Consider the following 54,282-nt stretch of genomic DNA (forward strand, 5'->3'; position numbering starts at 1 on the left):
CAGCTGTTGCCTTCTTATTCCCGCGAACTTTCTTTACCTTCGAAGCAATACATGCTTAAGGCACACATTTCAGTGAAAAGGCACTTTACACGGGCCGAGAAAAGTTATGATTTATAATCATTCGGTGGGCAGTACACGTATCGCTACAAAGGTGAGAAATATATAAACTTTATAAACACAGCCTACAAATTGGGATGACATAAGATAGAAAATCAACAAGATCAACAAAAGAAAGCTTGAGGGGAATATTATGGCCTTTACTTTAAAAAAAGTACAACCAAGAAAATTCAGCAAATGCTTTGCAAGGGTGTCAAGGAAAACAATTACATCAATGCGAAATCTGAAGGAAATTTAGAATGCATTCACATTGAAGGAGACCATATGCCTGAGCGAGATTATTTAAATAGGTTTTTCTATTTTGAAAGGAAGGAGGAGCAATTAAGGAGTTGTAGAATAGAAATTTATTTAATGTCGAAAATAGGACGTCCGGTAATCACTGGAAAGGAAAACTAGTGCCTGAACGGATGGGGTGTCATATGATGAGCGCTACTGGCTTCTAATTTAGCAGTACTCGGAAGAAGCTGTTACGGCGCACCTAGGAATTTTAAACGGTTAGGTTAGGTTTGGTTTGTTTTATGGGGTTTAACGTCCCAAAGCGACTCGGGCCATGAAGGACACCGCAGTGAAGGGTTCCAGAAATTTCGACCACCTGGGGTTGTTTAACGTGCACTGACGTCGCACAGTACACGGGCCTCTAGAATTTCGCCTCCATCGAAAATCGACCGCCACGGCCGGGATCGGACCCGCGTCTTTCGGATCAGCAGCCGAGCGCCGTAACCGATGAGCCGCCGCGGCGGCTTTTATATGAGGTTAGAATGCAGTACCCATATATGCCGGTAACGTTCATGATTTAGCTTTGTGATAGTAAAGAACTCAATGCCGATCTTATTCTTCTAACACACCCAACTGAATTATTACAAGTTTGTTTTTACTTTAACTGTTTCCCTGCCGAAAATTAGGTGACCCCAAATAATTCGAGGGTGCATGGTCACCTTGGTAGAAGGAGAATACGGCTTGAGTGTAAGAAGGCACAACCGGAGGTAGGTTGCCGTGGGAACCAGCTGGCGGATGGAGGAGGAGGGTTACCGTGGAAAGAGGAGAGAGTGGCGAGAGTGAAGGAATCTCTAACCTAGAGGTTGTTGACGTGAAAGGACGAATGTATGGCGAGAGCGTAAAGACGCATGCGGCGGTTGATTGCCATTGGAACCACCAGGAGGGTAGTTATTGTGGAAGAAGGAGAAGTTACCGCCGCTTGGACTCTCGTCCTCTCAGAGAAACCCAGACTCTGGGGTCATGGACAAAACCTTCTTCACAAAGGACAGCCGTAAAGGCGCTCCTGAAATTCTTAAAGGACTCAGGGTTGAGTTCCAGACTATAAACCTTCAGCTTTGAGCGTGCGCCCTCTGTCCTCTTGTCATAGTGGTCGATGGACAGTGAGGAACTCATTTCGTTGCCGCTCCTTCTTTCCTTTTTTTTCTTTGTTCTCTTCCCCACGTGTAGGGTAGCCTACTGGGCGTTGCCTCGTTGATCTCCAGGCCTTTCCGCGCTCCTCTGTTTCTCTCTATATATAGCGAGAGCGGAGGAATCCAGCACGGTTCATCTGCGACTGCCTCTGTGAAACGCGCCGCCTGTGGTTATCGGTAGCGCCACGCACCTGTAGTGGCGGACTGGAGAACAGAGATAGTCGAAAAACGACCACGTGCCAAAAATTAAACAGCGGACTCTAGAACTATAAAGATATGAAGTCGTTCGGATGTTCTCTGCCTCGAGATATCGAAAAATATAGATACCTTAAAAGCTGTGGCTGAATCCAGTGATATGAAGTCGCAACCATCTTGTCATTTCTTTAATGCAAATTTCTGCAGGACTGCACATAAGCCTTCTTCCTATCAACCACCTGGTTCCTGGCAATGACAGAAGTCGACTTCTAGCAGACGTTACGGCTCTTGTCCGACGTGTTCACGGCCCAGAAACTGACCAGTCCCAGTTCAAAATGTACATCATCATGGCCTTTGAGGCCATGATGTACATTCTTCCTATCAACCACCTGGTTCCTGGCAATGACAGAAGTCAACTTCTAGCAGACGTTACGGCTCTTGTCCGACGTGTTCATGGCCCAGAAACTGACCAGTCCCAGTTCAAAATGTACATCATCATGGCCTCAAAGGCCATGATGATGTACATAGTCTTTATTAGATCCAACTCTGCAGTGTTACCAGGCAACTGATTACTGGGCAGCTGTGCTAACAAGTGTTGCAGAAGAGCAAACAATATGAACAGCAAAGCTTCTCTATTGGGGATAATAATTAAACACTGACTGAATGAGTAATTTGCTTTATTTTGTTTCTTCAGGGCAATTGGATTTTTTATAAATCAGAGCACCACAGGAATTCTAGAATTAGCTTAACCCAGTGGGAAAAGAACACAAAAGCGGATGTATGTACTACCTCTTCATCTCTTATGTTAGCTCTAGGCAACTAGATGCGAGGCAAACCAAAGACACTCTATGCTGATCGCACGTGGATGAGTCCAGTTATTGCAATTTAATCTACGGTTGTAAGTGCAGCTTGTAAACAGGAAAAATCTTTGAAAACCAGCGCGCATTTCTTGGTACATGCTTCAAATCGGTGCAGCGCGCAAGATCAATAGACAACTACTGAAGGATGGCATATCTCGAGATCCACTGCGATTAACTAGATAGCAGTGCATTAAAGTCAGAAGTTTCACTATTGTTCGTCCACCCGTCGATGGCTTTAAACAAGAGCATTTTAGGATTTCACTTATCACATAAGTGATACCTTCGTACTCGTCTTGAGTTTAAACTGTGGTGTTTAGCGTACCGAAGCGAGACACGAGACGAGGCTGCCACGGCCAGGATTAGACCCGCACAGCCGTCTTGTCCTCCTATGTGACAAAGATTAAGAGTCGGATTTTTGGGTTGTTATTTATCGAAAATTCGGCGGATTTTATCGGTGTTTATTTCAGAACACCACTTCCAGTTTTTGCTTTTGTGAATATTACATTCTACCTGTGGATTTTCGGTTTTCATCAGTGAAACATATGATGTCTCTGTGCGGTCAGAAGTGTGACATACGGTTTACATTAACCTTTCTTCTTTTTAAACTAGCCGTTCATGTAGCAGTATGAACCAATAAATGGCCGTTTTAAGAGCTGTCTTTGCAGTAGAAAGACGTGCAGTCGTACAATGATTAAACCGTGAGACAAAAGGGTAAGTGGAAGTTTAGCTCTAAAAACCTGGTTGCCACTTCCTTGCGACAAACGAGAAGACCACGCCCCCATATGCTCCGCGTGCTGAGGCAGCATATGAAGCTGCTGCTTAATTGCCGCGGAAGCCCGAACACGGCACCTTCCCTGCAGCTGATGCATGGTATCGCATTGACGCTTGCTTGTTACAGTTGAAAAACCATTCAACGAAGCGACTGCTTGCAGTTGATCCTAATCTGAGCAGACGGCGCTAAGCTTGCCTTTAGCGCTTAGCTAATTAGTCGAGCCTTCCAATTTGCAACAGCGTGTCTGAGTTCGCTGAGCAATGCGTCGTAACTCGAAGTCACTGTACTAAATTCCGAAGGTACCCTTGTCTGACCGCATTCCTGGTTTCCGCACATTCTTAATAGCCAGTTAGGTGTTACGTGCATGCCACAAACCCAATTTCAAAAAATGAATACGGCGTGCTTATTATCGGTGTTTTTCGGTTCAAATCGAAAAGCTAACCTCTAGACAGTGTAGAGGCGTACATGCCCCGTCCCGATAGATAAGACGAGTATAAGAGAACGTAATGAATAAGAAAAAATAAAACAACTTTCCTAGTCTTTAAAAGTATCTTTCTTGTACGATCCGTGACCTTTTGAGAAGTCAGCGTCAAATTAAATCCGAACAAAAGAGCAAAGACCAGAAGAGCGAAACACAATTTTAGTTGAGGAGGACCGGATAGTAGTGCAAAAAGAGTTACTTGTTCCTTGTAAACATTTTTGTGGGGTCAAAGCGGCTGCGCTTCTTTTCAAACGTGAAATGCCGATGCACTGTTGCACTGCGCTATACACACTGCATGGATACAAAGATGCGTGCGGGAACAGCGACCGTTTCTGCTGCCCGCTTTATTTTCTTTTTAACTCAATGCCAACGTTTTCATAACACCAACTGCCACACGAGGTATCAAGTGTCAGCACATCAACCAGTGCACAGCTTTCGCTTTCTGCGCTGATTTTTCACAGTTTTAAAGGTGTTTTACGTTCAAATTAATCTGTGGGTATGAGTCTTTGCTGCCTCTGATCAAAGTTAGGAACCAATTTCGTGCATTTATTAACTCTCCAAAAGCGCATAGTCAGTTGGACCTACACATGCCGATGCATACTTGAACAACAAAATAAAGGAGCAAATTTCTTCAGCCGGCACACGCCTGTGTTTCTCAAGCATGCAGTCCCGTCGGGAAGAAGCACTTTCATTAATTTGCCGGCAAATCGTTGCGAGGAGCATTCAGTGCGCTCCATCTCCAATCCTCGGATCACTCGTACCGTGGCGAACTAAGTGCACTTAAAGAACGATATGCCGATTAATGCTTAGTTTTCCCGTGTTCCATTATTCTTTTAAAAACTAGAAAACCCTCTTGACACTGAAGTAGTAGCAGTTGTCACACACTGCTCTCCTCTAATATCATGCGATCGCGTCTACATGTTATGGGCGTTAATGCGTCCTTGCGATGTAATACATACTGTGTATAAAAACTCGGGAGCGAATGCCATATTTTTTTCAGGATTCTCAACATCGAAAACCACTGTGACGGTAGTCTGTTCAGAAAGTGGATAATGAAGCTTTTTTATCGTGAAGAAGGAATGCATTTTAAAGTTACAAAGTACGACAGTGTGCTTTAAAAACACTTCAGCCTGTCTGATTTTATTATTGTTTTGGCAAACTGCAATAACTTGTTCAGTGAGACAGCCATTTATCCAACTTTGGGAGCGAGCCGATTAATGCGATCTAGGCGGAAAGCTGGGCTAGTTGGTACGTGCGTCATCATTAATTAAAAGACTAGCGCATATAACTAGGACACAGAAATAAGAGAAGTCAGGACGAGGATTAGCGCTCGTCCTGTGTCCTATGTCTGTGTCCTAGTTATATGCGCTAATCTTTTGATAAATTAATGAGCCGATTATGCATCGGAAGCAACCACAGCAATCGAATTTGACACCTGCACACACAGCCTGACCAGCGTATCGAGTCTATACACCTACTGCTGTTGACTTTTGCTCTAATCAAACGCGGTCTTCATGGTTGCAGAAAAGGACGCGCTATCGTCAACACTGTTGTATAAAGAGAGACGGCGGACCTCTCCAGCTGCTTATACAACTTTTTTTCCCGGCTTTCACTGCAACGCCATGTTGCAAAATAGAAATTCAATACAATCTGATATCGAAAGTAGGAAATATAAAAAAATGACTTTGCTAACAATGCTCTAAATGAATTGTATGTAAATCTAAGTTTCTCCTGCTAAAATTGTCGCTTAAAAGCGCATTATTCGCACCAACCGCGGACGCGGCTTCAATCAGGCGTATATGCGTCGCTGAAAATGTTTGTTTGTTTATGGAGGTTTAACGTCCCAAAGCGACTCAGGCTATGAGAGACGCCGTAGTGAAGGGCTCCGGAAATTTCGACCACCTGGGGTTCTTTAACGTGCACTGACATCGCACCGCACACGGGCCTCTAGAATTTTGCCTCCATCGAAATTCGACCGCCGCGGCCGGGATCGAACCCGCGTCTTCCGGGCCGGCAGCCAAGCGCCGTAACCACTCAGCCACCGGGGCGGCTACGCTGAAAATGTCTGCGCCATCTCCAGCTATATCTGAGAAAAAAATTGAAAATTGTAAAATTGCAAGAAAATGTTATGAAAATATTGAACGTAATGGTCCATTATCCTGATGTGTAGCAAAATCTTTCTTTTAAAGTGTTTCCATTGATTGCATAGAACAGTTAAGACTGCCATAGAAAAGCAATGTCGAACGATTTTGACGATGGCAGGGACATGAACAGAAAAAAAAGATACAAGACTACCGTCAGGTGATCTGCGAATATATTGACTGTTATAGTGAAATTTTGCAGTATATGAAAAAAGGGCGTTCATAAACGGTTTCCATCTCAAAACTGCTTTTGTCCAGAATTTTTGGGTGTGCGGAGCCGTCTAACAGCAGAGCAAGCATGCCAGCACAATAGACCGAGTGTTTCACGTAAGATGTTCTGCAATTTTTAAAACTAGGCTCTTTGAGTTAGAAGAGCCCTTTTTCGGGCACAGAATTGTCAGCGTTGCGTTGTCAAAGTTTGGCTGTTTCGGCGAGTTATGCGCACTGGACTGGTTGCTTTCCCATCTCGAAGCTTCTCGAAACCTTAAGAGAACTTCTGGTTGGACTAGTTGGTAATTTATCAGTGTACTTTAAGGGCGCCAAAACTACACAAACACACGCACGAGAGAAGAGAACGGGACAGAGCACCTCGAATACACATGTGTTTTAGGGTGATGTATGCAAAATTTGTTGTGCCACAGCCACGAAAGTAACTGCGTTTTCGAAATTATGAAAACTGATATGAATAATACGTACGGTGGGCTACGCGCCTATAAGTTACAATCCATACTAACAGTAATAATTACAAAGTTAACTATCGGATATTACTTAGCCAGCCTACTCTTTTTTCGAAAGCGAAATTTATTGCCCCAGGGCATTAATGATGGGTGAAGGTGTGATGAATGATCTATATGAATGGAAAAAGGTTAGCTGATTTGATGAAGTCCAGTAGAGAACGATGGTACGGTCCCTGCGTTCAGGAAATGTGTGAAGAAGGGTTGCTTGGTGAAAGACCTGCTACCATCAGGTGCCGGATCTTTGTAGGCTTGAGAGCTGGGCAGTCCCACAGTAAGTGATGAATGTCGGCCTCAATGTCCTCGTGTTTACATACCAGACACCCTTATCCAGGCTACTTGTTAGCGCGTCTTAGCTATAATCTGATGCGCTATAGACCACTGAGGATGTTTTGCCGTGAAAAGCGCTCTTGTATCTCAAAACACCCATTTTTAAAAATTGCAGAACATCAAAGGTGAAACAGCCGGTATAAGAGCGGAAGGGAAGTGAATCGACACGAGGTCTGGCAAATAACGAACAAGTTTTATTATCGGTTAGCAGCTTTCGTATCCTTTCGAGTCGTGACGTCACCGCAACCGCTGCTGGTATGATGGGTGTGGCCAGTGTGGCCAGTATTTCAAAGCGATAGCTTTATGCCTCCCGTTCAGAGAAAACCCGTCGGTGTGTGCTGTGAGGTGAAACTGCCTACCGACTGCACTACGTAGTCACAAGAGGGGTGATGTGAGTGTGGTGTTTGCTTAATTGAAGTATAGTGATGCGCTGATCATTGTAATGGACTGAATATGGGCTAATTCGAGAAGTAGTAATCAGAAAAAATAAGTCGAAGAAAGTGAATCAGCGGGTGTGTGTGTCCGTGAACGTGTAGTCTAATGATATACTAACAACGAAGTTTATTAGACTCGGGCCGTGAAGTACAGTTAAGTGTACGTCGCTGTAACGTGACTGTATGTGTGGCCTTGACGTGTAATACTCTTGGAGGTCCGTGACCTCGTGCGTTGAGCATCCCAGGAGGACGTTTCGCAGCATCGACGTCGATCATACGCCGTGCAAACTGTGCCGGAAAGTTCCATGACGCCGCGTGTGACGTCCAAGAGTCAAAGAGTCAACGAGTTTATTCAGGCAAAGTGTGGTACAGTTGCCTAGGGCGCAGACAAAAAGCCAAATGGATGCCTGACAAAGAGTCTGCGCCCTTCTTGCTTCCAGTCGAGAGCACAAGACATTCAGCGTTCAAAATAAACACTAAACGAGGAAATGCAGAGTGGTTTGGTTAGCACTGAAACTAGAGTTATTTCATATTGAGCATTTATGTACAACAGTTGGGCAAATACTGCGAGAAACAACAGAATAAAAACAAAAAGAGTGGTCATGCCTGCAGTGACGACAGATACTTAGTGATGCTATTTTTGAAAGCTTTCAATGATTTACTTTCCTGGATAATGCTTACAGCAGGATGGTTATCATTTAAAAAACTGGATATTCTGAAGCTAAGTTTCTGGGTGCCGTAGTTTGTACGTACATCAAGTACGTCAAGCATTTGCGCCGTGGATTTCATGGCGCGTACACGTGCTTATATTTATTTATTGCGATATTAATTGCACATATAGACCCACGTACCAGGAAGGAAATAAAACAAAAGACACTCCAGAAGTAGCAGCTGCCATGCACACCATCGTAATCCGGCCACTCATAGTCGCAAAATGCACTTTATGGAGCACAATGTCGCAGAATGGGGGCGACGCTTCTGTAGTCCCGGCAGGAAACAGCTCAACGGCCGGGCCACCGAGGTCGTTTCGCTTACGCAAAATACAGCTTTCAGAATAGTAACGTCGCACTCCCATATCGGTGATGGCTACGCCGCAGGAACAACGACTCGCGCTCGCGATCACTGCAACCGCTGCAACGAATGCGACTAGCAGTAGAGTCCGAACTTCATTTCGTCACGTCGCGCTCACGGCATTTCTCAAATACAGTGCACACGCGTGCGCACGAACCACGATCTGCTGTACAGCTCGAAGTTCATTTCAGCACTCGGAAAACAGTGCATGCGTAGTGAGATTTTCAAACGTAATTAAACTTGCAGGCGATATCACTGACTGATGCAAAAGCGCTCGTTCCGGCCGCAATCACTACACTGACACTTGCACTGTGCTGTGAATCTTGCTGTATGCACAGGAAATTCACACTGGGGAGCTGCTTCTGGCTGCTGTTTGCGAAGATCCTCGCGCGAATAACAAATACTTGAAACTATCACAAATGGCTCCAAATTAACACTTCCCGACACCGGCACTGCGAATATATTTCGTAGACTTTAGCGTAGGTTTGAAGGAAGCTCAGTCAACTCAGTCAACAAAATAACTTGGGGGGACTGTAGCTCATCTCTGTCAACACTCGTAAAAGTTACATGTGTGAAAGTTACATGTTTCTCAGCATTGCTGCCACCTACTAGGCCTAGTTTCTCACAATGCTTCGCGGGCGGCCATCTTGCACAAGTAAAATTAAGGAGGGTGGTGGGCTGGCACGTCGCGGGACAGCAGCCAATAGCTGTGATGCGACCATCCGCTCGTGCGTCAGAAAGTTAAAGTTGAACTTCGAACTCTCGGGCTGATTCGTTCATGCGCCCCATTGTCCGGCCCGTGCGCATGGTCGCAAGGACGCGTCCGCATGCAGCTGAAAAACGATCGTACAACGGCCCTAACTTGCGTCTCGTTGGTACCGTTCGCGACGCGCGCGTCCTGTGGCGCTTGAATGTCATTGCCTGCTTGTGACGAGGGTGTCGTTGATGTCGTGTCCTTGAGATTGCGGTTCTACCGACGCCTTTGGTTGGCTTCAGCCTTGGTACTTTCGTGGTAACCTTGGGCTTGAATGCCACTCCTTCCACGCTGGTCCTTCTGGTCTTTAGATCTTTAGATGGTCGAGGTGGGGGTGTTACTGCTCCCCATCAGCACTCTTTACGGTTGTCATGCCGGGGCCCTCCGTGTAGTCAACTACTCCCTGTTTGTATTAGCCACATGCTCCGTAGTTCTTGAAGATGTCGTTGACCAGCTGTGGACCGCTGTTGCATCCGTACATCTGCAGAAAGGAAAGGTAGTCACACGATGTTGTGCAATAAACGGCGCAGCTGATATCCGGGAAGCATGGAAGCCGGCATTTTCCTGTTTAGTAGCCGCGCGCGCCGATAATGCAAGAAATATAAAACTTTATAAGCTTTATAAATTTTGGACGAGTCACGTGGGCGGACTCCTTAGTTCAGGATTCTGGTGGCTTGAGCTGGCGCCTTGACCTGTCGGATAGTCTGACGTTGGTCTCCCAGACGATTGCTAGTAGAGCTGCCTCCAACAGCTCGTATGATGTGTTCTCTGATGTTGTTAGGTGGGACGATTTTATCACGCAAGTGTACGAGCAGTCGAACAGCATGGGCTTGTCGTCGCACCAGGGACAGGTGGAGTGGCATCGACAAGCGTGGATGAGGCTGTGAAACTTAGGGGACGTGCTCGTCTGCATTGGCCTCCAGAATGTGGCTTCTTCTGTGGTGTGTTTAACATAGGGAGGGGGATGTTTTCTTCCGTTCAGTCTTTGGAGTTTTAGCCGTGTATCATAGTTTGGTAGTACAGGTGTGACGTGCGAATAAGGGTCCGCTCTGTTTCTTATCTCGAACGCTAGATTGTTTACCGCCTCATTTCTTTCAAGCCGTACATGGCCCGGCGCCCACGTAATGCTATGGGAGTGGCGCAAATGGGTGAAAAGCCCGATGGCATGAGAACGGCCGCCGTCGTCGTTTTTGGAACTCGTCCTGTAGTGAATTATTTACAGGCTCGCCTCGAGTCAGTTATCATATGCGCTGACTTATACGCCATATTGCAATGCATTATGGCGAGAGCAGTGACGGAAGCCTCCGTCATGGCAGGATGCTGAACCTGGGATGATGCGCTCGTCAGTAATTTGTAGTTGTGTTCGGGCGCAACTGCGACGAAGATGTACGATTCAGAGTAATGAAAGAGAATGCGGTGTAGGCGAGCTGGCAAACTATCGCGCACATTTTTTTGTTTAAGTCGTGTTTAAGTAGTGCACCCTTTGAACTCCTCGCTGGCAAGCCAAACCAGCGGAACATCAGCAACTATGCTTCAACTGTTTTAGTGGAACTGGCCGTCCTCATGGCGGTAACTTCTATCCATTTGGTATAGGCATCGACCACAATCGTCAACATGCGACTGCACAGGACCCAAAAAATCGGCATGGCTCCTAGATCAAGGCTCCCAGGAGTCCGGCTAAGGAAACGGTTGTAGGGATGGGGACATGGTGGACAACGGTGCCTATGGAACACGCGTCACGCGTTGACCAGATTCTTGATGTGCCGATCAAGTCCTGGGTATCAGAAAACTCTTGGGTGATCCTCGGTGTATAGTTCGAATGCGCTAGCACTTTCTGTTGCTGCTGATTCTATCATAGCTAATGTCCATACATGCGGAATTAGTCATCCTCTGCTTTACTTTCATTAACCTCTGGGAGTCCTTATAGCACTCCTGTCACACTGGCACAGCAGTAAATTGATGCATCACTGCGCAAGCAGGTGGCTGTTTCGAACTCAGCCACCGGTGGGGCTTATGTGACCCAGTTTGGTCTTCCCGACCAACCTCTCACGACCAATCAAAAATTTAACCGTCACCTGCCACGGTGGGCAGTTTCCTTACAATGCGGTGGGCAGGTTGTGACGTGTAAGCTCGAAGAGCGTCAAGCTGGTTGTGTTCGCCATTTCTGCTTGCACAGACCTTCGAATGCTAACGCATTAATAATGAATGTGCCAAATTCTCCATAACTGTTACCCCTTCATTGGCATCATTCATCACAGGAAACATTGATTTCCACGCAGTCATTGGAATCAGTGCCCTATGGCGCTAGTACACAATTCCGTGCTCACGTGTGAACTAGTCTTTCCTACATCCTAGTAGGTTTGTAATGCTTGATGCGCGGGCTAAAATTTTGTGGCCAGGCATTGTGAAGGTGATTGTTAACTTGCACGAGTTCGCTATTGTCGGCAGTCATCTTCGCCAAGACGCACGCCGACAGCGGACCTGTGTCGAGGTTATCGGTCAGAAGAGCATACTGGCGACTGTAGCCTTATGCAGCCTTAGCTATGTCATGTTCTGGCCGCACAGGCAAACGGTTGAGGGTGTCGGCAGGAAATCATGCCTTCCCTGGCTTGATCTGAATTTTGAACTAGCAAGCACGCAGCAGGAGGGACCAACGCTGAATCCGGGTGGTGGCCATTGCCGCAACGGGATTATCAGGACTGAAAAGGCCCAGAAAAGATCTTTGATCTGTGACAAACGTCAACTGATTCCCAAGGATATATCCTCTGCTCTTCGTAACCCCGAAAAGGGCAACCAAAACCTTTCTCGATTCGCACGTGATTCCGCTGAGCGTTCGCGATCAGGAAGTGATTGGTCGACGTCGCCTTTTAGTGCGAAAGCACTACTTCAGTAGCAATCCTGGAAAATCCGATGGGTCTCTGAAGCCTCGACCTCTGACACTTGACCTTTGACCCTCGACCTTTGACTATTGACCTTTCACTTTTGAGATTAAATGACTTGGATACGTATGGCTAGGGGACGAAAACGTAGTATGAAAGTTTAAAAGAAATTGTCTTGGAGGACAATGTAAGGTAATGTCTAAGCAAGAGTCATGCGAAATCGAAGGACAATTTAAGGTAATGTTTAGGCAATAGTCAAGCTAATTGGAAACGAAGTGATTTTCCTTGTCATACTCGGTTTAACGGCGATAAAACTGTTAATTTCTTTGCCTTGCGGTACAGTACTACGCCGACGTCAGACGACACATCGGTTTCAAGGATAACGGGCTTACTCAGATCGCAGAGGGCCAACAACTTAGCTTCTATCCGGCACTTCGTTGAACTTGGAAAGCGTTATCTTGTCTCGCTCCCCACTGCCAGCGTGCGTTCTTTCTTATCAGTTCATGTAGCGGCTCCAGAATCGTAGCCAGGTTTCTCAGAAATGCGTCGTAGTGGGTCACGAACCCTTATAATTCCGTAGTTCCAAAACACTTGCTGGCTTCGGCATCTTTGCTACTGCGGCATTGTTGTTTCTCTTGGGCAACAACCGGCCAGCACTGATAAGATAAACTTGCACGCCCAGAATGATTTGAGCGTTGCCCTCCATACGTCTTAAAAATTGCAGGAGCACAGGATACACCGAAAAAAATTCGATTGACGCAAAAAAGTCCTTTCCGAGTTTTACGATTAATAGCTTTCTAGTTTCCTTGTCAAGTGGCAACCGACTCTATGCATCATTCAAGCCTACGCTGTTGAAAACTTCAGAGCCGTTTAGAATAGCAAAAGTATACCGTATTTTTGTAACGTGTAACGTTCCGTTACATATCAGGAATTGGCGATCAACTTAAGATCGCTACACAATCAAATGTTGCCATTCTTCTTGATTATGAGAACCAGAGGTATGGCCCAGTCAAAGCTGTCGATAACGAGAAAATGGCATCCTTATTAACATTAACAAGTCGGTCCATCTCACTAGGCCCTTGCTCTCGCATTGCATATGGCACAGAACCTGCTTTGCATAGCTGCAGATTCACAGTTGAAAAAAGTACCAGAGGAAACAGAGTGCAGCTCATAGAGTAGCTGCGTGATGCCGGTACATACATGCACATTGCGTACAGAAGAGTTCATTTCTTTGTGGGTATAGAGTTCCTAAATTCCCGTCCGCCTTGGTTTTCGGGCTACTATGCAATGCTAAGGCTGCGTGTTTCGCAGGAAACCGCGCAGGCTGGCAAGAAACACCGCAGGCGCGTCCGCTCTGTGCTCGTCAAAATGCAGCTTGGTTTGGTGCATAAGAGATAAAGAAATATCTATTTGAACGCGATAGTGTGTTAAGGCTCCCATTGTGCTAAAAATCCAGCGTCGTCGGGGGCCGCCGGCCACCTAGGTCACGTGACCTTGTGACGTCATCAAAACCTGCCCATCATGGCAGGTGGCAGTTCAGTTGATTATAGGTGACAAAAGGTTGCTCGGGAAGAGCAACTTGAGTATAACAAGCCCCGCCGGTGGCGGCACCTAGCATTGTAAGGCAGTGACGCACCGCTTAACCTCTGCACCACTGCGCCAGGAGTGGTATAAACGCTCCCAGCCATCTATAAATGTATAATAGAGAGTGACCAATTCTGCATATATGGGTGTTCACCCATTAACGCTATATATCACGTTATGCCCTTAAGGCGGAGCTTAAGTGTCACTTCCAAGTTTTGCCTAGATGTGACAACGCATAACACGCGCAGAACCACCCGGTAATGCAAACGGGCAGAGGCGGGGGGCGGGGGGTGGGGGGGCATATAGATAAATAAATATATAAATGAATTATCATAATACGTTAAATGGGCTGGGCCTAAAGTTGCGGCTGCCGAACGGAACGGAAAACTACGACCTGAGTAAACCAGTGCTTCGTTGAATTAGCGCTAGCGTAGAACAGTGCAGAACACCTGGTTTAAAAATTGTGCCGTGGTTGATTAACAGATGTTACAAAATGACACAGCCAATATCGGTTTCCTGCGTCTTTCAGAGCATAACTTTATCACCCATTCTACGTTAAAAAAAAAAGTTAACTGCTGTTCTAGCTTTTTTTTTTTGCCGCTGTCTCTCCATAACGCTACGATCTGAGTTGAGTTGAGTGGTTGTAAACTACCGGTGGGATTAGCCTTGCAGTTGCTGCCGGCAATTGCTCCACCGTAGCGACACTTAAATAGAAATCACAGAAACACTGTCCGCAAAAACCCAAATAGACACTCCTGAGGTCACCATGTGGAGGCCAAATCCGTGTCCTACAGGTAAAGTAGAAGAAGGCGAGGAGCATCCCTTCTACTCGACTGGCTCCCGCGCGGGAAAACAATGTCCTGAAGAGAACTGTGAGGAACTCCTGCCTTCTTGAGGGATCCGAATAACACAGCCCGTTCCGCGTTGTACAAAGTACAGCACAAGAGGTAATGTTCTGTGTCACCACACACACCACACGTTGAACACAATGGTGACAACGCTAGGCCAGTCTTATACATCCACGCCGGCGTACGAGCAGAATCCGTGCGAACGCGGTGCAGCAAAGTGGCTTGGTACCTTTTGAGACCCTTGGTCACACATGGCTGATGAGGAGAGCTCCACAAAGAACTGAAGTGGCACAACACCACATCTCTGAACATTTGCTTGACATCATGAGGGACTCTATGTACTGGAATCCCGGAGAGAGCTGTATGGGCGAGGTTGTCTGCTATCTCGTTGCCTAAGACACCTATGTGCGAGGGCACCCATTGAAAACGTATAGAGAGGCCTCTGCTATGTAGATTCTGCACCAAACGTAGGGATCTAAGACTCAAGGCATCAGTGGGAAACCCGTACTCTAACCTTTGAAGGGCAGATTTTGAATCCGTAATTATGACAGTAGGTTGAGGCGTACAACACCGTAGCTTCTTTAGAGCTGCCTCAATGGCAACGCTTTCGGCCATTGTGGAGGACACGACTTTAGTAAAACGAACAGACCAATCATACTTTAAAGACGAAATATGAAAAGCAGCTGCACTAGATCCTCTGACCTTGTCCACAGAGCCGTCTGAACGCTACGATCTGTCCAGCCTCGATCATATTCACAGCGTGGCGCTCTCATGGCATGCATTTGGATGAGCACGTGCATTGGCAAGCGTAATTTCAAAAGCAGGTAAATAGTTCAGGGGCGTTAACTGAGGTGAAAAACATTTTCAAGCGTGCCGACATGTGCGCCTGCAGATGTGCGCCCCTGCTTTCCATTCCCCACAACAATACTGCGATTTCTCTGAGTTGTTTTAATAGCACACGTGTGGTTCATTATCCTGTTCTAAATCGGCGTGTGACTTCCCTTCTCGACTGTCGTTCGTTCTTTTGGGTTGTTTTTGGTTGATCGCGCTTTCATCTCATGCTTATCCGGGAAAAAAAACGACTTTAGTTCCAGACTATGAATGCTCTTCTATGTTTGTATTTTATTTTTATTTTTTTTACTTTCTGCAGCTTCCTCTCGACTACACCAACAGATTTCGTTAGCAGGCTTCAGGCAGTTGACGCAGTTCGCCACACCACTGTGTGGATTGTTGCCTGAAGCGGCAATTTTGCTGTTCCATTAGCTGAACGACACCACTTCGATTCCACCAGGCGGGTTCTCTCGCAAGATCAGGGTCTCCGCCTCCGGATACCGTCCCCGCTACTGCGGCATCAACGAGCGGGCACAAACTAGAGGATCGCCGCTCGACGCTCATTCAGCTGTAACGAATTGGACGCCATGGATGTCGGGGGTCGGGGAGCGTCCCCGCAGAGTGCCTTGGCCCTTGTCTTCGCCCTGGTCAACCTCGTTGTGCACGTGCCATTCACTGATCTTCCCGTGTTGGAGGATTACGAGCTCGGAGAGCTGAGGCAGGAGTACGACTACGTTATCGGTGAGGGACAAGACGCCGCCGTAGTAACGCCATTCAGTTTCGCGCTGTGATCTCCCGAATGCTTCTGCGTCTTTGATGTTACGCGCGTTTATATCGAGATCGATTATACTTTTTCTTCGAAGAGCAACGCGATATTTTCTATTGGACATAGTGCGGAGCAGAAAAGAGTGTCGGACCCTTGATAATGGACCATGAGAATTTCGACGTTGTTTTGTGAAAACCATGCGGAGCGTTCTTGCCTAAAAGTATATTATAACTCGTTCGCTTTACATTGGATCGTTTTGCACAACACTTTGGTCGACTTTTAAGGCCAGTGAAATTCGCGTGGCACTGCTACGCTTCTCGTGGCTGAGGCAGAAATAACGTTCAGCGCTGACGCTCTTTTGCGCAAAGCGTACGATCACATTATCTGGGAACGCTCTCGCCAAGCCGTGGTTTGCAAGCCTTACACTATACTTTCCGCGTATTAAGGCTGAGCTAACAATCTCTCGGAATAAAAAGAGGAGATCTAAGCTTACTGGCTTAGCGCATTAATGAGCGAAAGCTTGTTGGAACTAGCCCCGTTTACGGCAGGTAAGGTCGGGGCATGCATGGAATCAAGTTGATAGCGCTAGCACAAGCTTATTTGGATATTTCATGCACGCGATGAACCAACCTGACAGGGAAATACCTACTCGACTTTGCTTTTCTGTTTCGCGCACGTTTGGTTAATTGGCTTCGCGTCGCTTTTAGAGCATGTTTAGCTACTTGGCTTTCACCCCGCTTTTCGAGCATATTTAGATACTTGGCTTTCGCCTGTTTGTTTCAAGCACGTTTAGGTACTAGGCTTAGCCCCTCTGTTTCGAACTTGTTTGGCCACTGGGCTTCGCCGCTTTTGAGCCAGCCGCACAGCTAGTGGCGTGGTCTTGCGCGTTCACTAACGCTCGAATATGAACGCGCTTTCGACCTTCCTGTCGGAATGGAGAATATCGACTTCTGCCGGCATGGCGAATTTACGAGCATCCCACGGCGCACATTTTTCGCGAACATCCTCCGTGGTCTCTTCTTCGCACCTCGTTAACCCGGCATTAAGTTCCACAGCTGACATTCACAAGCCTAAGCGCCTGCTTTTACGTGAGAAATTCCACCGACGGGTCTATATATCCTCCTGTTCACCTCATTCAACCAACCTAAGAAACTTCTCCATCTGCTGCGGCTGAAACGGCTTTTCCTCTCCTCCTCGACGGCGCACTCCGCTTGGCCGGTGTCGTAGCAACCGGCGACGCTTATTCCCGGGTGAAGAAGGTGAAGGGGGTACCGCAAATTTCTTCTCCCCATCCCACGTGCTGCAATCGCAGTCGTGGTTCTTTGTGTACCTGCCTTCGCAACGTCGTTAGCTTAAGTGATAAAATGAACTTCTGCGTAGCCAACATCGGCGATAACGTGAACGGATGCTCAGAACACACGCGAGACAAAAGTTTTCTTAAGTTGTCGCAGCAGCCTCTGCCTGCTGCGGCAAATAGGGGGAGTGGGCGATAGCCTATCCTGGTCCTTCGGGCTAGGAAGGCACATTGCCGTGGGATATCTGCCTCCAAAGCAAGCATCGGCGTACGCGGTAGTTGGTACGCGCGTCTTTTTTATTCAAATTACGCCATCTACACGTGGAAGCGATTGTGGCTCAGATCGAGCCAGTGGAATGGTCGACATGCACTTTCATTTTTATCCTTCCTTCGCAGCAGCGGCAACCACATCGGCCGCCGTTCCATGAGAACCCCGAACCCCCCCGCGCTTTTAAAGAAAAAAAATCATGGTGTGTGCTACATTGATAACTTTGGGCTATACTGCGGCCACAGTATATCTTCCACGCTACGCGGCGCGGGAAAGAGAAACGCGTTACATGTAACGCGTTACGCTGTTACAGCTTTCGCTGTAAAACTGCGTCTGTAGCGCAGCTTCGGCTGGTGTGTGCTTGAACGTCACACGCATTCGGCCTCGTTCTGTTAAATGCTTGCACTGTAGATAAGAACCTGTTATGGTGCTGTGGCTCAGGGGCTACATTCTGAAAGGACATGACTCGAAAGTTTTGCAAAAGAGCCTATTGTACAAGACCAATTAAGGCATGACGAGGCCCAAGGTGAACAGTCAGCCAGGATTTTAAAAGCGTAGTTGCAGGGCATATATACCTAAGCAATGAAGGATAAAGGGGCCGCAGCAGACACTGAACAAACCTCCCGTTGAATCGTCACGCTAGCGCTCATTTTTCGCCTGCGTTTTCCTGTCTTTTGTGCTTGCCACGCAACGCGCGAGCATTATAGGCCCCGCCTCGGGGCGACGCTAGAAATAGAGCATGAGCCTTCAGCGCTTTTACCACACTGCTTTGTGAAACGTACGGGCCTTGTTCGATGGGTGTCGCTGCTTAACGACCGTTGTCAAACACACACGCCAGGGGCGCCTCTATCTTATGGTGCCGTTTTATACGGCGGCCTTGGTGTAACTGAAGAATATAACGGAAGACGGAGCGGTTGTCTGGACAGCCTTCACCACTTAGACAGCTGCCACTCGGGTTAGCATTTACAACAGCACAGCGTTCACCTTAGAACACCACTTCAGCTACTGTGTGCACAGAGAAAAACAGCTCTACGCCTCAAGGTTAAGGCATGATGGGGTGTTATGTTTCCAGGCAAGAACATTCGACAGGAGAAAGCGAGCCTCGATCAAAGGTGGCTATCGGGAGCGCCTCGGCGCTACATGGCTCACTAGAGTGGGTGACCATTGTGTCAACCAGAAGAACAACACAACGTGCGCAGAAGAACAACACAACGTGCGCGTCGAGACTTCGCAGGATTCGCATCAGGATTCGCAGTACAGCACGTGGCAGTCATACGGCGCAGTCATGCCGCGTGTGTATTTCCTTGGCACCCCTTGTGGATCGTGAAAGGGCATACTTCGCTTAATGCCTCCAGTCATGGAAACTTTGCAAGCCGGAGAGTCCGCTTTCTTTTGTTACGTTTTAAGAGCCCCCTTTTTTTTTCAAGGCTTTTTCGAAAGTCTGAGGAAACCGAGCACAACCCCTTTCGATTTTTGTTTCAGCAAAATTGGATTGTTCATCTTTCTATCTTTCTGTGGCTCTCTTGACGTCAGTTCAGGAGCAGAACGCGTACTTACCGTTTTTATTCCTGAGAAATCGAGAGTTGAAAGTGGAATATTCTGCGCCGCAATTTTGTTCGCATCGGTGACTTTATGAAGGCGTCAAAAGAATTATCGACACCGTCATCGCTGGTTGGAAGTGGTTTGTTGCGTGGTCTGGGCTCAAAAATTCCGCAGAAAAAATGCGTACACTTATCGTCACAATTTACCGGTAATTTGGTGTTTTAACCCCTGTAGTTTATGAAAGCTGTATTTTGAGTAAAAGTAGCTTTTGGCATTAGGACAATGTAATCTATATAATCAATTTCAGTTTATTGTCAATATTTTTTGCAAGCAATATTAAAAAGAAGGTTGAGTTCACCTCATCGCTTCTTGGAGGTTAACAAATACATGTGTAGGTACGTGATGCATTCGGAGTAGCGAGAATTAGTCTAACCACCATAAAACAAGTCAATGTTTCATGCATTTCAGTTTACTCTTATGACGCACGAAATTTTGTGGTCAGAGAACCATAAAAGTCGTAAAACTGCAATCAGAATGACTATAGAAATTGTCATTTCTATCCAGCCGTTTAAACCTCTCGCTTGGTAGAAAAATGTGGCACGCATTTACACGCCCCGACACCCTGATCTCGCTTCAAAGAGTAGGGCGCTGCCTCTTGCGTTATAAGAGATCCATACCTTCCTGATTTGCTTTTTTTGGATTTTCTAAAGAGATATATAGACTGCTTTTTCTCCATTGAACTAATCAAGTTCTTAACATCTGCATTCTTGATCTGTCGTTTTAAACTCTTAATTTCTACGTTCTTGTTTCCTAGAGGTAAGTTTTCTAGTGCTTTTCAGCCGCACTGTTAGTCGCCGCTCCTTCTTTACAATTAATTTAAATGCCTTGGCTGCCCTCCTAATATCCTACAGTTTTCTCACCCGTTCTTCATACAATGTTTTACTCTGATCTTCCTGCACTTCGAACGACACCCATATTCCCCCTGCACTGTCTCACTTGTGGTTTAGCCGTTCTCACCCTTTGCTAATCTTCCAAATGTTATCTGCTTTACTTCTAGCCCAAGCCAAACTTCTTCCTTTAGCAACAAAACCGCATTCTCAGAAGTTAGCCTTGGTACCATTATTTTATTCCTAATGCCTTTCAGTTCTACATACCTATTTTACGCCTATAATGCTCTGTTTCATTATCGTGACATCTCTTTGCCTAGTTTCCCTAGTAGCCTTTTCGTGCTTTTCGGTGTATGTCTGCCTTTAGTTTACCCTTACCCGCGCGATATTTATTCATCTAATAGCCTGGCTACCTCATATTCATGTACTGTGAGCACATGGTCAATGTTGTCGTCAAATATCATCTACACTGACTTAGTGGTGCTAATATTCATGCAGTGGGCGGCGGTTCGGCGGGCTGTGTGGTCGCCAACCGGCTGTCTGCTTACCCGAACGTCACGGTGCTCCTCCTCGAAGCCGGTGGCCTTGAGGAAGCCTCCAATCAGATCCCGATAACCGCAACGTACAGCCTAGGAGGCCATGACGACTGGGGATACCAGACCGTGCCCCAAAAGCACGCATGCCTGTCATACCAGGAACAAGTAAGGTCAACTGGAAAGGTTGATGCGAGCATGAACCGCGAAGTACGGCGCGGCGATAATGAATGATTGCTGCAAACATTGGTAACGGATACTCCGCCTTTCGTGGGTTGGCAACCATTACACTGATAATGTGACAGAGCGTGTAGATCACGAGGGAGCTCTGTATGCGAACTGGAGCAGGCCCTCCCACCGGCCAAATAAGCGATGCGCAGCAGACCTGCCCTTGAAGGAAGCAGAGCCTAAAAACCTTTAGCGTTTGGCTCATTTTGTTTATTCCGCATCATATATTTTCGTCAAAGCAGGTACACATTCTAGACTCCGATCACTCGCTAACAAAGAGATGTTCCATCGGCCGCGCAGCGCATCAGCGTGGTCACCACCCAAGTTCACTATAGCTTACAGTGCCACTGTGGACCACAAAATATATATATATATATATATATATATATATATATATATATATATATATATATATATATATATATATATATATATATATATATATATATATATATATATATATATATATATATATATATATATATATATATATATATATATAGGGTGTCAGGCAGGGTGTCAGGCAAGGAGACACGATCTCGCCAATGCTGTTCACCGCATGTTTGCAGGAGGTTTTTCGAGGCCTGAATTGGGAACAGTTGGGAATAAGAATAAATGGAGAATACCTAAATAATCTGCGATTTGCTGATGACATTGCCTTGCTGAGTCACTCAGGAGGTGAACTGCAAATCATGATCAACGAGTTAGACAGGCAGAGCAGATCGATGGGTCTAAAAATTAACATGCAGAAAACCAAGGTAATGTTCAACAGCCTAGCAAGGGAACAACAGTTCACAGTTGGCAGGGAGAGCCTAGAAATTGTCCCGGAATACGTCTACTTAGGGCAGGTAGTGACAGCTGATCCGGATCATGAGAGGGAGATAACTAGAAGGATAAGAATGGGGTGGAGCGCATATGGCAAATTCTCGCAGATCATGAGTGGCAGTTTACCAATTTCCCTCAAGAGGAAAGTGTACAACAGCATAATCTTACCGGTACTCACCTACGGGGCAGAAACGTGGAGGCTAACGAAAAGAGTTCAGCTTAAGTTAAGGACAACGCAGCGAGCCATGGAAAGAAAAATGATAGGTGTAACGTTAAGAGATCGGAAGCGGGCAGAGTGGGTGAGGGAACAAACACGGGTTAATGACATCGTAGTCGAAATCAAGAGAAAGAAATGGGCTTGGGCAGGGCATGTAATGCGAAGGCAGGATAACCGCTGGTCTTTAAGGGTAACGGAGTGGGTTCCAAGAGAAAGTAAGCGTAGCAGGGGACGGCAGAAGGTTAGGTGGGCGGATGAGATTAAGAAGTTTGCAGGCAAAGGGTGGGTGCAGCTGGCAAAGGATAGGGTTAATTGGAGAGACATGGGAGAGGCCTTTGCCCTGCAGTGGGTGTAGTAAGGCTGATGATGATATATATATATATATATATATATATATATATATATATATATATATATATATATATATATATATATATATATATATATATATATATATTGTGTGTGTGCGTTTTTTGCAATAGGTGAAAAACTGCCATGAGCAGGAACCACACAATGTGATGTGCGGTCATTACGGGATTAGCAGTAAGTATTAGAAACCAAGGTGCAGTCGTTAATGTCCCGTAGGCGCTATCATCTGGCAGAGTCTCATCAGTTGATAAGCATTTTCCGCTTCTGCACTTACGAGGATGCTTTCACTGTGCGTTTTCTTTCACATGCAGCGCTGCGGCATGTCGCGGGGCAAAGTCCTTGGAGGAAGCAGCGTGCTAAACTTCTTGCTGTACACTCGCGGCAGCATACATGACTACGACCGCTGGGCACGAGAGTACGGTGCCACGGGATGGGCGTACGGAGACGTCCTGCCCCACTTCAAGGCGATTGAGGACTATCGTGCGGGACAACCGGACGGTGAGTGCTACCAAGCACAGAACGCAGGCCAAGGCATAAAGCTCTTGAGGCCGCATTTTGTAACAAACAATTTTACTTCCATGTGATCTGTTGATTTGACATTGACGATGACGTCCCGACCTGGGAGAAGATGCCATGCTGCTCTTCGCAAAAACACACCCTTGGAGTCGCTTGATTTCATATGATAACAGCGCTGTTCGGAGCGCGAGAACCCGAGGTCGGACGACGAATTGAAGAACGCGATAGGTGAGGCATCATGACGTCAATTGGTAGGACGCCGCGGGACACCACGCATGGTGTCAGCAAAACTGAAAATTGTTTTTCGAGGACAGAAAATGGCGCAGTATCTGTCTCACATCTCTGTGGACACCTCAATCGCGCTGTGACGGAAGGTATAAAGGAGGGAGTGAGAGAATAACGGAAGAAGGAGGTGCTGTAATAGAGGGCTTCCGAATAATTTCGACCAGCTCGGAATATTTCACGGGCACTGACATCGCAGGGCACACGGGCTCTTTTTACGTTTCGCCTCCATCGAAACGTGGTCGCCGTAGCCGGGTTCGAAACTGGGAACTATGGGCTCATTTGCGAGCGCCCTAACCACTGAGCCACCGCGACGGGTTACATGGCGTCAGGTGTTTCTCGTCTTTTAGTGTAAGAACCAAAAAAAAACTGACAACGTTTACGATTGCTGCATAATGCACGAAACTCAGCGATAGCTGTGCGTAGCAAGCGTAAACTTTGTACCAGTAGGCATTGTTAATCAATTTTCACTGCGTCGTCGTCGCTGCCTTGGGCGGCAGAGGACGTGGAAGCAATTGCTGCTACTGACTTTCCACGCTGGCGGCGACGCTGTTTGCGAAGCTTTCACGGAATTTAGCCTGCCAGATTTGAAGCGTGCTGGGCATGATAATTCGTTCTAATGTTTGGCCACTATTGTCTATATTGATCCTTTGTCATACTTTCTATCTGCCTGAAGGGCACAGCACAGAAAGACGCTGTTTCGTATCTCGCGTTTTTTTCTTTGTGTTGCCTTGTTTTTCCGGCTGTTTGGGATGATGTCAGTGAACCAATTCGCTCAGCTTCAGCCCCTTCCTGACTTTAAGTCATTTCCGTTTTCTGAATCCTTGTTATTCTACCCTTGAAAATGTACCAACAAGCCCAAGTTTCTACCCTTGTTATGCGCGCCTCGGCTTAATCACTTTATTTGTGATACATTGCCTGTAATCTACAGATGTGTGCACGTGGTTAGTGACGCTGTCGAATGTGTTAGATTTGTTTTACGAGTGGTTGTCCTAGGCTACCTCGAACACGAATTGCTGGTGCTTCTTGAGAGAAGTTTCGAGGCGTTAGCCGGTGGCTTACGACCGCTCGCCTCACCCTACACTGTAAACAAAATGAGTAAAATGGAGTAAAACTGTCTTCTAGCGTACACCCTTTCATAAAAGGGTGTGCGCTAGAGGACAGTATACTCTCTCTTTTACTCCCATATAGGTGTATTTTTGTTTAGGGGGTATGACGACGGAGGTTGCACCAGGCACAGGCAGCATGCCCGTGGTCGCGCTCGATCTGCTCCTATCTCTCTTGCTCTCTTTCACTCCCTTCATTCTTTCTTTCACGGCGCTGTTCAAGTGACCACTAGAAGTGAGAGCTTTCTGTTCCTCAAATATCAATTTATTTCCGAGGAACGTCGTACCAGCGGTTATCGATGTCAGCAAAATGGAATAACATACGACAGCATATGTTGACGCATAATGCGATGCTTGTACTTCTTGTTTTGGGCAGAATACCATGGTTTTGGAGGGGAGGTACCAGTGGACTTCGCCAACAGCAGCACGCCACTGAGTCAACTATTCCTGGCGGCTTGCAAAGAATCCAGATATCCACTCGTCGACTACAACGGTCGCACGCAGTCAGGTGACTTTCATGACGTTATGTGCGTGTACCTTCAGAGACTGCATAACCTTTGTGTGAATGTCGTGCTCAAATCGTACCATTGAAGTTTATCATCCTTCTTACCAAACCCATTGATGTAATGCTGATAACCACCTAAACAAGAGGGCAGACAAAATTCTCCGCGCATAGGAAATACTGGTTAAGTCAACTTTAGATACGTTTAATGTTAAAGACTTTAGTGTACTGTTCTACCTTATGAAGCTCATTTTAACTGGAATTTCTGCAGGCTGTTCTCGCGTGCAAGCCAACATCAGAGATGGCGCCCGCGTCAGCGCTAGCAAGGCTTTCATCCAACCCATCCTTAGGACTCGCAAGAACCTGCACGTGGCTCTCTTCAGCCAGGTCACCAAGGTATGCGTGGTCCTAGAGAGCAGACAGAGACTAGCTCAGAGGGCTTTAGTTGCTCTGAGGGTCCACACGCTGTTCTGTTGATGGAAGCGCTTACGAAATATGACACAATGTCAATCGTGGTTTCAAAAAGGCGGCAGCTTATGCGAAAATGGTTTTGTGATTATCATGTGCAGAGAGGAAATCAAAAGCTGCACCTGCACACTACTTCCATTGCGTTCATACTTGTACATGATGAATGTTTAGGAACTTTCAGACACAGTAGTTGGCGCCAGTCGACAGGCCCGTGTACTTTGTGGTTCTTTCTTCGTAAACCAGGACGCCAAAAATGCATTTCCGCATTAAAAAATATTCGTCTTCCATCAAAAACCTCCTTTATCACGGCGCAGGTGAACTTCGAAGGAAGCCGAGCTGTCGGAGTGACGTTCTTCAGGTACGGGGAATCTCAGAAAATTTCTGCCCGGCTCGAAGTGATTTTATCCGCTGGTGCCGTGGGATCGGCTCAGATCCTGATGCTATCCGGCGTGGGTCCGAGAGAGGACCTCGAAAGACTTAAGGTATGCACAGATATTTGTGGGTCGCGTATCAGCTGAACGACATTTTGTGGACGTTGTGTTTAGAGCTCAGGTGTCTGTAAGCTTGCATTTGGGATCAGTGCAATCTTACGCCCAAAATGACTTCATAATGCTTAGCAGTTTCCAGAACAATGAATTCAGTTAGATTTAAAGGCCAGATGTTTTCATTCAGGTGGGTGCTGGTCTGGCATAGTAACCTTTAGTCCGGTACCACACTGTCCCGGCGATCTCCTAATTTTATCTTTCAACCTGCGTGCTGCTCCGGGGTTCTTTCCGCTTCCTTTATCTTATCTGCGCCTCTCTGCGAGTCTGTTCAAAATACAGCATGTCCCACTGAAGTCTGTTTCCTCCTCACAGTTTTCATTGGCTAGATATTAACTCCGATGTGTTCCATGATCCATGCAGGTTTTTTCCTGCGTCCGGCCGTGAATCGTGATTAATACTCGGGAAGTAATTTTGCGAAGAATGAAAGGCAGAATAAATACAACAAGCGTCATTGCAGAAAAGCATGAGCACACACGTTATTTTACAATGAGAGTCGATGTGATTAGTGCAAAAGATCTGCTTGGCGGAAAAAGGGCTGATGGGATCATTCCTAAAAAGATGGAACGATCAAAATTTTGATATGCGAAATCTCTGCTTCAAAAATTACGTATTTCTCGGGATCATTCCTAAAAAGATGGAGGGATCAAAATTTTGATATGCGAAATCTCTGCTTCAAAAATTACGTATTTTTCCAGTACACATGATACACGCTGTAGGATTACTGTAAGCGCGCGACATATGATTTAGCATCACATAATTTATACTCAGCGCTTACGGTTTATGAACGCCGGGCTGTGCTATGCCGTCAGGAAATCTAAAAGCAGCAACCTTGCTTGCGGGGTCTTAAATGTCTGCACTCGTACAGATGCTGCGTCTGCGCTCATATCTGCGCTCACACAGCCGTCTGCACTCGTACACATGCTGCATATACTAGTGCCTTTCGAAATACCGCCCAACATGGCCGGTAGGGCGGTCACGGCGAGAAAATTCAAGCGACCGAATGATGGCAACCAATTACCAAACGAAGCGGCTCGCTTGGGCTGATCTTTGTCGCCAGCGCGGTTTCTGTTTTGCATTTGCTTTTGTCTCAGTAAGCCGATGGTATGCAGATTTTCGGTGGAAGGCTGTGTCGGTGGCTCGTTGAGAAAGTGCGGTAGTCGGGTGGCAATCGACCGGTGTCTGTGCACAACGCTTAATTGTCCACACCCACGAGTAGTCATCGCAGTCTTCCATTTAGCTCCGCCCGCAGCCGACCCGCGAGACTGCTCCAGAACTTGTGTTTGTTGATTTCAATATGCGCTCCAAGCACAGTTCGGAGGCGCAAAGCTCTTTACTGAAGTGAAGTTCGCGTGCTTTCGGGCAGCGACTGAAGATAGATAAGACCGGACTTCCTGAGCAAGATGGTCGGCCGCCTTGTTACCAGCTGACTCCAACGTGAGTTGATAACCACTCGAAGCAAACCGTAAATCCTTTCAAATGTAGCTTCCTCAGCGGTGAGAGCCCAGAGGCAAAATTTATCAACGGGAGTCCTCGTTGATAAAGACAGAATGATGGCTCTCTGTGGTTTGCAGAAAGACGTTTAAGTGACCTTGCAATGACTCACCCGAAGTGAATGACAGTACTGTTTGCAGGCGCCCAGCCTAAGATATTTCAAGGTGAGGCACTACAAGGGTGTCTGTGGAGGACTGTTCACGCCTACTCACAGAGCCATCAGTGTAAACTTGTAGGGGGCCTTCGTAGTCGTTGTTTAGATGTTTAAGAAACAAGGACCTTACTTCCGCCAGAGGTAGCGATCGTTTTGTGCGTTAGCCTGGGTCATCGAGGCGGCACTGAATAAAACCGTGAAGAGTTCTGCTGTCACCTGTCTCTCGTGGGTGACCAACCCACTGGGCTTAGTGCGCGAACGGCTGGAAAGAAGTGACTTTTGCGTTATCCCCCGTGTTCTACGAAACAGCGCCTGAGCTGTCCGTCTCCCTCCAAGGCGAACTAATTATAGAAGCAGTATTTTGGAGGCTTGCAGACGCACCGGAAGGCAACGGGCTTCATCTAAGACGTTTAGAAAAGAAGCGTGGCGGGGAGCTCCCAGGGCAGTCTCCAGGCATCTCAAGGCTTATACTGCCTGTCTGAAGCCAACAGAAAAGGCAATGAATACAGAATTTTGTTAGTCCCAATAGCCGAGTACTGCTTTAACATCGTTGAAGGGACACTGCCCCGTCTCACTATTCCAACCTTTCAGAACGTTAAGCCTTGGCAGCGAGGAAGCAACAATGCTAAAGTTGAGGCCAAGCTGGTATAATTGCACAGCGGTCTTCTGAATGAAAAGTCATGACAAAAAAAGAGATTGGTGAATAAATTGGGTTAATCTGAAAAAAGCTATAGAGCTTAGGGTGTTAAACCAGACATCTGAGAGCAAAAAAAAAATGAGTTGGCAGGCACTGCAGTGCACTATTTTGAGGCGTACTGATTTTCGTTCCATGTTATTTTTCCTAATGTTGCTTAAGGCGTTAATATACGTAGTATTTGCCTGTAACCGCTGAATAATTTATAAAGGAATGCATCCTCTTGCTGTTTCCATTTCAACAATGAAGCGATTGCTGTAACGTTTAAGGCTGGTATGCAGGTCACGTGACGCTCGAAAAAAAAACAGTATTAAAATCGCTGATTCTACATTTCAGGTCATTTCGGCTTTTAAAGCAGGCTGGATTCAGCGTTGTAGGTTTCAAAACGGTGAAAATTGCATGCGCACGTTTACGATGTGAGCTTTATAAATGTTCTACGACGCCTCTTACACATCACTTTATCTATGTAGTTACATTATGGGCAAACTGATCACAATACGCTGAGTAATATTCAGGTGACTAAAGGCGCAGCACTGCGCACAATTCTTTTTGCGGCGCTAGATGTTATAGCGGAGTTCCCCCACTTATGAGTCATGCGCCAACACCATGGCGGCGTCAACACCATGCATCTGCACTCGCGTTAACTCAGCTCTCTCTCGTCGGGAGGGGCGCGCACTCGCCAGCGACCCAGTGGCCATCCTCGTGCACGCAGACTGCGCTTGGAGCTTCATGGAACCTTCGTCGTCGTAGGGTTATGCGCGTAGTCGCAATACGCCGGAAAATACCTCTCGGCAGTGCACCCGAAAATCTCCAAGTCCTTCATTGCAGGTTTCAATCGTACAACGGCAATAGTCCTTGCTAGTGACTTCCGCATCAACGTTGAGAAGCAGAAGCAATTCGCAGTCGGCGTAGCGTTGGAAGACCTCCCAGGGGGCGCACGCTCGAGACGCTGCTATTTCGGAGTCTAAAAAAGTTTCACTATATTTGAGCCACCCCAGCATAAATCTTTAATATGAGTGATAGTTTGCGCCAAAGAGCGTTATAAAAGAACGCCATAGCGCTAGTGTGCAGCGCTTCCTGTTTTCTACGGTGTCTTATACCGTTCCTACAAATTAAACAAAAACTATACCAACCTGTACACATTGTTTTCTTGTACTTGATTGTTATCTGTTCTTGCGTATTTTTTTTCCTATAGTCATTTTACTTTTTCTAAGGAGCACGTCTGATCTATTCCCTTGAGTTTATTTACTAACTGATGACTAAACTCCAGCGTCCAGTTCTGGTGTGCCTCCTTTATGGACAACGCGTTGTGATAAACAAGGACTAACAATAAAAATTGGTGGCGGTTTACCAATGCTAACCACGAAATCGGTTTCTTCATCGGTTTCTGCAGCGCGTCTCACACGCTTCCGTTCTCTGTTATTTGCGGTATACTGGAGCTGTTTCTCGCTTTCACTTGGCCGCCCTTGACACGGACAGACCCCCTGAAACCCGGGGAGTGCGGCAAGAAGTGCTTACGCACTAAGCTCTGCTAAGCGCGGTTTAGCGAAATCATCCCGACGACGTACACGGCTCCGGCCGACTCATTCCGACCATAGCGAGAACTGCAATGTGAATGCCGCGAGAGCGGCACCGGCTCCTTTTTCCAGCAAATGACGAGTCACGTGGTTAATCATGTGGCCACAGCTGCCAATGAGGCGGTCGGCGCAGCGGTCGGCACGGCAGCCACCCTTGCCAAGGCGGCACACTCCCCAGGAACTCGTGTCTCCAAGGGCTTCTGCCCCTTGGACCTGGTCAGGAGCATAGAGGACAGGCACCTCCTGCTTGACCAGCCAGATCCCAGGGTGGCTAATGGCCAACCACCACGCCCACTCCCAGCTGTTGGCCTTGATGTTAAGGAGCGCAGCCTGCTCCTAAGACTCAGGGTGGACTGCGCCAACACCGACTCCCGCCTATACCGCCTCGGTGTCACTTCCTCCCCTGGGTGCACAATCTGCTATGACCCAGCGGAAGCAGCCCAACACGTGCTGTGTGAATTCCCTGCCTTCGTGCCCGCCAGGACCATCATGTATGCCGGCTTTCGCACCTTGGGCCTCCCCAGCTCTTCAGAGGAGCACCTCCTGTTCCCCGGTGGCCATGATCCTGCCAAGGCTTTCCAGCACCTCCTCTCCTTCCTGGAGGCTACCGGACTCTCCGTCCGACTCTAGGCCTGAGGGGGCAGCATGTGCCAACTGAATGGACACTGCGGCTGCGCGACTACTCTCTCCTATCAATCTTTTTCCCCTCTCCCTCATCCTTCTATGACACGCTGGCAGTGGGCGTGGTGGCTAGCCCTCCAGTAGATAGGCCCGTGTCCTCCCCCTTTCCATCCTTCTATCATTCACTGAAGACGAAGAAGGCACGGCGGCGGCGAGTAACGTGTATGTCACCTGGCCGCCACATCTCCACCGCTCCTCCACTTCAAGGTCAATCTGCCGTGCCGGCGGACTTGGCCTGACTAGGTCAACCAAGTTCTTGTTCTGATTCTTGCGACACCCATGAAGACCAAAAGCACTTGATAGGTGAACACGAAGGCGCTGCTCATTGTTCAGTCGTACAACAGGCTTAAATGAAAATAGGGTTCAAATAGCCTACATGGCTGAAAGGGGATTCGCAGAGTCTGAGAACACTTATGGAGGGGTGTGCACTCGCATGATGCCTGCTCTTATGACGTCGAGAATTTTCAGGCTTTTCACACCAATCATTGTGAGCTTTACTCTGAATTATACTCACGGTATTTGTGACAGAGACGTTTATGCACAGCCTTTGTGCGCAGATTCCTGTGGTGGCCGACCTGCCGGTTGGACGAAGCCTTCAGGATCACCCACTTTTACTCACGGCGGTGCCTGTCAGCACGGCAACGTACGTCGGGATTCCTCCTTTCACGTTAAGCGACATCGCCAAGTACGCAAGCAACAGAACTGGTAAGAATGGTTACGCAGTTCTCTCGTTTCAAGTGCCCCGGTTTATTATGCCTATAAAGCTAACACATTTGGGCTCTATGTGCCGCATAATCTGACCGCAAAATGGCAGATTCTTAAAATCCTTTCTTCGTAGATTTCAGGAACTACTTGTATCGCAGCTCAGGATGGTATGTGCAAATGATTTATTTGATCTGGTTTGTAAGACCACTGCTTGTATACCGCCTCAAATTAGCAACCACTCTGTTTAGCCAGCCTAGCAAATTCGTCCGTTTTCGAATTTGTCCGATATTTCTGCATGTAATGAATTCCGCAGAATTTATTTCGCCAAAAGCCACTTAGAGCAATACAGCGACCGAGGAAAGTTGTTTACATTTTATTCCAAAGATACATGTTTCTTTGGAAACCACGACATGGTTGTTTTCAAGGCACTGCTGCCTCACTTCCGTGATAGGTGTCAAATTTTTTAAGAGTTCACGATTACGTCCGCGCATGTCAACTAATACGTCGGTTTTCCATTGAGCAGACAAATCGATTGACGTCAGAAGGATAGCGGTAGCGGCAGCCCAAAACCGTATCTGGAAGTGGAACACCCTGAATCGCTATAATTGCGGTAAATCATTCATAACTGGTATTTTCTGCTTCTTGTCAATTCTTCAGCGAACCGCAGAATACGAAGTTGGAGGGTTTTGGGCGTGTAAAAGTGAAAACATTTGGCTTAATAAACCTGTGGAATTGGAATATACAGATTGTGACGTGGAATTCGCCAACGATACGTAAATAACTGATAACTGAACATCTTCCGCGTGTTTTGAGTGTCGTTCTCAGCAGACCTAGGGTGGCTGCAACGTGGCAATTAGCTACGAGGTGACGTTAGGCACACAAAAACTGCAATATAATCCCAGCTTTGTAGTTTTAAATCGCTTCAACTCTCAGGCTAGCCCGCTGCAGATGGCGAAATGTAAACGAGTTAACTTCTGCTTTTATATTGCAGTTTTTGAAAGCGGCACGTGATCTACGACTTACTTGTGACGTCACAACCTTAATTAAGCTGCTGAAACCAAAGCCAGAACTACATGAAGGAAGAAATTCTATTACACACTGTTTCCGGGTGCGGTCGAAATTCGCGTGGGGTCTATGTTTACTAATGTTCAGGTAAGAGTCAAAACCAAAATCCCACTACGAAAAATTTTGTCTCTACACATTTAAGTAGCGTTCCCCAAAATAGCGCGTGTACATCAAATTGTTTACAGCTCCATCAGAAAACTCTGTCTGAAAGAGAATTGTCAGATCAAGTGACAATGTAGTCTAAAGTTTTGTGCATTTACTTCATATCTGCTCTTTTTGTTTATTTTTACCTCCTCTTCCAGGATCTGTCACAATTCCCGTAGGCGCAGAAGCGCTGCAGTTCGTGAGCACTGACTACACTGCTGTGCCAGTCATCCCGAACGTCGAACTTGTTCTCATTTCATTCCAGCCGGCCAACGAGTTGGCCAGGAGCCAAATGTTAGGCGGAGGCCTGTTGCCAGAGGTACGACGAGCCCCTTTTGAACTTACTGCTGTCGCTATGAAGGGGCATGTTGTGTGAGCTTGCTTAGTTATGTATACATGACAGTGACGATGCGTATAATGTGATGAAAGTATTGCGATGAACGCTGTAGGCTAATAGATTCCAAACTAAATGTGCAGAAACGACATGCGGCTGCCACATAAAGCCATATATGCGAGAATAAAAGGGGGCATTATTACTTTTTTATCACGCCCAGCCTTCGTTTCGATGGGTTGTGGTTGACTGATGTCTGAAGAGCTCATTGTTTGCAGGCTTACGACAGCTACTTCGGACCTGGAACAGATCAACCAGGTTTCCGAGTGACAGCCGTGAACATCCGACCAAAGTCTAGGGGCAGCCTCAAGCTGCGAACTGGGAACGCCAAAGATTACCCAAGCATAGATCCACGTCTCCTTGCGCACCCGGACGATGTCAAAGCACTCGCTCAGGGTACGTGCAGGGACACCCTTCTCGAAGCCTGGAGGCGCACATGCCAAGTGAGCCCATGGAGGCCCATGGTGGCGCAACCTAGACTGAATACCATTACAAAAGTTTACCACAGGCAGAACACTCTTTCAGCAAGAATACGCGCCACAGACGGAAACAGCTCGGAGATACGACAATCAGTCAGTGAGCCTAAAAAATACGCACATATCAATGCAGTGACGCTATAAATAGGCTACGTCGGGCAGACTGACATCTGTCTAAATTAGCGCCTCAGAGAGCGCTGCGCAGCAGCTTTGGAGCTTCAGGCTTGCGCCACCTGACTAACCGTTGCAGCATTTATGAATGCGTCCCGTCACTTGCGCAGGCCACAGTTATGTGATACTCGGGAGCAAAATTGTTGTAGCGTTTCAGAACCAAAGCAGAGGCGACGTCTGCGTGGCGGCTGTGTGGCAGGCGATGGCTGTGCGCCACGTACTCATTAAAAAAAATTAGGTGCAATTCACTCGTGGCAGCGAGGAATGATCACCGCTAGCTCTTCGTCTTGTGCTTTAACGTTTCCTTTCGCGTTTGCGTTGTGACTTGCTTTGCGAATGCGTGATGTGTTGTCACGGTTCCAACACACCCTCGGCTTGCTGTCGCTTCCGCGTCCTCGCTTCTCGCTTACGCCCCGCGTCACGAGTACGAGCTTCTACGAGTCGTCCTTGCCTCTGTATTTTTCCTTCCGCTGCTCATGCGCACGTTAAGCCCTCGGGTCCCCGGTAGCGCACCTTGCTGCTGATAACCTTTTCTCCACTCAACAGTAAACAACTGTCCCAGCTCTGTTTTGAATACGCAATCAAAAGTTTGTATTCTCATTAATCTGAGTACTTGTATGTTGGCCGTAAATAAACATTGGTAGCAGTATCGATGGGTGTCCTCGCAGGCGCGAAGATGTTCATTGACAGGATGCTGAATACCCAAGCCATGAAGAAGATCGGCGCCGAGGCCTGGAGAGTGAAATTTCCCCCGTGCGCGAAAGCTGGACCTCTGTGGAGCCTCAAGTACACCGAGTGCCTGTTTCGGCACTTTGCACAACCGGGCCTGCATCTGTGTTGCACGGCACCCATGGGCTCTCATCAAGAAGCAGTAGTGGACGAGCGCCTTAGGTTAGTGGGACGAGCCGCTTTTTAAGTGAAGCTCTACTTAAGCAGTGCGGTTTTCGCACGTTGCAGTTACTGAAAAGCATTGCTCTTCTTCGTTCAGTTTATGCTAAAATATTATATTGAACCCGGATTTGTACCATTAGCGTCAAGTGAAGCGCGAACAGAACCACTGAAACGTGATGCACAGACGGTTACAATACAATATTAAAATCTGCAGAGGAAATACAATCGTGGCTTGTTAAGACTTTCGAAGAGTGGTCTCACCGCTTTCGATACCAAAATTAACCACTTTACTATTCTGACCCGCTAGGGCTCTTACATCATTCTTACCGATCCGAAGGCTCGGGGGACAGCGGACGAGAGCTTGTCCTCCGCTCGTGCCGCACTGCTTGTCTGAACAGCGAGCCCTGCGGACTGCAAAATTTCGACCCATACCAAGGATGTACCATCAGCAACAAATGGGACGTAAACAATACCACTGAAATGCGAACACAAAAATAGCAACAATATATATTACCTGCAATACAGGCTGGGTGCACCGAGCGGTCATCGAGCTTTGGAATGCAAAATCAACTTCACTAGTGCCGAGGCATTCTAAACTGAGATCTCGGTTTGCGGTTGTAGTTTCAACCGTCTTGTTGGCGTTTCATTTTGACGCCGATAGTACATACGTACAAAGTCATGTTTGTAAAGTGTTCAGAGAAAAGCCTTTTTTTTTCAAACATCACTTTAACAAGACACCTTCGATGAGCATGATGATGGAGATGGCTACCCACTATGCACCACAATGATCACTACTTTTCCAACAATAAAAAAACATATCTAATAATTAGATTTCTACGCACTCCACTGCAATCTCGTTGTTATGTGTTTTCTGCATGAATCTAATTTAGGAAAACTGCGCCTCGTGGGGCGTGGGGCTTGTGCATGTTTTGCTCGAAAGAACTAAGCAGCCCTAAACATGTTGGAAATCACGAGAACCGTTCTTATTCAGCTTACAAATTTACTCAAAGGGTTGTAGGTGCTTCACCGAGCCACATGTTCCGCAAAACATGCTCCTGGGAAAGTATATCTTACAGCACTACGGAAGAGCGCGGAAAGGAACCCGTTCGAAGGCATAAAGAACTCACAAAGTGCAGAAATAGTTTTCCTCCTCCCCCCACAGAGCGTTGACATCACGCGGTGTGTGAACAGTGTGTGATGTTTTTCTACCCTGAACCGTGAGCTTTTACGCGTGGTTCAGTAGTGATAATGTGTCGTGTATTGTGGCACTTTGCAAGTCGTGCACTGAAAGCCTTCTATTCGTTTGTGCTTGAAGGCCGGGAACATGGCCTGATTTTAGGAAGTTGTAAACTCGGTACTGTCGCAGGATCGCTGTCCATTCATCTTAGCACCCCACATATCAGACTCCTGTGGCATCTCTCCACTACAGTGCTTAACTTTTGGACCTCTTTCTGTCTTACCTTTTCCCCGTGCAGGGTTCGAGGGAACGTGACAGGCCTGCGAGTGGCGGACGCCTCCGTGATGCCTGACATTGTCAGCGGCCATACAAACGCACCGGCCATGATGATTGGCAGCAAGGCCGCAAGCATGATAATAGAGGACAGTCGACATTAGGGCATGCGCACCTTATTTTGACTTCAACGCATCGTGTCGAGTATGAAAAGAGTAGCTAGTGCTTTGTACAGATCAACGACCAAGGCTTTTATTTTTCTAACATCGGCGTTTTGCTGCGACTTTCTTACAAGGGATGGCCTTCTGACACTGGCACTCCGTAAGGAGAAGGAAGATTTGCAGGCTTTTCTGTTAAAGCCTTCATCCTAAATGGTCATGAACTTTGTAAATAAAGAGTGCTTGTCTCCTAGTCCCGCAAAAAGTTGTGTGTTGTGTTGGGTTTAATGGAACATAGGCAGCTAAGGCCATCATGCGCCAAGCACAAGGTGTAGAAAAGTTTTCTGCTGCAGAATTTAATAAAAATGTGAAATGTTATCGGTGGTGTAGAGGGCCTGAAACTTTAGTTATACTACCTACTGATGTGAAAGGAAAAGCATTTTAAAAATGGCTACTAGTAAAAGCTTTAAAGAAATTCGGGTAACCAACACAACTATCCTTAGCTGGACAAGTGTATCGAGGCTCTCAACCAATCGAATAAAGACGTCAGTGTTCTCAGGATTGAGAGACTGGCTGAGATGTGGTTAAAAATTGCGCTTGTTGTAATAAATTCAATATAATTTATTAAATCTACAATTTGTTTAAAACACCTGCTCTTTTAAAAACTTAAAACCGGCATGTCAACGAAGTCCATCTTCACCTAAGAGCAAAGTTCAATGGAATGGTATGCATTCATTATAAAAACTGCAAAATTCTCTTTCCTTTGTTTTTCGAGTTTTCTGCATGAAAAAACCGTGGTTTACTGTTAGCTCAACTTTGCATAATTCTAATTTGGGTTTATCTTGTTCCGTCAATAGGAAATTATGCGTGAGATGTGTGTGTCATATACGAAGACGGCAGATAACTTCCTTGAAACGTTCCTGGTGGGTGCAGGACTTCCATTCACCTAAAACTGGCTTTACAAAGTGTAGTTCATTATTTACTTCGTTCCTCGCGGGCTGCCATTTTCGTCTGTTACAATGAACTAAGTTAATGACATCTTTAAACGGTATATTTACTTTCTTTATTTCCTTGTCACGAGCTTGAGCAGCGCAGACGTCTGCTCTATCGTTGCCTTTAATTCTAACATGGCTCGGAACTCAGCCAAGTTTTATGTTTTGTTCTTGAGCTGTTTCTTTTTTATATTGTGGATGATGTCACCAAGTATAGGAGTGATTGCATTTCTAGATGGTGAGCTGTAAGTAGATTTTGGGAGTCTGTGTAAATAATACTGTTTGTGAGGTTCTCGTTTACTAATTTTTTAATGGCTGCACAGATGGCGAAACATTCGGAAGTGAAAATGAATGCCCTCTGTGGAAGCCTTGCTATTTCACTTCAATTTTCTTGGGCCACCGTGGTTCTAACGTAAACATCTGTTTTTGAATGATCTGAATAAAGAGTTGTGAAATTACTGCATTTTTCTTCGAGTGTAAAGAATCCTTGTATGCTATGCTGTTGTGCAGTTTGTTTTTTACAGAACTGTGTAAGAGTGAAATCAGATCACAGGAATATTGCACCATGGAAGCAGTGGACCTTGTCTCGGAGAAATGCCAGGTAATGTGTCTAGTACGCCGAGGGCGTTGACACATCTAAAAACACAAGAGCAGTGGCCTGGTAGTTTGCGGTTTCTTATTAACAGTGTTCTAAAAGGGCACTTTGTGACTATTTGGTGACATATTTGTTTAGGTAGTGAACAAATTTTTAGAATGTACGAACACGTGAATATCGTTCTTTTGTCTGTAAGTTATGGTTGATTAGTTTATACATAAAGACTCTTTATGGGCGACGTCCGTATGCACCAGTGGAAAGACGCAAACTTAAATTATGTACTGGGTCCACTCGTTTTAGGCACAATACTCTCGCTGACCCATACATTATACATCCATAAACCAGGGAATAGTGGATTACAGAGCGGTAAATTTGTAAGAGACATGTCCTGTCAGCCCCCCCTCCCCCCCCCCCCCCCCCCCGGGATCGAGGGGCTCTCTCTTCCAATGTGTTTATGTGAAGCAGGAAAGTGAGTTTTCTGTCAGATGTTATGCCATAAAAATACGTCCATTTTTTACTAGTGACCCTATTTCGTTCAGGTGTAGTGTGGGATCTGCCTGTAAGCCTCTTTTTAGTGAGACAAAATGGCCACTGTTTTAGTGGGGCAAACTGAAAACCATTTCTGTCAGTCCATGTTACTAGTTTATTTATTTTTAATTGTATTTGGCTTTCACATGTTGATATCTTTGAGGATGTGCAAGCTAGCTGGAGGTCGTCTACATAGACTTAATACATAACCGACATTGGGATTATGTTACTAAGACACTTCATTTCAGAGTGTGTTGCAGTTTAACACGAGGGGTGTTCGGCTACGACGGTAGCCTGCAAGCCGTTCTGAACGGCTGTGTGTTGAAATGCTTCTAGCTGGAAACTGCGCATCGGCCGTTGGCCGAGGTCTCCCGACATCTGAAGTTGCCACGGACTCGTACAGAGTTGTCCTCCCTCGACTACCTACCGGTAATGTTGTCCTCAACACAGTCGTTCTGCATGCTGACCTCAAGAGTCGCCCATACCGTGCTCCCGACTTCCGAGACGCGCTTGCGCAGATTGTGGACCTCCGTGAGATTCTGTGTATTGGTCAGCACCAAATGTGCCACGTTTGGATGGTTACCTGCGAGAGCAGTTCCTCAAAAGAGAAGCTTATTGAAAAAGCAGGGTACACGTCAAATGTCTAAAATGTATCGTGTTTGACCCGGACACCAAAAACGTGAAGCTTAAGCTTCTTTGGCTCCCGCACTATATGGAGCACCGGAGGATTGTGAAAGCTTTGGAGCCTTTTGGAACTGTACAAACTATCGAGCGTGAGAAGTGGCGGTGCCCCGGAATGGAGCACATGAAAACAGCGAACCGTGAAATCTCGCTCACGCTTAAGGACGCAGTGTCAGCAAGTACAATACCTCACACGCTCAACGTTTTCAGGGTGCAAGCTTTAGTTGTGATCCCAGGCAGGCCTCCGCTGTGTCTTCGTTGTAACCGTGTGGGCCATGTACGGCGTCAGTGTCGTACGCCTCGATGCACCCAGTGCCGACGCTTTGGGCACACAGTAGACAATTGTGTTATGATTTATGCTGACAGATTACGCCAAGGCACCTGGGCACATGAGGATGAAGTGGTGTCAGATCACATTATGAATGTGTCGGATATGTGGAGCGTCGGGTGAACTGAGTCATGAGCTCAAAACAGAAGATGGACCAAATGCTTCTGCACCGAATAACGGCAAGGGTCCGCCTGCAAGTACGGAGAAAAAGGAATCCCCGTCTCCAGACCCAAAGCCACCGGACCCGGGTCTGCCCGGGTCTGCTACTTTGAGTCATGTGCTTGCTGCTCAGGAGCCACCTGTCACCCAACGATCACGAGAGCAGAACGCCCCAGCTGTAGAGTCAGTGGAGGCGCTTCAGTCAGTGAATGTGCCTTCTGTGCCGGCGATGCCCCTTCGTCGCCGGAGTGCAGCAGTGTGTCGCCTGAAGTGTCAGCTTCTAGTGTGTTCGGTGCCGCGTCGGCTGTCAGCGTGGTTGCGAGTGACGTGGCCCACTCGGCTTCATGGGCCGAAGCCTTGGCTGTCTCAGAAGAGGCGATGGACAACAGCGCACCTTTGAAGCGTCCTGCAGGTGATGAGGTGTGTGTCGACGGCGATGTGCAGAAGGCACCTGGTGTGGTGGCATTGGGAAGGGTCACCTCAAAACGCAGGGCGATGTCTGCCCTAGAGGCTGCCGATTTGTAGGCCGGCCGCCAGGGGATGGCCTTCAGGGGATGGCCTTCAGTAAGACAAGCACCAAAAATGGCGGGCGTCACAGCATTTCAGGTCGCTACCCTTAACTTAGGGGTCTGCGTAGTCGTCGAAGGCAACATCAGTTGCGGCGTCTTTTAAACAAAGGGGGTGTGAGTGTGGCAGCCATCCAGGAAACCAAGCTTTCCTCTGATGAGGAGACTGAAGCTGCTGTCGAGCCTTTTTTGTCAGAATGCAATGTTATCGTTAGTCACTCGAGAGGTTTATCAGGTGGGTGCATGCTATTCCTGGCCAACACATTGGGGATTACTGCCGTGTCGTATAGCACAGATGATGACGGGCGACTTATCTGCTGTGACCTCGCAATTTCGGTTGTACAGTGGCGAATTATTTGTGTTTAGGGCCCTGTAACGCAGATTGATAGAAGGCTATTTTTCCTGTCATTAGTAGACCATTTGTTCACGGATCGTAAAATTATGCTGTTGGTGATTTCAATTGTGTTTGTAGAGATGAAGACCGAGCAGTGTTAAGTAAGCGATATGACCCTAGCACAGCTTTACTCACTGATTTGGCATGCGAATACAACCTGGTGGATGCCGGGCAAGATAAGGAACATAACATCCATTTCACTCATTTTCAGTGCTCCTCTAGTGCTCGGCTTGACAGGATTTACGTTTCAGCAGACATTTTGTCCAACGTTTTTGGTTACTGGGTGTGGCCCATATTCTTCAGTGATCACTGCATGGTGTCTCTTCAGATAGGGAGGTACAGTCGGCGCATACTCTATCCTCGATGGGAGCTGTGGAAGCTTAATAGCTGCCTGCTCTCAGATGAAATCTTCAAACGTGCTGTATCTAATTGCTTGAAGGACACGTGGTCACGCGGTGACCTCTCCGTTTTGCAAAAATGGGACTTACTTAAACAAGAAACAAAAGACATTGCTATTGAAGCCTCAGCAAGAATCGCGTTTTTGAAGAGACATCACCTTCGAGAGCTCGGCCGCATTTTAGTTGAGCTACATGAGTTAGAGAGGATTAGCCCAGGTGCCTATGTAGAAGATATCAGTGCTGTAAAAGCAGAGCTTCAGCAGTTTGAAATCGAAAGATACACAGGGACCTTGATAAGATCTAGGACCCGTAGATTTCTGGATGAGCAACGATCTCGTCGGGCCCTGAGTGATGAAAGGCAGACTGCTCTAGCTAAAGAAATATTGGAAATTCAGTACGGGTGGCTGCACATACAGCGATGGTCCTGGTATTATTGAGGCTTTCTTTGACTATTATCGGAAGCTGTTTGGTGGTTGTGCGGGCACAAACGCGACATCAAATTACAGTCCCTTATTCGAAGCCTTGCCCCGACTTGACGATGAGCAGCGTGCTGAAGTGGAGGGGCCTATCACATTGGACGAAATTAAATCTACCATTTCTGACCTGACGGCTCAGAAATCTCCGGGTCCAGATGGCATTACTAGCGAGATCTATATAGAATTTTCTACTTTGTAGCACCAGTCGTGATGAAGGTTTTCCAGGCTTCTTTGATGTTGGTTTTTGCCCCCCCCCCCCCCACACTTTCTATTCTGGACAAGCTATATTAATTCCAAAAAGCACAGATTCAAATCGGTTGAAGACAGTTGAGGGATTTCGTCCAATTTTCCTTTGTAATGTAGGTTACAAACGTTTTGCAAATGTTCTTTGCAATCGTCTGCAGCTAGTTGTCGCTCACTTAATAGGCACGCATCAGGTCTGCGGTATCAGCAGCCGCAGCATCCAAACCCATATTCATATTGCACGTTCAGTAGTGGAGACAGTATCAGATGAGATCGAACAAGTAGCTCTAATTCAGATTGACTTTGCCAAGGCCTTTGATAAAGTTCGTCCCGATTTGTTGTTTGCGGCCTTAGAGCATGCAAATATTGGATATGTTTTGCTTAGGGGCATAATACTGTGCTATAAGGAGTCCTATACAAGGCTAATTGTTAACCAAGAGCTAACCAAACCTATTCCATTGAAATTATCTGTTCGCCAAGACTGTCCCTTATCGCCTTTGTTGATTGCCCTATATCTTGAACCCCTTTTCCTCAGTATTTTATAATTGCACATATAACCGTGGTTTCTCCTTGGCGCAGTGTGAAATTAAAATTTTAGCCTATGCAGATGATGTCGCCTTCTTTTGTTCTGACAAAAAGAGTGTGCTTGAGGCGTTGCATTTGATTGAACAGTTTTGCGAGGTATCAGTTGCGGCTCTTAATCTATAAAAATCCAAGGGGTTTTGGCTGGGCCATTGGAGTACAACGTCAAGTCATTATGGTGGCATAAGCTGGGACTGCGGGCCCCTTCTCTACCTAGGGGTTCCTCTTCACCAATTTCGCAACCATGGAGACTACTGGGATTCTCTTAGTCTCCATGAGACGACAAACCCAGGCTTGGATGGGTAGGGAACTATCAGTTGTTGCTCGGGCTCAAGTCTGCTACATTTTTTTATTTGAAAAACTTGCCTATGTGCTGCAGGTTCTCTACTGTGCGAGGAAAAAAGTGCAGGTGATGCACAGAGTATTTGCTACATTCGTATGACGTTCCCAATGGGAACCCATGCGTCGCGATCACCTATTTCTTTCTCTAGAGTCTGGTGGAATCGGCCTTGTTCGCTTATTCGTGCATCAGCTTTTCTCGCGTTTTTTTCTGCTTCGAATCTTCAAACCACCCTTTTTTAGTAGCCGTGCTTATTAGGCGTCTAAGTGCTCATTTCCCTTTCCTATTCGCACTGACGGGACACACTGGTGAGGGGCCTTTATGGGGATTCGTTAAGGAAGTTGCTGACACCTTCAATTTCCTCACTGTGCGCTTTTCTTTAGACCGCCTGTATAGCTTCTCTAGAAGCCAGATAACTCAGACACTTGCAGAGTATTTGTTTCCTCTACCGTTGTATCGGCAACCTTTTTCTGGAGTTCCTTGACACCACTGCTTTAAAACGTGTTAGGCGAATGTGCAATCCTTCTGCCGCGAAAACATTCTTTTTTTAAGCTGCACACATCAACGCTGCCTGTGAAGGCATGGCTTTATGCTAAGGAGATGCTTGCGCCATGGACGGTGAATTGTCGCCTGAGCAATACACCGGGGACAACTGACAATTGTTTTGTGCTTTGCATTGATGCTATCTTCTTCTGGGAGATTTTGAAACGAACAATTAAGAAGGACATTGACATCATACCCTACAGTATTAGTTTTTTGCCCGCGGAGAAAAACAGTGCTATGCCATATGATCTATTTATGTTGCTAGGACTATTTAGTCTCTGGAAGAGCCGCATGTTGGACAGCCCCACCGAATCACCACGGTCGTCTAAATCTTTGTTTCGTGAACAATGCGCTTTGGTGCGGGGAGTATATGCTGCCCTGCAAGAGCCGCCTAGCTGGCTCCTCTATCTGGATGCATGTGTGTGTCTTCCAGACTTTTGATGTTTTGGAAGGAGGGTTCATACAGGCGTAAGGAGGGCTGGTGTTTTGTGGCGTAAGCGTGCTTACACTTCTATTTTCGGCACTATTTCTATGTAATAAAGAAAAAAACTACGGCAATAGCCTGGTGCTCTCGCGCAGTGGCCAGCGAAACTGATCTCACGCCACCGCGTGTTCAAATCCCAGTCCCAGAATTTTATTTCATTAATTTTTTACTTATTTATATCACTTCGCACAAGCCCACAAACATCACCAGATCGCGCTCGGGGTTCACTTATCGCAACAGTGTCTTCGCACTGAAAAATAGCTGGAGGCTTCCTGAGGGTTCATTTGAAAATGAAACTCAAGGACGGCCCACAGACACTTATATAAGTCTCCTCTTTATCGAGTAAAACCATGGTTCACCCCATTTTTCGCACTCCAAACATGTTTCGTAAAAAGCCGGTAAAATACACTCTCGTTCACAAAAGAAGAGGTAGCCAGTGCACAATGCTGCAGGCACCAGTCGGGATTCACCAAATATGTTGACTTGTGCTGGAGGGTCGTGCTTAATTGTTTATTGATTAATTTAACCGTCTAAACATTTGCCCATGGCTACCTTGCTCTAGGGATAAATCCGATAAATGCGTTTAGAATGCAGATTGGTTTGACATTTTACTGGCAGCTTTGTATCGAGCGTTGTGTATATTAATGGCGTTCTCTTCTAAAGCTGTTGTATATTCAAAATAGCCGCTGCGTGCTACTCAGTGACTATTTTGGAAGTGCACAACCAAACGCACGCAGTATTCCGTCAACAGAAAAGTGCTGCATATGGGGATGGCAACGCAAAGAAAAACCATTTAATTCAATAAGCAGTCTCTTGGTGCGACCTGCTATTTCTGTGCATGAAAATAATTAGCAAAACGTCGTCTTTCACATAATCGACCGGTAATAGCAAAATTACTCCCACGGCACAAGGTGATCCGAGGAAGCAGATTCTTATAATATTTTTGTTGAATAACCTTGGTTATGCCAGGATTAAGCTCCGAAAATGCTTTCCGGAAAGTAGTGAGCGCTGTGCAGGTCCCTTTATGAATCATCCTGACAGTTCTTGCTACTTCTTCCAGAACAGTTTCGAGTTAAGATGGGAGCAAAGCAAATTAAGTGGCCATAAGGGTATCAGAGGGAATATGAGAACAATAGTAACCTGTCCTCTAGCGAGTAGTTATGGGTTGGAACAGTCTTACTTTGCGCAGATTTCAAAGAGTAATAATATGGAGTTTCGTCAGTCTACTTTTCGCCTTCCCATGGGCGCAAGTGTCTAAATGTCCGGCTCAAGTCCTAATGATACGAGGATACAAAGTTTTGTAAAGAGAGCTTGGGATCCTTCCTTCGTACTACAAAATGCTCAGTTTATTTTTACAGCTCTATTTCGAACCTCCTGGCGTTTGGCACCCAGCGCGACGATTGCTGTCGCCCGTCGAGCACAGTGATATCATAGCGTCAGTTGATAGGGCACGCCTATACAACGAAATACAGCCTTGACTAAAGGTCTTCGGGCCACACGGTCTGCTTTTGAACCTCGTGGTGGAGGATCCAAAGCATCCTTCAATACCAAAAAATTACGGAGGGCACTTACGACTTCCCACGTGCTTTGTATGCGAAAGCACTATCTCATCGTGGGCTCTTTTGTGAGGCCCATTAAAGATTCCTTCCTTTGTAATGACACACCTACTCATTAGCATACAGTCGTAAGGAAACGCACACATTACGTTCACTTTTATTTGCCAGAAAGTAAAGCGGTCTTGTCGACTATAAGTTGCATGCCCGCCTCGCAATCTATGGGTCCATGTTTCAATTCTCCTCACTTTAGGAAGAAATTTGATTATTAGAGCGCAGGTCTTAAGCGCCCGTCCCTGCATTCTGAGTCGTAGTCATCGTTGACGGTGTCGGCGTAGTCAGTGTAACACACCACCTGAGAACCGTGGCAGGTAGTAACAGAGCGAAACGCCAGCTGCCAGCAGCGGCAGGTGGCGTTCGAAGAGCTGCGCTCAAATTTCTCATTATCAACTATCGTAATCGCCTGTCAATTTTTTCTCCTTTGCTGTAGACGTCCGTATCTAGTGGTCTACTGCTGACCTCACTGAGTAATTTCGTGTCATAGACGGTGACAGACGGCATATTTTATACCAACAAGACGTAATAATTTCGCATTAAACGGCCTAGTAAACAGCACGTCTCACCTTACAGAAGTTTACAACTTGACGGATGTCTTGAATGCCTGAATACACGGCTGAAAAGCAAACCCTGTGGCATGAATATTGTTTTGGTGAATAGTGTCATGATAATTATTTTGCGACTGATTCGTAGTATATCTGATCATGACGACGCCAGAACAGGCAAGTTTGGTCAAGCTGAGCTCCTGAATCAGCCATTCTGGCTGATTCAGGAGCCCGCTCTCGAGACGCTGCCCGGAAACACGTTGCACGAAAAAATGCTCAAGACCGTGCCAGCATATTTCTCACACCACAACGCCTTCGTTGTATCCCTTCCAACACAGAAGAACAATCGTCACACCATCATGCGTGGCAGCATCTTTTAAATCAAATGCCGCAGATACAAAAACACAATGTGAACCATCTAATGATGATGAACCGTTTGCCGCTGGTGCAATCGCCATTATTTACTTTTTATGCACAGTTCTCTTGCATTACTGTTACGACTTCAGAGCGTTTAGCAACGCCATAACTTTAATATTTATTGCCTACCACAGGTCGCATATCACCTTCATTTCCTGCTTTCTGAGGATGTGAGGAAGTACAGGGACGAGAAAACAGAAGAAAACTAAAATTGGAGGGGACACTTAAACTCTGCTTTAGGGGTATGACGCGATGGCGCAGTGATTTAATTTCCATAAACGCCGAAGGTCCTCCAACTCCTCCAGCGGTGCCATACCGCGGCTAAACTGTATTACCTGGCCCTTGTGAAGCCTTGAGACTTCTTGGGGCTAGATGGTTTTTCGTCTGCCTCTCTCGAGCTACCTGCTGCCTCGCGCGTCCCAGCAGCGTCTTGCGCGTCTACGTAAACTTGCCCTGCGTACGTTAAACGTTTTTCGGTGACAATATATCCCTGGGAGTCCTCATACCCTTCCTGGCGAGTTGTGCAGCGGTTATGCGATGTGCCACTGCCTTGCGATGCCAGGTGCTCCCAGCGGTGGGATTTTGTGCGGTCCAGGTTGATCTTCCCGAGCGACAAGTGATTAATTTACCTGCCACCTGACACGATGGGCAGTTTGTTCACTATCCAGTGAGGCAGGTTGTGATGACGCCGCAAGGTCACGTGACCTCGGCTGCCCCGCTGCCTCCTAGGTTGCTCTCTGGGAACCACCTGCCATAGTTATGCTCATGATTTTTCGCTCACAACGCCGATGCCAACAACGCGACATCGGATTTTCTAGACAACGAGGCATTTAACGATATCGCGTTAAAAAGCCTGCTCAGGAGCTTGAAGCATGTCTAAAATTTCCCCGCAGATTGCAATTGCATTACCAAATGCCCTACTGTCAGAAAAGGAAAGGTTAGCAACTACAACGCGGCAGAAGCCAAATCCCCACGCTATATAGCCCTCAAAGCTCACATTACGACCAAATTGAAGATATATATCACATGATATGTGAATGCCAGGTCAAATTTCAGGTAGATCCCATCCACAACCCGTCTAGGGAGAATTCGGAGGCCATTCTGCACAGGGACGACCCGGAGGACCAGAGATGACTGTGGAGCAGGGCTGAACGTGCGCTGTGGGCGAATAGACTGCCGGACTAGGAGGTCCACCCATCCTCACTCTTTAATAATATACTGTAAACAAAAACGTTATATCCATCCATGCATTCAAATATAGCCTAGAGCATGGGTGCACCAATGCTCCAGGGGCAAAGCGAACAAGCCGAGGAACCCGGTGATTAATATTATTTATATATTCACGTAGTTATACTGCGCCCTGATGGCCGTACAGTATAAGGTATTTTACAAACAGTGACATGTGAAGAAGAAAAAAAAAACAATGCGTGAGCGAGTTGCTGCATTATCATAACACAGCAGCAAAGGTAGAAACAAATACATAGAACGAGCAGACAGACGAGCAAAATGCTGCCACCAAGTCAGAATCACACAGGCAAAGCAAATCGTCGTGGAAAAGGGGGACGAGTCAAGTAACAGACATAGAGAAAAAAAGAAATACCCTCTGCGCCACAATGAAAGCCAACACAATATATATTTATTTATTTATTTATTTATTTACAATACTGCCAGTCCCATCAGGGACCATAGCAGGTGGGCGAACAAAAATGACAAACATGATAAAAATTTGAGCCGTGCACTTTGGAATACAAATCAAACACACGTGAACAGAAAGGAACAAGAAAAATACAAGAAAAAGTAAACATTAGCAAGGAAAAAGAAAAATACATGTCTAGGAGTCGGGTAGAGCATTGCAATAAGGAATTCAATTAGAGCACATGGGAACACAGCAGCGGAAAAAATAAGACTTTCTTCACAATTAATTAACAATCTAATGAAGTGATGAGAGGCGGTTGAGTATGTCAGTGAAACTGCTTTATTCGTTAATTGATAATGATTCTATCCGTGACGTGAACTGAGATAATGTGGTTGCAGTTATGATTGAGGGATCAAGGCGATTCCATTCTCTGATCACGAGGGGAAAGTACGAATACATGAACGTGTCGTTATGGCATGAGTATTCTGTTATCGCGGCTGCGTGTTTATGCCTCGACGGGCGTGATTGCGAGAAAGATATGTATTTTGATACGTCTATCTTGTAGTAGTTGTGCATCAGGTGAAATAAAAATTTTAGTCGTGCTTGTTGCGCTCTTGATGATAGCGTCTCTAAACCCGAAATAGCCGCGAGGTTAGTTGGTGAATCTGTGCGCTTATATTTGTTGTGTATAAACCGCAATGCTTTACGCTGTACTTTTTCTAGTTTTGTTACATTAGTCACTGAATGGGGGAACCAAACTGTGTTAGCGTATTCTAAAACTGGTCGAACGAAAGTAGTATATGCGAGAAGCTTTGTCGATGTGGGTGCAAGGCGCAGACATCTTCGAAGAAAAAATAGTTTGCGTAATGCTTTCGAGGTTATGCTAGCAATGTGCGCGTCCCATCTGAGGTCAGAAGTTAGTGTGATGCCTAAGTACTTATGCTGGTGAACTTTCGTCAGTATTCTGCCATTAACAAAGTACGGAAAATCATAAGGTTGCCTTTTTCTTGTTACCGTCATGCAAACAGATTTAGTCGTGTTTACCGTCATTTGCCATGTTTTGCACCATTCGGTTATTTTGTTCAATGAATCGCTGAGTGAAATGTGGTCTTCGTAGCTGTTAATTGTTTTATAGATAATGCAGTCATCGGCGAAGAGTTTGATGTTAGAATCGATATTGTTGGTTATGTCGTTGATGAAAATTAAAAATAACAGTGGCCCCAACACGGATCCTTGAGGTACACCTGATATGACGGGTACTGTCGCAGATTCCATGTTCTGAAACAGTACGAATTGTGTCCGGTTTGATAAGTAATCTGAAATCCAATCTAAAATTTCCCCATCCCCGATGGCACCCCGTAACTTTGCTATTAATTTGTTGTGGCAGACGCGATCGAATGCTTTAGAAAAGTCCAATAATATAATGTCAGTCTGGCTACAGTTATTGATGGCGAATGCAAGGTCATGCACAACCTCTGTAAGCTGTGTGACGGTTGATAGCCCATGACGGAATCCATGTTGGTTTGGAGATAACAGATTGTGTGTATCAAGGAAGTTTGTTAGGTGTTGAAGGATGATATGCTCGAGCATCTTGCAAGCCGTGCTGGTGAGAGATATTGGTCTATAGTTCGATGGTAATGTGGTGTCTCCTGTTTTGTGTATTGGTATAATCTTTGCCTTCTTCCAGTCGTCCGGTAAAGTTGATGACTCGAGAGATTTACGAAATATTAGACCCAAGTATCTGCTGCACCATTCTGCGTATCGTTTCAAGAAATCGTTTGGGATATTGTCTGGTCCGGGTGATTTTTTAGGGTCAAGCGTGAGTAATAGATTAAAAATGCCGGCATCTGATATGATTAAAGGGTCAATGCGTGATGTTTGATTGCCGTAACAGTCCGGGAGATTACCGTCATCTTTTGTGAAACTTGAGTGAAAAAACGTGTTGTACGCATTAGCATTGTTACCTCTATCTTCTGGAGACAAGTCGGATAACGGGTTCTTAGTTGGACGGAAATGGTTCCAAAATCTATGCGGGTTGTTTGTCAGAAAGTTAGGCAGTGTTACATTAAAGTAGTGTTCCTTGGCCCGTTTGCCTATCTCTCTGAACTTCGCGATTGCGCACGCTAGTTTTGTAGTTTTAGAAGGACATGAACCATGATTTTTGATAGAAATACGCAACCTTTTCACATGACGTTTAGCGTGGATAACATCCCTTGTTACCCATGGACTGTTTCTTTGTGGACGCTTAGTTTTTAGTGGAACATGATTAGTTATGCAGTGTGAAACCATAGTCTTAAAATGAAGCCAAACCCTGTTAATATTGATTGAGGGGTCGGAGACCATTTCACTGAATGCTTCAAATTCATGTGCGAGGTAGGTTAATATGCTGGCATTATCAGCCTTATCGAAGTTCAGTGTTGTCTTTACATCGGATCGTTTTTGTATTGAGCAGTCTAGAGGTAACAAACATAATGGTATGTTGTGATCAGAGATGCCTTCGATGATTTCTGTCTGCGCTTGGTGTACTGGAAAGTGATCACTGATTAGTATAAGATCGAGTATATTGTTTGCTGATCCTTGCTTGCGTGTTGGTTCTAGGATAATTTGGTGGAGATTAAAGGAGAGCATTAAGTCAAAAAGAGCTTCTGAAGATGATGATGTGTGTTGCATAGTTATCCAGTCCACGTCCGGAAGGTTAAAGTCACCCATGAGAATGATTCTAGTGCTGCAAGCATATTGTTGAAGGAAGTCATGAATGACAGAAATGCACTCATCTCCTGAAGAGGGACTCCTATACAAACAGCCTACACAGACAGTAGTATTGTTGCAGAGAAGTCTGCAGAATACGCTTTCAGCACCCGACACATCTGGGAGCATAACAAACGGCAGGGTTTTCTTTATCAAGAGAGCCACACCACCGCCACGGGAGTCTCGGTCTTTCCGAATGACTGAGTAGTTGGGTGGTGCGATTTCATGACTCGAAATTTCTGGTGAAAGCCAAGTCTCCGTGACGGCGACAATATCAGGTTCCCGATCAATTAATAAGTTTTCTAAAGATTCTACTTTGTTTACTATGCTCCTTGCGTTTACATTTATGATGGTCAGTGCTTTAATCGTGCTCTTCCCCGTGTCGTTGGTGGGCTCCTTTTTTCGACTGTCTCCTCCTGCTCTTCGTTTTTTTTCAGCGGAACTTTGTCGTTCGTTTCATGATCCCAAACAAAGGCGCAGCGGTTTATAAATAATTTGTCGAAGGCAAGCGAAACTTTGTCCCCTTTTTGTCGATTTTCTTTGGCACTGTTCCACAGTTTTTTTCTGATTTCTCGAATTCTCGGAGAGAAATCTTCCCCAATGGCATATTTCGTGTCTTTAAGTTTAAAACCTTGCTTCAGTATTGCTGACTTGTTACGGGCATCCAGGAGTTTAAAAATTACCGGTCTATTCTTATTAGCCTGCGGCCTGCCTAACCGGTGAATACGTTCAAAGGCAACTGGATCGAGCTTTAGGGTATCTTGAATGATACTTTTGTTGACAGCCTGCTCCAGAGTTTCGGTTGATTCTTCTTCATCTTCTGGTAGTCCATAAACAATTAAGTTTGATCTCCTGCTTCTGTTCTCAAGATCATCTATCTTTTTTTCCAGTGATTCTATTACGTGATTCATGCGAGAAATCTCAGTTTGACAAGACTGCACTTTAGTTTCTAGAAGTGTTATGGCATCTAACTTGTTTTCGATGTCTGTCAGCCGTTTTTCCTTTATTTCTTTAATATCTTCCGCAATATCCTTCAGTTGTTTAGCGATTTGTGCCATTTCAGGGCCGGGATTTGTTTCGACGTCCCCTGATAACAGGAGGAGTTTGCACAGGAATACAGCAACATCAAACACTTCAAGACACAGCTGCGGGCACGGCAGCACTACCAAGAAACGGTCGCTAGAGCGGAAGCATTTGCCAAAACGCCTGCTCACCTGCACAATGAAGACGAAAGGATTAGCGCACCGCATGCTAGTAGTGCCGCCGAGCCCACTGCCGATGCAATTCCTGGGAAGGGTATATGTAGCCCATTCATGTGGTGGCGCTCCCAGCAGATCATGCGTAGAAAGGTGCTCGCACGTTGCTGCTCCCGGATAATGTGGTCGAAGAAATTCCGCTGACGTCAGGGAATCGCACGCATGGAAACGAGTTCCGTTCACCGGCGAGGTCACCCAGGCTATCTCGGTAGGTTCGATGCCGCTGGCAGTACCGTGAAGAATCAGTCCAAGGGCGAGCTGCACAATGAAGACGAAAGGATTAGCGCACCGCATGCTAGTAGTGCCGCCGAGCCCACTGCCGATGCAATTCCTGGGAAGGGTATATGTAGCCCATTCATGTGGTGGCGCTCCCAACAGATCATGCGTAGAAAGGTGCTCGCACGTTGCTGCTCCCGGATAATGTGGTCGAAGAAATTCCGCTGACGTCAGGGAATCGCACGCATGGAAACGAGTTCCGTTCACCGGCGAGGTCACCCAGGCTATCTCGGTAGGTTCGATGCCGCTGGCAGTACCGTGAAGAATCAGTCCAAGGGCGAGCTGCACAATGAAGACGAAAGGATTAGCGCACCGCATGCTAGTAGTGCCGCCGAGCCCACTGACAATCATGACAATAATGCAAAACAACACACCAAAGTCAAAATATCCCACCCACCCACCACTTTGCTCAAATATAGCACCTCCCCAGGTATATACACAACGGAAGCTTCACAAGTACATCAACGCGCCCTAACATTGTAGCACGTGAATCAAGGCATCAAACTTAACCATTGAATTAAACATAATTGCTACTTAGCTTTCACTTCACATTATTTACTTTATTTTTCAGTTACACTATTATTTTTATTTTACATTGCTTTTTTCTTTTACAGTTACAGTATTAACTTTTTATTTTATTCTGTAGTTAGAGCATTAGTAGTTGCGTTTTGTAGTAGTATTATTGAATGCTCTATTTCCGCAGTGGAGTTCTACGGAAAGTATCTGTTTACGTGTACCCGTCTAGTACACGGGCGTTTTCGTACCCATTCTCCAACCTGGGTAACATCCTCCGAGGCCGGGTTTCTAGCCCGTGCATCCTGCCCAACACAGTCGCGGAACGCCATAGCCACTGTGCTACCACGAAGGGTAAGTACCATGGGCTTAAGGGTTGCCTTTATGTCTGTAAGGTTCAGTGATTATTGGGGAGCGGGCAGTTTTCTCACTACCCGGTGGGCAGGTTGTAATGACGCCGAAAAGACACGTGACCTCTTTTGCCCATCTGCCTCATTGGTTGCTCTCTGAGCACCACCTGCCAATCTCATGCTCGTGATTCTTCGCTCACAGCGCTGACACCAAATTTTTTGTTAGAATCGACATCCGCCTCCCCCACAACGTAGGCTTCAAGACAGTGCTCCGTCGATCACCGCCCCCCCCCCCCATCTCTTCTCCCTCCGCGCTCCTTTTGCAACAATATGTGGTCATCCTCTCAAGAAACCTAGCTACGTGCCTGGCTGATGGCACTGAAGATGACGTCCATGCTGCTATGCCGGCCCACACGAAGAAACAACGTTACTCCGTCGGGCAATATCTTACCTCCCTCAGTCATTAGGGACTGTGTGTGTTTGTGTGTGCGTGTGCGTGTGTGTGTGTGTGTGTGTGTGTGTGTGTGTGTGTGTGTGTGTGTGTGTGTGTGTGTGTGTGTGTGTGTGTGTGTGTGTGTGTGTGTGTGTGTGTGTGTGTGTGTGTGTGTGTGTGTGTGTGTGTGTGTGTGTGTGTGCGTGCGTGCGTGCGTGCGTGTGTGTGTGTGTGTGTGTGTGTGTGCGTGCGTGCGTGCGTGCGTGTGTGTGTGTGTGTGTGTGTGTGTGTGTGTGTGTGTGCGTGCGTGCGTGCGTGCGTGCGTGCGTGTGTGTGTGTGTGTGTGTGTGTGCGTGCGTGCGTGCGTGCGTGCGTGCGTGCGTGCGTGTGTGTGTGTGTGTGTGTGTGTGTGTGTGTGTGTGTGTGTGTGTGTGTGTGTGTGTGTGTGTGTGTGTGTGTGTGTGTGTGTGTGTGTGTGTGTGTGTGTGTGTGTGTGTGTGTGTGTGTGTGTGTGTGTGTGTGTGTGTGTGTGTGTGTGTGTGTGTGTGTGTGTGTGTGTGTGTGTGTGTGTGTGTGTGTGTGTGTGTGTGTGTGTGTGTGTGTGTGTGTGTGTGTGTGTGTGTGTGTGTGTGTGTGTGTGTGTGTGTGTGTGTGATTCACCCTCCAGTGGGTCCACCTCCGGTACCCACCAATAAAAATGCAGCTCCCACTTACGAACCCACGCAGAAGGAGAACGAAAACGGGGCGGCGGAATCAAAGATGAAATGGGAAGAGTAAATCTAAGATCGAAATGTACTACCAATCTGGCAAGGCATGTTTGCATGTCAAACTGTATGGACACTGTATGGACCATAACTAACTTGATCTAGTCTTTAACTACATAGAAAAACAAAATTAAGATCGCTTTCAGAACTTAATGGAACTGTAGGGGACTAATAAATAACTACAGTGACATAATAGAACTTTTAAGCACACTGTCCCCGGTGGCTTTATGCTTACAGGAGACCAACTTAGGTCCGAAACAAAAAAAAACATTCTAAGCTAGTATTATGTATTTCGGTGTGACCGAGAGCAAACAAGTAAACTGTCGGGAAGTGTTGCTATTGTCATTCAGACTGGTCTTGCAACCCAGGAAGTCAAACTAAATACCAAATAAGAAGCTGTTGCAGTCACTATCCTTCATTTTAAGGTGGTCACAATATGCAACATATATCTTGAGCCACACCTAAGGGTAACACTTAATGATTAAGAAACCCTTTAAGAACAGCTACCATAGCCATACCTGCTTGTTGGTGATTTTAACGCCCACTCCGGTTTTTGGAGAAGTGCACACACTGATGCAAGCGGTCGTATTTT

General features: G+C 46.5%; 2 protein-coding genes across 2 annotated transcripts; one reads left to right on the top strand and one right to left on the bottom strand.

Moving 5' to 3' along the window:
• Positions 1-15,382: 15,382 nt before the first annotated feature.
• Positions 15,383-35,969, top strand: LOC144124135 (glucose dehydrogenase [FAD, quinone]-like). The gene is made up of 12 exons (XM_077656796.1): positions 15,383-15,408; positions 16,006-16,178; positions 20,693-20,895; positions 22,678-22,864; positions 24,647-24,778; positions 25,044-25,168; positions 25,555-25,722; positions 30,940-31,087; positions 32,455-32,615; positions 32,906-33,083; positions 34,003-34,225; positions 35,701-35,969. Exons 1-12 carry the CDS (start codon positions 15,383-15,385, stop codon positions 35,837-35,839), a joined length of 1,863 nt encoding a protein of 620 aa, XP_077512922.1. The 3' UTR covers positions 35,840-35,969.
• Positions 35,970-49,368: 13,399 nt separating this feature from the next.
• Positions 49,369-51,679, bottom strand: LOC144123324 (uncharacterized). Its single transcript, XM_077656173.1, has one exon. The coding sequence runs from the start codon at positions 51,646-51,648 to the stop codon at positions 50,452-50,454; it is 1,197 nt and encodes a 398-aa protein (XP_077512299.1). The 5' UTR covers positions 51,649-51,679; the 3' UTR covers positions 49,369-50,451.
• Between the last annotated feature and the right edge of the window lie 2,603 nt (positions 51,680-54,282).

This window comes from Amblyomma americanum, chromosome 3 (genome assembly GCF_052857255.1).
Source record: "Amblyomma americanum isolate KBUSLIRL-KWMA chromosome 3, ASM5285725v1, whole genome shotgun sequence".
In the NCBI taxonomy this organism is placed as follows: domain Eukaryota; kingdom Metazoa; phylum Arthropoda; class Arachnida; order Ixodida; family Ixodidae; genus Amblyomma; species Amblyomma americanum.

What these genes read in the sequence shown, in the direction of transcription:
- LOC144124135 (XM_077656796.1), top strand. Translation starts at nt 15,383, where the DNA reads ATGCATTTGGATGAGCACGTGCATTG. An exon ending in TCGTGCGGGACAACCGGACG is followed by an intron (nt 22,865 to 24,646) that starts GTGAGTGCTACC and finishes TGTTTTGGGCAG; the next exon opens with AATACCATGGTTTTGGAGGG. An exon ending in TGTCAAAGCACTCGCTCAGG is followed by an intron (nt 33,084 to 34,002) that starts GTACGTGCAGGG and finishes GTGTCCTCGCAG; the next exon opens with GCGCGAAGATGTTCATTGAC.
- LOC144123324 (XM_077656173.1), bottom strand. Translation starts at nt 51,648, where the DNA reads ATGCGGTGCGCTAATCCTTTCGTCTTCATTGTGCAGCTCGCCCTTGGA.